This window comes from Bombyx mandarina, chromosome 21, assembly GCF_030267445.1.
Source record: "Bombyx mandarina strain Sakado chromosome 21, ASM3026744v2".
In the NCBI taxonomy this organism is placed as follows: domain Eukaryota; kingdom Metazoa; phylum Arthropoda; class Insecta; order Lepidoptera; family Bombycidae; genus Bombyx; species Bombyx mandarina.
Window position 1 is genome coordinate 2432508 of NC_143227.1, and position 62974 is coordinate 2495481.

At 36.7% G+C, this 62974-nt stretch overlaps 3 protein-coding genes across 5 annotated transcripts; all 3 read right to left on the minus strand.

Annotated features, from left to right (window-relative positions):
- Positions 1–512: 512 nt before the first annotated feature.
- Positions 513–26012, minus strand: LOC114244269 (testisin). Of its 2 annotated transcripts, none has more exons than XM_028176030.2 (10): positions 25757–26012; positions 19600–19664; positions 17215–17265; positions 13754–13985; positions 12674–12810; positions 7028–7207; positions 2967–3044; positions 2469–2688; positions 1842–2005; positions 513–806 (listed from the first exon to the last, which is right to left on the minus strand). In XM_028176030.2, the coding sequence occupies exons 1-10, from the start codon at positions 25803–25805 to the stop codon at positions 588–590; spliced, it is 1395 nt and encodes a 464-aa protein (XP_028031831.2). In that variant the 5' UTR covers positions 25806–26012; the 3' UTR covers positions 513–587. The 2 variants fall into 2 exon arrangements, with proteins under 2 accessions (XP_028031831.2, XP_089592289.1); XM_089736163.1 differs by lacking the exon at positions 25757–26012 and adding an exon at positions 23470–23599.
- Positions 26013–27580: 1568 nt separating this feature from the next.
- LOC114241362 (uncharacterized) lies at positions 27581–29994 on the minus strand. The gene is made up of 4 exons (XM_028172178.2): positions 29863–29994; positions 29630–29691; positions 28560–28616; positions 27581–28209 (listed from the first exon to the last, which is right to left on the minus strand). Exons 1-4 carry the CDS (start codon positions 29900–29902, stop codon positions 27748–27750), a joined length of 621 nt encoding a protein of 206 aa, XP_028027979.2. The 5' UTR covers positions 29903–29994; the 3' UTR covers positions 27581–27747.
- A 4404-nt stretch (positions 29995–34398) lies between these two features.
- Positions 34399–49328, minus strand: LOC114243439 (serine protease 30-like). Of its 2 annotated transcripts, none has more exons than XM_089736589.1 (10): positions 49176–49328; positions 49033–49103; positions 46304–46351; positions 43222–43882; positions 42384–42446; positions 42060–42124; positions 41147–41332; positions 37396–37615; positions 36390–36553; positions 34399–35988 (listed from the first exon to the last, which is right to left on the minus strand). In XM_089736589.1, the coding sequence occupies exons 1-10, from the start codon at positions 49216–49218 to the stop codon at positions 35788–35790; spliced, it is 1722 nt and encodes a 573-aa protein (XP_089592715.1). In that variant the 5' UTR covers positions 49219–49328; the 3' UTR covers positions 34399–35787. The 2 variants fall into 2 exon arrangements, with proteins under 2 accessions (XP_089592715.1, XP_089592716.1); XM_089736590.1 differs by having other exon boundaries at positions 35650–35988; positions 43222–43555.
- Positions 49329–62974: the final 13646 nt, after the last annotated feature.

Genomic DNA, 62974 nt, shown 5'->3' on the forward strand with positions numbered 1-62974 from the left:
ACAGAGGAAAAATGATAATAAATTGTTTTGTCTTTGCCAATGTATAGATGTAACATATTATATATGTAACCTTATATATGTAAACATATTATATATAAAAACATATTATATATGTAACCTCTATGCGATTTATCTTAAAAAGAGTTTAATATGTTATAAAGATGACATAAATGGAATTTGGAATATTGAAACATTATAAATATAAAAGCATTTTGGAATATTGAATTTAAAAAAAACATAAAAAAAGTGGTGAAGCAATAGCTTTACATGTTGTTTCTCTTTAGAGAGCAACTCAATAGAAAAAAACTAGGCTAAACTGTATTTTGATGTAAAATAATACATTATATATATACCATTCCTTTAGTATAATACGTCAACACACTAGATGTATACTCGTAGTATATAGATATAATATAACATAATATAACAAGCATTCGTTCACATTTTATTTTTACTGGGCAAGTTAATCGATAATGCGCCTTAACAAATTCGTTAATGGAATCGAATAATAATTTTCTTAATTGTTCATTTTTATTAACATAAAAGTAGGGGAGAATCAATCGAATAGTTCAAATTTATTGTTCTGATTAAACTGGTTTAATGTATTGCGGAACATATTGTCTCGTGTTTGGGGGCCAAACTGTATCTTCAATCCACTTGATGAAACTAGACACCCTCGTGAAGACACCAGGTAGGTCTTTACGCCCGCATCCAACTCCGAACGATGTTACTCCAACAACATAGTACATATGGTATGGTTTAGGAGAGTTTTGGAGCATTTTCTGCAGTGGACCCCCTGAATCACCCTGGAAAAGATATATTAATACTTTAAAATATTATATTTGATTCGAAATTAAAATAGGTTACAATAATAACAAATAATAATAAAAAAAAACAGGAAAATAAAAACATTGCGTCCGAAAATAACAAACAAGAAGAAAAATAAACAATTCATTTTCTAAATAAATGATTTCAATGAAATTTTTATCTTAGATATAATAAAACGTTTGTCTGTAAATATTTACATACATAGTGTGGGCATCAATCATAATAAAAAACTAATTGTTCCACATTCAATGAACTTAAGTTAAAGCTGTCTCTTGTCTCAACGGACCAACTGATGCTGACCACTCACCGTTGCTCCTGGACGTCAGCAATACCAAGGAAATAGCCAAAGACATTTTATCACAGGTGACTCGTCTCAAATTTCCTATTAAGCAGAACATCTGTCTGCCCATAGACGGTCACAGCTAGACAAAGCCAGTCTTTGTGAGAGGCCTATCTGCCCTAGGTATAAATTGCAAGGTTAAACTGGCAGTAGGCAGTGCACGTTGCTCATAGAACATCACGAATGGAATTCAATTTCTAAGCCGTAAAGTAAAAAAAATGTCTGGATTAGAATTGTGGATGAGGGCAATTATATGGATGATATTTGTCCTGAGGGCAGGTATTGCGTATTGGTTAATAAGAGGTTACAGGATCATGACTTATAAAGCATAAGTCGTTGTCCAAGGGTGATGTACCGCTTTGGTCTGTTCAGGACTCTTAATATTACAAGTTCCAGCTTATACAATATTAAATTAATGTCCGCAACAAAAATACTGAGTCTTACTGGAAACTGAACTCAGATTCCGTGATACAGCAGAGGGTCATTCGTAATTAATAGCTTGTTGAGCATTTTTTCTTGTGTGTTTACGCTAAGAGTTTTCAAAACACTACTTTGTTATTTAATTTTCAGTAATCCATAGGAATGTTTTAGTGTGCATTTGCTAGTCTTAAGAAGAGCAGTATAATTTTTATGTGGTACTTGAAGATTATCAGCAACTACAATTGACATATACCTGACAAGAGTCTACTCCTCCTTCCAGTTTTCCTGCACAAAATTGATTTTCCCACAATCCGCACCAGTTTCTACTATGATGTTTGGACAACAATTCATCACAAACTTTCGAATCTATGAGATCCAAATCTGCAGCTTGGAGTTCGGGGGATATTTTATTGTCGTCTAAAATATTGAATAATATGATAATTATTTTGATTCGGGAAAAAAGTATTCAATCAATCATCAGGCAAGTAAATCAAATTTTCAACTAATTTATTTATCAAGTCATTTCTAAATGGCTGTTAACAATTAAAAAGGTTTTTTCATTAAGACTCCATTATCTTCATGTTGCCACTTTCTCAAAAGCCTTTCTCCTTGCTAAGTAGAGCGACTGCACATTAATAGCCTTGAAACTAAGTTTAACTACACACACGCTTTAGGTAGACCGTTCCTTGGCTATACTCCAGGTTTTGTTGATTCTCACGAACGATGGTAGCCATTACGATCAAGGAAATCATCTTGTCTACTTATTATTACTATTATTACAATAAAAGATGGAAGTACCTCCAGTCTGTTAACTATTTAACACCAACCAGGCAAAGAAGCTGCGTGGTTGATTTTATTAGAATTGAAATAAAATACACACCTTCTCGTACCACACCCCAACCGGTACCCACAAAACTCTTTCCTAGTTTATCAAGATTAGGTTCAGTCCAGAGACAGGCTGGATATAAAGTAGGAGTGTACGTTACTTCTTTTTTTAATTCTACTAGGGCAATATCAAAATATTTTTCAGGAGATTTGTAATTAGGATGCACTATTATTTGCTTGATTTCGAAATCAATTCCTTGCTCCAAGGCGAAAATCTGAAAAAAATGAGACATTAGCTAAATATTGTGGATGACCGAAAAATCGAAGGTCATACAAGTGAACGCAGTATCGCAAATTCTTGTTTACGAGTTAATATCGTAATGTTCAGTTCCATTATTTTATCTCTTTCAATTGTTATAATCAATAAAAGAGAGAGTGAGTATACAAAAGTCTTTGTTTACTGAATTATAGCTTTAATATCAATCTTACACGTATTGATCGTGCGGATTGGAACACAATATTCTAAGTTAGATTAAGCTTTATGCCAACTTACCGCAACAGGATTTTCCATGAAAGAAGTGTTTTTGCGACCTTGCTCATTAGGGTACACGAAGCTGGTGAGGCCTACAAACTGTAACCATCGCAAATATATCGTCATATGGGAATGTTGATAGTTTAGTTTAAAATTTGTATAAATTAACTTAAATTAACTTAAGTGAGGCTTTTTAAAGGAAATCGTGGTCTCAAAATTCATATCAGTCGAAAACACCCAACAAATGATCACTTAACATCTCATTCCTGTAACCCTTCCTCAAATCACACCACAGTTCCTCCTTCACACCCTATAACTTCTCCGTCACAACCAGATGAACCTTTTTGGGGAAAAAATTCAGAGCTAAAAAAGAACGTTCCAGTTCTTAAACGAATTCCCCGTGGTGCAAGGATTGCAGCATCACAATCGTTATCAAATTTGATCAAAAACGTTATAGTACAGAATTCTGTTTCGGCCTGGGAGCGTCTCCTTCTTTTTCCATACAGAATTTTACACATTAGGCCTAACAAAAATATTAAAATGACTATAACACAAACAATCAAAGATAATTGTGTGCATATATCTCTAGCAATGATTTCAATAGTTATTCATTCATTTTGTCAACCAAAAAATCCCATTCTGAGACCACATTTTTTAGAAAAGTTGAAACTAGACTCGGTTATGGTGATATAAGGGGTGCTGCAAAACTTTTGTTTTCAACTGATGTAATAGCACCTGATACATCCGATACTTTTCAAGCTCTCGAAAGTAAACACCCAGATCCGTCATAGAGGCGACCATAGAGGATGTTGCTAATGCTCTTGCATCTTTTCAGAGTGGTTCTGCTGGCGGGCTTGATAGCCTAACTCCACAGCACCTTAAAGATCTAACTAGTGGCAGCTGTGGCGCCGTCGGCCAGTCGCTTTTAAAAGGCTTAAAAGATTTAATTAATTTTATGCTTTCGGGCAAAGCCAATGATAAAATCATTGACATTCTCTATGGTACAAAGTTATGTGCTCTAAATAAGAAAGATGGGGGAGTAAGACCAATTGCCGTGGGCAAGGTATATCGCCGTCTGGCAGCCAAAATCTGTTGCAAGAAAAACATGGAAAAATTAAAACAATACTTCCAACCAGTGCAATTAGGTTTTGGTTCGCGAGGCGGCTGTGAGGCTGCTGTCCACGCTTTAAGGACTTTTCTCCATGAGCAAAGTCGACATAAAAAAAAATATTTTTAAAAGAAAAATTTCATGAAATTTGTCTCCAAATTAATTTAATGTGAAATGTGAAATGTTTGTTTCAAATGATAAAATTTCGTTACCAATTTAGAGAAAATTAAGAATTATTAATTTTATTTATTTATTAATTTAGAATTATTTTTGTTCCGTTTGGGGTAGAAACTTTGGGCCCCTGGGGCCCATCTGCTAAAAGCTTTTTTAAGGACCTTAAAAAAAACTATTTGATGCCTCGGGAGACCAGAAAGCCGGTACGTATTTTGCACAAAGAATTAGCATTGCTATCCAGCGTGGAAATGCTGCCAGCCTTCTGGGAACGCTGCCAACTGGCGGTGAGCTAACGCAGATTTTCTATTTATAAGTAGCTTTATATAAAACTAGCGACTCGCCCTCGCTTAGCTTCAGAAACATTAAAACACACATGAAACAAAAAAAAAAAAAAAAAGTAGCCTATGTTCATCAGGGACAATGTCGGCTTCTAATGGAAAAATAATTTTTCAATCGGTCCAGTAGTTTCGGAGCCTATTCGAAACAAACAAACAAACAAATCTTTCCTCTTTATAATATTAGTATAGATAGCAATTTTTATACTGTATTGTAATTTTTACTTATATGTAAGTAAATTATAAAAAAATTAAGATTAAAGTGTTTCTACAATACAAAAAAATACTTAAAATTAATAATACCAAAACTCGTAGAAGTTTTTTTGTATATCGGTTTATCCATAAAGATTTCAAATCAAATCAAAAAAAAATTTTTATGCAACATAAATGGAAGTACACACTTGTTGAACGTCAAAAAGAACTACCACCAATTCACAAAAACTAGCCTCCGTCCTGAGAAGAACTGGCAAGAAACTCAGCGGGCATGTCTTTTTTTTAAAAAAAATCAGTTTTTTTAAAAATACATATTCATTTTTATAAGATTTATTATAACGTAACATTTATTGCAATATTGAAATGTCAGGAGCGAGCAACTCATTCCCACTTTGTGCAATCTACTAGATAATCATTGACTTTATAGTAAGCTTTATTGCACAGACGTTCTTTAATAGTTTTCTTAAACCCATGTTTGTAGGTTCTGAACATCTTGTGGGATTTTGTTGTACAGGCGCACATACAAATACCCGAATGAATTTCGTATCTTATGTAACCTAGTCATCGGCACATCAAGCTTGTGTTTACGAACATACATCAAATTTTCAAAAATGTACTGGGATGCCATACTAAGAACTTTAATTTCTTTAAATTTTGCCCTCAGGGATTGTTATAAATAGCACGTATAGCTCTTTTCTGCAGAATAAATATCATTTCTACATCGGCCGCATTGCCGCCATGCTCGCATGATGCCCGAATGCGCATTTAAACCCATCACCGTCAATGGTGTGACAAAATATTATGTACAACAATTTAACTTGTGGTAGAACCTCTTGTGAGTCCACACGGGTAGGTACCACCGCCCTGCCTATTTCTGCCGTGAAGCAGTAATGCGTTTCGGTTTGAAGGGTGGGGTAGCCGCTGTAACTATTCTGAGACCTTAGAACTTATATCTCAAGATGGGTGGTGCATTTACGTTGTAGATGTCTATGGGCTCCAGTAACCACTTAACACCAGGTGGGCTGTGAGCTCGTCCAACCATCTAAGCAATAAAAAAAAAATTAATCCATTAGCTGTAGATGCCGCAGATAAGATAGGTATATGTTTCAAACATTGTACATTATATGCTTTTTGTATATTCGTTGTCTCGGAATGCATGACTGCTTCGAGGCAAGATGGTTGTATTACTAGCTTGTGCTTTCAACTACCATTATTAAACTTAACATATCGACTGGTCATGTCGACATATCGATTGCAACTTTACAGGAAAGTCATTTATATAATAATATAATAAAAATTTGGAAAAAATATCATAACAATAAATAATAGTTTAAAAAAACTAACAAAATACGCTTTTATAGAAAATCCAACTAAAAAATAGAAAATAAATTTTAATAAATTTATATTAAAAATAGTGTAAGAAAAAATGATTTTATTGTAAAAAAAGTGTGGGGTGCATGGTATCAGAAGTTATAAATATTTTATGAAGAGATATGAGTAGAGTTTTTTCATATTTTTTTTTTGAATTGTCATCGGTCCTTAATGAGTATACCAAATTTCGAGTTAATCCGACGTTTTGAAGGGAGTCAAAATCATGTTCAAAGATTCCGTTACATACTAAGATACGTCTGAAGCTAATAAAAGCGTATTAAAAAAACTTCTTTCGCTATTTCAATGGAGAAAATCTAATTGAAGTTCAATTAAAAACATTGAACTGTTGAACAAAAATAGATGTTGTGTATTATCCAAAATGTCGTTTAAGGCAAACAGCCTTTTACCACTCGATATAATATATTCACTGAAGAGTTAAGAAGGAGGGGTACAAAAAGAGGTAGGGCTATTATTGCAATATAAATTTATAATATGGTTTTGTTGGAAGGATCACATATCCATACATATCTTCAGAATCTATACTGATATATAAGACTAGTGGTTTTTACGAATGTTCCATTATAACTACTGAACCATGCATCCGATTGACTTGAAACTTGGTATCCATGTAGAAAATACATGTACTTAATGGATAGGCTAATATTTATATGAGTGTTGGACTCCCTACACCAGTTTCGGAGCGTTAATGATGAGAATCTTTGTGGGGGTGAGAAATAATAATGTTAATTTTAAATGCCCAGCGAAGCGGACGGGTACAGCTAGTAATAGTCTAAATGTTAATGTAGACCTTAACTTTAATGCAGTATCCATAAGTAATTTTAAAATATGAGATATCGATCAGAGAGTTCTTCTATTCTTACCGTAGGTCCTAGGTTTTTGATCCCAACTCTAACAATCTGCGGAACCGGATCAGCAAGTTCTGTGTCAGTTTCTGAGGCTCGTGAACAATGCGCTGCGGTTAGCACGAACTTGTGACTGATCAGCGTACTGCCGCACTTGAATGCCCATGTATTCAGCCAGGTCTTCCATCCAAGAGCAGCCTGATTACACAATGACCTAGTTATATTTATCTAGCCCAATAAAGATCAATAGTTTACTATAGACAATAAATTATAATATTTTCAATCTATACTTCACCTAGTCTTGCAATAAATACTGAGACAAAGGAAAAAAAAATCTATTGCAAATAACATGATGCCATACTTTTGTGAAAAAGGTATCAAAACATCGGCACAAGTGTATCAAGATACCATTCTTGAGAAGGTAGTGAAGCCCCTTAACAACACCATGTTCAATAATCAAGAATGGTCCTTCCAGCAAGACTCGGCGTAAGGTCATAAAGCTCACTCTACGCAGTCTTGGTTGGAAACGAACATTTCGGACTTCATCAGAGCTGAAGACTGGCCGTCGTCTATAGACTATAAAGTAAACACATAAATCTGGTTTATTTCAGTAATCGTTTTTAAAATTGATTTTATTATAAGCCATGGGGGGGAGTCGGTGATAAGTATTAGTGGGATGGGTTCTGCCAGTGAACCCATACCTAAAAAATGCTAATCTGCTTGCGTACGCCTGGATGTGTGGAACCAGGCTATTAGGCGCGCACCGACAAGTGCTTCATATACATCCTCGCCATCACATTTCATTGATGATGGGCCCACATACCTACATCTTTGTGGGTCGTCCCCTCCGGAAATGCTATGTTCCCGTACGAGTTCCGCACATTTCATTTACCTCGGGAACATAGTAGCTAAATATGAAGTCCGAAAGCGAGGCTTCGGCGCTATAACCGAATAAGCTGGCTCGGGGAGTTAACCCTTAAAAAAAAAACTAAACTACATGGAAGCAAGACTTAAAGAGAAATTACCCCAAGAGGGTAACGGCGATGCCGGAGAATCCGTCCCTGAGCTTAGCTCAGGCTGCCCCGCGTATTCTGGGGGGGGCAAAGTAGTGCTGTCTGTGGAAAAACCAACAAAAACTTTGACCCAACAGTTATTTCACCCGGGTCTTTTTAATCGCCAACGATCCGCGTCACTGGGTGATGCCAGAGAACTAATTAAAAAACACAATGACAAACAACAAGAAAAAGTCAACGAGCAGGAAAACAATGTGACTGATTTACATAATCCAAATATCCCATGGCAACGAATGCCAAACCAAAAAAGGAACCGTTCTCCTGAGGAAAATTCGCTTTCTAAATCTAATGAAGCCAAAAGGTTACATACAAGAAACCAACTGATCAGCCAAAACAGAGACATTACTGAATCTACAAGTAGACAAAGTCCAGAAATAGAAACAAGTAATCGTTACTCAATATTAGATATTGAAGCTGATGACTCGGCTCTACAAAAGAAGACCCCCAAACCGCCACCCCTTATACTATATGGTATTGAAGACCTTGCCAAATTAACAGAATTAATAGAACAAGTGTTGGAAAAGAATGACTACACCTTTAAAGTATCATCTAAAGACCAACTCATCATATCCTCTGCCACAATTGACAAGTATAAAATCCTTATAGAGCATATCAGAGCTAGAGGGCTAATAGGCCATACATTCACACGAAAGGATCAAAAATGTATGCGGATAGTAATCAAACATCTACACTTTAGCACACCTAAAGATGCCATCATTGATGCAATAGAGAAGACAGGTAACAAAGTACAAGGAGAGATCGTCACTGCACGAAAACCTGGCACCAAAGAACCATTAAATACATTTTTTGTCAATGTAGCATCCCATGAAAATAATAAACGTGTCAAAGATATAAAATTCATTTACCACCAAAAAGTAAAAATAGAAGACCCGAAACGAAATACAACTATAGTACAGTGTACAAGATGTCAACAATATGGGCACAGCAAAAATTATTGTATGCGCCCATATAGATGCGTAAAATGTGCTGGTCCACATAAGACAACATTGTGCACTATAGACAAAAATACCCCAGCTGTGTGCACTCTCTGCTCAGGAAGTCATCCTGCTAGTTACAAAGGATGTATGGTATACAAAGAAATTCTTACAAGGAAGAAAATGGCTAATAAACCTAACACGAAATACAAAATCAATTCTCTTGCTACAAAAGATCCAACAGTATATAACGATACCCAAATAGAAACTGAAAAAGAAAGAAAAGTAAAAACCACCAAACAGCATGCTACTGTTCAAGAAAGTTTAAAACAATACAGTGAGGTTGTTAAAAAAGGTCTTGAAAATTCATCTCTCAGGAATCATACTTATGATCCAATCAAATATAAAAAAGATACGCAGGATCATCAGATATCATGGCCTTTAGATAACAGTACAGAAACACAGAGATCAGATACATACATAAATAGACATCAGCCAAGAACACAAAAACCTATGACAAAATACAACGATGACAATATGTCACAGAGAACACAATTAAAAAAAATAGATAGCGACAATGACACTCGAGAGCAAATACTTATGTTAGAAAAGGTCATAACAAAACAATCTGAAAGAATTGACCAACTTATAACACAGCTAAACACAATGATGAACCTTATCATTACACTCGTGAGTAAAGCTCCATAATGTTCTCGTTGCGCATCGCTACCTGGAATATCAATGGATTGGCGCCAAATAAGCAGGAGCTAGAAATTTTGCTCAAGCTTAATAAAATAGACATTGCGCTAATATCAGAAACTCATCTTAATGACAATAGAACAATTTTGATAGATAACTATAGTGTATATAACACAAATCATCCTGATGGAACTTCACATGGAGGAACCGCCGTTCTTATTAAAAATAACATAAGGCATAATGTACACAGTGCTTTTCGAGAGGAATGGCTTCAAGCTACTACTATAACTATAAACGAAAAGTTTGGGCCTATTAACATCAGTGCTATCTACTGTCCACCAAAACACAATCCTAAGCAAGATATGTTTAATAAATTCTTCAACACTTTGGGCAATAAATTTATAAGCGGAGGTGATTGGAACTGCAAGAATACATTCTGGGGATCACGGTTGACAACTACTAAGGGACGTGAAGTGAAAAAAAGTGCTGATTATTGCAAGCTAACAATCCTTGGAACAGGTGAACCTACCTACTGGCCAACAGATACAAATAGACTTCCAGATCTGGTGGACTTTTTTATAATAAAGGGTCTTTCATATGTATATTTTGAAGTTGAGTCATCACTTGATTCTGTGTCGGATCACACTCCTGTCATAGCAACATTTAGCATCTCACCTATACAAAAAGAACAAAAAGAAGTACTATATAATTATAAAACAGACTGGAACTCATTCAGCGATTATCTAGAGGAAGAAATTAAACTTAGTGTTAAACTTAAAACAGAAGAAGATATAGATGAGGCAACATTTTATATCCAAAACCTCATTCAAGTGGCTGCGTGGCATTGCACTCCAAAATTAAGCGATCATACTGTTAGTAATAATATACCTATGGAAATACGCTACAAACTTCAAGTAAAGAGAAAGCTAAGAAGGCAACTCCACATGACAAGATCCGATACAGACAAAAAAGAATTTAATAAAATCTCAAGAGAACTAAAAGAACTAATCAATGAATCTGTCAACTCAGCATTTTATCATAAAATATCAGGGCTCTCAGCATACAAGAAGGACAATTATTCTTTATGGAAAATCACCAAAAACTTCAAAAAACCTAAAAGCCATATTCCACCAATGAGGAAATCGCCAACCGACCCTTGGGCCAAGAGTACAACTGAAAAAGCTGAGCTATTTGCAAATTACTTATATGAAATATTTACCCCTAACCTATCACCAATGGAGGACTATGAAAAAGAAGTTGATGTCATGATTAATAGTGACCAGCAGCTATCCCTGCCACTCAAATCCGTCACCCCCAGGGAACTTACGCAATGTATACAGTCTCTTACAAATAAAAAAGCTCCTGGTTTTGATTTAATAACTGGTGAGGTACTTAAAAAATTGCCCAAAAAAGTAATAATATTTTTAACAATGTTATTCAATGCTATCGTCAGAGTACATTATTACCCAAAACTCTGGCAAATAGCACAAGTCTGCATGGTTATAAAGCCTGGAAAACCAGCGTCAGATCCAAGTTCATATAGGCCCATAAGTCTTCTACCTGTGTTGTCTAAGGTGTTTGAAACGGTATTTCTAAAAAGACTGAAGCCGCTTCTTGACCAGGAAAAGATTATACCGGATCATCAGTTTGGATTTCGGGCGAAGCATTCTACTGTCGAACAAGTACACAGAGTAGTTCCTAAAATTCGACAATCTTTAGAAAAGAAGGAATACTGTTCTGCGGCATTTATTGACATCAAGCAAGCTTTCGATAAAGTCTGGCATAAGGGATTACTATATAAATTGAAAACCCTCCTACCGAATTCTTTTTTCATGCTCCTGAGATCCTACTTAAAACACAGAAAATTCCAAGTCAAATTTGGAGAGGACTGTTCGAAGCTGTATAATATTAACGCCTCCGTACCCCAGGGATCAGTGCTTGGTCCGGTCCTGTTTTCTATCTATACTGCAGACCTGCCTCAATCCCAAGATGTTGTAACTGCGACTTACGCTGACGATACAGCTTGTCTGGCAAGTGACATAGATCCACATAATGCATCATTACAACTACAAGTACAGCTTGACAAAGTGGATGCTTGGCTGCAGAGATGGCGATTAAAACCTAGTGTAACTAAGTCAACGCAGGTAACATTCACCCTTCGGAAAGGTGTCTGTGGCCCTGTTTACATGGAAGGTAAAGCTTTACCAAATGCCGACTCTGTGAAATACTTGGGATTACACCTAGACAGAAGATTAATCTGGGCGAACCATATAAAAGCAAAAAAACGAGAAGCGAACTTGCAATTTCTCTCTTTGAATTGGTTACTGGGACGCCAGTCTCCACTGTCACTAAGTAACAAACTCCTGGTCTACAAAGCGATTATAAAACCTGTCTGGACTTATAGAATAGAACTGTGGGGTTCCGCTAGCAACTCGAATATCGAGATCTTACAGAGATTCCAGAACATTGCTCTTAGAACTATCTCAAACGCGCATTGGTTTGTAAGAAATAGTGAGATTCACGAATACTTAGAAATGCCGACTGTTCGAGAGGAAGTCAACAAGAACAGCAAGAGATGTAAGGAAAGACTAAATGAGCACTCAAATGAATTGGCAAGGTGCCTGCTAGACACAACTGGAGATGTGAAACGTTTAAAAAGATGGCAAATTTTAGACTTAGACCAAAGATACTAAATCTACTGCTGTAATTGATGACATTTAATGTAATGTCATCCACAACTCGAACTTCTTGGAACACATCTGATTATGGCTATAGAGCGGATTGCAGATAAATATAAAGAAAAAAAAAAAAAAAAAATTATAAGCCATGAGGTTTCGTTCTCCTTTCTGTGAATTTTATCAAATTGTGTTTCGCAGGTATTTCGGGTATATATGGTCAGTTTAAATTTTCATTGAAAATGATGCCGTCACAATATATGCTAATAGCAATTAGCTCACCATATGCGGGAATTCTCCTAGATATGTGTCCCTACCACCGACGTAGTAGCGGATGTTGTAAGCTTTGAATTCGCATTCTCTCACCAGATATTGCTGAGTGTTTGTTGCCTCAGCAAACCAATAATTTTCTCTGCATCCTGTAATGAAAAAATAAATGTCGCCAATTAAATATCAACAAGACTGAAGCTAACTGTCTCAGTTCTAAGATCTGGTAGAGCTGTGAAGCAATATTTTTTAACAATTAGACACGTGGAGGTTTAAGGGCAATATTTATTTTCTAACGGATCAGTAGACGCATAAAATTAAATAATATTTTACATACTCAACATTCTTTTAAAGTAATGTAAAAATAAATTTGTTTTGCATATTTTCACAATTCCTGAGTATTTTAAATTTCAAAATCTCCACACCAAAATACTTATTCGAAAAGCATCGGAGACTGAACTATAATAAATAATAGTTTTAAAAAACGAACAAAATACGCTTTTATAGTAAATCCAATTAAAAATAGAAAACAAATTTTAATAAATTTGAATTTAAAATAGTGAGAGAAAAAAAAAATATTGTAAAAAGGCGTGTGGGGTGCTTTTCAGGATATTATCAAAATAATTCTTCTACTCATATCTGTTCATAAAATATTTATAACTACTTGTACCATGCACCCCACGGTTTATGTTTAATTCAAATTTATTAAAATTTATATTCTATTTTTTAGTTGAATTTTCTATAAAAGCGTATTTTGTTAGTTTTATTAAACAATTATTTATTTTTCATTTTTTAGTTTAATCTCAATTTTCTCAATTATTTTTTATATTTGACTGTCATCGGTCCTTAATAAGTGTACCAAATTTCGAGTTAATGTGACGTTTTAAAGGGGGTCAAAATCATGTTCAAAGATTCCGTTACATACTAACATACATACGTCTGAAGCTAATAAAAGCGTATTAATAAATTCGCCAACCAGTCGACAACTCTGTGAAGTTAGTTTAATCACAATTTCTCCCGTGATCTATGTTTGTTTAATGTGACTAAGCTAATCAAGCTTACTTCAAAAGTCTCTTGTTGAGTAATCATACTCACGGACGTCACTGTACGGTCGGTTATTCTGTCGGTAATCTGGCATTACCAAAGTTTCCAATTCTGAAATACATTTCTTATAAATCAAGTCTTGCGGTGTAAGCGTAACATTTGGTGACGCTGTGCCCTCTGCCATTATTAAAGGCTGGCTGGAGACCATCGTGGACGCGCTTGGAGTAGAACGAACCGGAAATACAGCTTGTGCTGCATTTGTACCTTCTGAATTTGGAATTATCTGTAAAGGAAAACGTTAAGGAGCATTTTTTAAACAATTAGCTTTTTTTATTGTAAATAACTACGATGCCAGCATTCAGAAAATGTATTTATTTTAATTTATTAGAGTAATTGAAGTATTAAAATTATAACGGAAATTTAGTTTTGTTGTTATATCTTTTATTTTTAATTTTATTGCTTAGATGGGTGGACGAGCTCACAGCCCACCTGGTGTTAAGTGGTTACTGGAGCCCATAGACATCCACAACGTAAATGCGCCACCCACCTTTAGATACAAGTTCTAAGGTCTCAAGTATAGTAACGACGGCTGCCCCACCCTTCAAACCGAAACGCATTACTGCTTCACGGCAGAAATAGGCGGGGTGGTGGTACCCAGCCGCGCGGACTCACAAGAGGTCCTACCATCAGTAACAGTAATCTTATGACAAGCATAATTTATGTACGAGCTATGCACACTAAGCCTAAATTGCAATTTAAAAAAACAATAAAACTTAAATGCACACACATGCTACTCAGTACATACTGCTTTAATTTTTTAAAGTTTATATGTTGTATATTGAATCAATTTATAAGTAATCTACACTAATGTTTTGAGAAAGTTTTTTGTTACCTCTTTTTTTATTGCTTAGATATGTGGACGAGCTCACAGTCCACCCAGTGTTAAGTGGATACTGGAGCCCATAGACATCTACAACGTAAATGCGCCACACACCTTGAGGTATAAGTTCTAAAGTCTCAAGTATAGTTACAACGGCTGCCCCACCTTTCAAACCGAAACGCATTACTGCTTTAGGGCAGAAATAGGCGGGGCGGTGGTACCTCGGTGGTACCTTAACATCGCAAAATATTGTACAATGTATTGGCGCCAAAATGAGAAAACTCAATGAGCAATCATATAAAAATGACAGATTCCAAATTCAAATGTAATATTTTGTTTATTTTTAATTTTAACAGTATTTATGGCCAGACTAAGTATACTTATATTATAAAGAGGAAATATTTGTTTATTGGTTTGTATTGAATAGGCTCTGAAACTATTGAACCGATTTGAAAAATTATTTCACTGCTTGGAAGCTACACTATTTTCGAGTGACATAGGCTGTAATCTTTTTTGAAAAAAAATAGGGATCTTTACTAATACTCCAATGATGTAACACAAGGTGTAAAAAACTGGCTAAAATATTCTTTACATCACGTGCCCTGTGAAAATATTGATGACAGAATAAAATAGTGTACTAGGACTTTGTAGAACACATTATTATTTACAAAAAGTGTCGCGACTGAATATGTCTATAATAGTTAAGCCGCAATAAATGTTATTTTATTGAAAAAAATAAAACAACGTCAAATACCGTTGAAATTTTTGTTAAGGACCTGAGCGGAGCCGGAGCGGGCCGCTAGTCTATACTAATATTATAAAGAGGAAATATTTGTTTGTTTGTTTGTATTGAATAGGCTCCGAAAGTACTGAACCGATTTAAAAAAATCTTTCACTGTTTGAAAGCTACACTATTCCCGAGTGACATAGGCTATAATTTTTTTTTTGACAGGGGGAAAGTGGGCAAAATCCGACTTCAGTGATGGTTTGGTGGGGTATTAGCTATGAAGGAGTGACTGGGCCATACTTTTGTGAAAAAGGTATCAAAACATCGGCACAAGTGTATCAAGATACCATTCTTTAGAAGGTAGTGAAGCCCCTTAACAACACCATGTTCAATAATCAAGAATGGTCCTTCCAGCAAGACTCGGCGCCAGGTCATAAAGCTCGCTCTACGCAGTCTTGGTTGAAAACGAACGTTTCGGACTTCATCAGAGCTGAAGACTGGCTGTCGTCTAGTCTCGATCTTAATCCGCTGGATTATGATTTATGGTCAGTTTTCGAGAGTACGGCTTGCTCTAAGCGCCGTGATAATTTGGAGTCCCTAAAACAATCCGTACGATTGGCAGTGAAAAAATTTCTAATGGAAAGAGTGCGTGCTTCTATTGATAGCTGGCTTCAACCGTTAAAGGACTGTATTGCAGCCAAATGGAGACCACTTCGAATAAGCTTTTTATACTTTAAATTGTTTTATATTTATGTATTAAACTAACACACTATAAAAGTAATAAATGCTATTTACAATAGTTTTTTTTTTTCCTTTGTCTCAGCATTTATGGCAAGACTTACGTACATATATAGATAGTCTGTGGTTAAATTGAGAATAGATTAATATTGTTTGCCTTTAATATTATTTGTCTATAGTGTAGTTTTGGCGGAATTTGTGATTATAGAAGTACATAATAATATAATAAGTCTTTGACAATAGAATCATAATAATGTTCAAACCTATACATAATTTCAATTAATTATAGTCGAATTTCGACTACCAGGGGACCACTAGTATTATAAAAACACAGAAAAACATTTTATGTGTTCTCTATATTAAAAAAATGAACTGAACTTAATAAACATTCAATGTTTATTAGCGCTCAACATAGCATTGTTTATTAAATTCGCAGTCAGTATAAGCAGACTAGCTAATGGCATTTCGGTGAATAAAGGATTCAATATAATTGAGCTCTCGTTATAACATGGTAGACAATGTAGGTAGGTTAGGTACACGTGTGGTCTCACTGAATTTATCTCATAAAAAGTAGTCACCAGAATATAATAATAATAATAATATACTAATATTTTCTTTCATGCAAATAATAGGTTACATACGCATTTCAAGTATGAAGAAGAAATTATAAAGAAAAAAAGAAAAAAAAGAAAAGAAGAAAAAAAAAATAGTGATGCTGTTAACACTTATTTACCCCTTTCTCCTTCCTCCTCTCATCCCTCCTCCCTCCCTCTCCTTCGTTTAAAAAATTTTAAATGAAGATAATGCTTTTAAAAAGTTTATAGTGTGTAAATATAAAAGTTTGTTTACATGAACCCTCCTCAAATGAAGGTGAAGGCCTCCTCTCCTCTAAAGAATACCATGTATCTTTCTTTCTTCGTGACTTCACAAAGTCACCAGAATTCTTCTTCTTCTCAGTCGTACACTCCTGTCGGAGTGGTCGTGGCTACGCATGCCTTAATGTTTGGTTGCGGTTTTTGAGAGACTTCTCCATCTCTCTCTATTTGTGGCGGTAAGTGTACACTCAGTAAGGGAACACTTCGTAGATAACTTAACCAAGTCTGTCCACCTTGTGGATGATCGGGCGCGAGAGCGTCACCAGAATATGCAACGACAAATAATACTCACTCTATCTGCAGTCGGACTTTTGGTAGTACTCCAGATCCAATCGTCTTCTGCCTGAAATAAACATAACAGTAAAGCAGTGATGCATTTCTGTTTGAAGGGTGGGGCAGCCGTTGTGACTATACTGCGACCTTAGAACCCATGTCTCAAGGTGGGTGGCGGCATTTACGTTTTAGATGTCTATGGGCTCCGGTAACCATTTAACATAAGGTGGGCTGTGAGCTCGTCCATCCATCTAAGCAATAAAACAACAAAAAAAACCTTTATTAATCAACCATGAAACCTTAATAAAGTTTAACCTGTGAGTGGAGTTTTGCTATACTTTGTCATAAATATTATTATTACGTATAGGGTCAATAAAAGTTCTTTTAGAAATAATAACCTATACGCTTTCATAAAAGAAAAGTTAAAACAATATTTGGTAAGTTATACGTGGGTACTCAATCAATGAAACGTAAAAATTGAGTTCATGTTTTGTAAGCCTGCAATGGTGGTGATTGTGGTGAGTTAATGGCAGGAGAATTCATCCACTCAATTATTTACATGTACATTTAATCTAAGTAAATTTCGTGATGAAGGAATAACATTGTGAAATAGAACTGGTGGTAGGACCTCTTGTGAGTCCGCACGGGTAGGTACCACCACCTTGCCTATTTCTGCCGTGAAGGAGGCGTTTCGGTTTAAAGGGTAGGGCCGCCGTTGTAACTACACTGAGACCTTAGAACTTATATCTCAAGGTGGGTGGCGCATTTACATTGTAGATGGGCTCCAGTAACCACTTAACCAGATAGGCTGTGAGCTCGCCCACCCATCTAAGCAATAAAAAAAAACCATCATCGTCGTCATTTCTGTCGAGCACCAGTTATGCGTCTGGTTCGTGGTGGAACAGTTGCTTTAGAAACAAATTGAAATTTTGATGCTATGTCTCTAGGTCAGAGGCGGCTTTCTCGATACCAACTAATGGACCATGGTCTCTTGTCTGTCAGAAGCAGCAGGAGGAGACCGGAGGTCGAAATGAGAGTGTATCTTCTAAATTTAATGTAATTTTATGACAAATAAAAAAGTCACGTGCCGTTTTGAACAAAAATCGCGGATATTTGGCACTTCTTCATAAAAGAAATACGCGTGCACATTTAAGTTACGACCAATAATAATAATAATAATGTAATGAAACAAGTTTGGTAAAAGGAAAACGTCAGACTTATTTGGACGGCTTAACGAAAATCAATCTTCGACGTCACGATCTTAATACATCAATCTGTTTTTTTTTAAATTTCAATGTACGTAAGTAGTAGGTAGAGTGCTATTTTGTTCGCTTCATTTGTTAATATGTAAAAATCTTGGAGGTTAGTTCAGAAATTTCTCGTTTTTACCACCGCACCGCCCGCCACCGGAGTAGAGTTCATCCATATTACCTGGAGCCACTGCGGTCATCCACAGTGCGCTTCCAGAGATCTTTTTTGCCACGTACCATCCGGCTATGGACATTCCATAGCTCCCCTCCACGGTGTTTCCCGCGCGCTATGACATGTCCTTCTTCAAACGAGGCTTATGGAGAGTATTAAGCGGTAGGCAGCGGCTTGGCTCTGCCCCTGGCATTGCTGAAGTCCATGGGCGACGGTAACCACTCACCATCAGGTGGGCCGTATGGTCGTCTGCCTACAAGGGCAATAAAAAAAAAATTGTAAAGATTTTTTACTGGCCAAATGAAGAATACGACCCAAGTCATGCTCTGTGGTCATAGTTACGCGTGAATAGCCGTATTGTTAGGGTCAGCAGTCAGTTACTGTCTACACTCTACATATTGTCGTATTTGCTGGTAGCTTTGCATGCGATACCATTGAAAGGATCTGAGGGTTTTTTTTTATTGCTCAGATGGGTGGACGAGCTCACAGCCCACCTGGTGTTAAGTGGTTACTGGAGCCCATAGACATCCACAACGTAAATGCGCCACCCACTGTTAAGAATAAGTTCTAAGGTCTCAAGTATAGTTACAACGGCTGCCCCACCCTTCAAACCGAAACGTATTACTGCTTCACGGCAGAAATAGGCAGGATGGTGGTACCCACCCGCGCGGACTCACAAGAGGTCCTACCACCAGTAATTACGCAAATTATAATTTTGCGGGTTTCATTTTTATTACACGATGTTATTCCTTCACCGTGGAAGTCAATCGTGAACATTTGTTGAGTACGTATTTCATTAGAAAAATTGGTACCCGCCTGAGATTCGAACACCGGTGCATCGCTCAACACGATTGCACCGGACGTCTTATCCGTTAGGCCACGACGACTTCAGCTGGTAGCGTAGCCACAAGTAGTCAATGGTAAACTTTTTTTTGAGTTTTGGGTCAATAGCGTTAACATCAAGTCAAAGGAATCAACTTACAATTTTTCTTCTCGTCCGCTTCTTCAAAGTTAAAAGGTTTCCAGATTGTTCAATAGTTGTGCACACTGGAAATTTGAACGTTCTGATTTAAGAAGTCAAACTTTACAAGAGAAAACATACAAATAACTCTACAGCATTTTTACGTGTACTTATCTTTAAAAATGAACTTAAAGTACCTAATATTTAACAAATCTCTATTAAATAAAATAAAATAATAAAAAAACAAATCCAGATTGCTAAGATTTCTAGGATTTATAGCATAACCAAATACCCCTTTTAAATATTTTTTATTGATAACGAGCTGACCCGGCAGGCTCGTAGCGCCTCAATCGATAAATAAAATACCTAAACTTTTGTACAAAATAAAACTTACAACAAACAACAGGAATCCGTCCGTCGGGGGACACATTAAAGGAAAAACAAAATTGTTATTTTTTATTTAATTCCGAGCATTTTCATATTTATCTACTTTTTAAACCTTCTCTGGACTTCCACAAATAATTCAAGACCAAAATTAACCAAATCGGTCGAGCCGTTCTCGAGTTTTAGCGAGACTAACGAACGGCAATTCATTTATATATATATAGATAATTAAGGATAGGACAAATGAATGTATAATTACATATGTATTTCTGATCGCTCGATGACCTCCGTATCATAATTGGCGATTTACAAACCAGAATCGATATGTAGAATAAATAAAAACAATATGCGTTTTATTTATTTTGTCTTTATGAACAGACGCGCGCGAGGACATCTGGTATATAGCGACGACCGGAGTTCATGGCCAGATAACCCAATGTGTGTCTTGCCACCCGTCATGAGATCTGAGATCGCAATCTCAATTATATTAGATACTAACTGACCCGGCACGCTTCGCAGTGCCTCAATCGATAAATAAAAGACCTAAACTTTTGTATAAAATAACCTTAAAACAAAGAAAAGGAATCCGTGTGACGCGGGACACATCAAAGGAAAAACAAAATTGTTTGTTTTTATTTAATTCCGAGCATTTTCATATTTATCTACCTTTTGAACCTTCTCTGGACTTCCACAAGTAATTCAAGACCAAAATCAGCCAAATCGGTCCAGCCGTTCTCGAGTTTTAGCGTGACTAACAAACAGCAATTCATTTTTATATATATAGAAGATAGATAGATAGATTAAAAACATGAAAAGTAGTACAGGTAGATTCCCTATGCAACCATTTTTTTTATTGCTCTTGTAGGCAGACGAGCACACGGCCCACCTGATGGTGAGTGGTTATCGTCGCTCATGGACCTCAGCGATGCCAAGGGCAGAGTCAAGCCGCTGCCTACCGTTAAATACTCTCCATAAGCTTCGTTTGAAGATAGACCATTTTCATTTTACACTACTGGTCATTTGAACCGGTAATTTAAAGCAACTAGTGGTCCCTCGGTAGGCGAAATTCGACTATAATTAATTGAAATTATAAGTTTGTACACTATTATAATTCTATTGTCAAAGACTATTATACTTCTATAATGAATTAATGACAGATTTCGCCAAGAGTACAGTTTAGACAAATATTAATAAAGACAAACAATATTAATCTATTCTCAATTTGTCCATAGACTATAAGCAATAAGTAAAGTTTGACAATAAACAAATAGTATGCGTGCGCGTGTGTGTCAAATACATGGTAGTGTGTGTAATTTTTTTTTTATTGACTTAATGTATTACTAATGCATTATTAAAAAAAAAAAAACATTCTGCACCTCCTACTCTATATTCTTTATAAGTGTGGGAAATTTCATACTCCTCCGTCTGCGAAATTTTCCTAAAATAGGATACAAAGTTTTTGCTTCACGTATTAATATATTAGTCGACTATTATCAAAGGCGGCAATCTGACTTTTGGACAATGATTGGTAAATCAGAAAAACGAATTATTGACTTTGTATTCCATTGGCAGTCACAAAACTCTTCGGAACGACATCTTAGATAAATAACAGGTTAACTATTAACCTTTATTTAATGCAGGTTTTGAACCGTATTCTTTGAAGGAGACGATTATATTCAAATAAATCTGTATTGACATATCAATAAATTTTTTTTGTCCAAATGCACAGATTGCCACCTTTGATAATAGACGACTCATATAGATTATTTCTAAATTCGGTTGAATTTTGTGTTTTGTTTCCTACATTGGCATATTTCTTATCAATATCATCATGGAACACGAGGTCCGTCGCGGTAGCAATGCCGCATAAACGGCTCACAACATTAATGACGAGTATGGAGTGAATACTACAAACGTTCGACTCGTTATTAATTTGAACGCTTCCAATATGAAGATTTTATTTTTAACTACCCGGCAGACTCCGTAGTGCTTCAATCGATAAATAAAAGACCTAAACTTTTGTATAAAATAAACTTAAAACAAACAAAGGAATCCGTCCGACCGTCCTGGTCTTCTGGTCGTATATCTATCGTTTCAGTCTTTCATATTGGGTATCCAATTTCGTTTTCCTGATAGTTCTTTTAATGCTTTCCTTGCTCCGCCTGTTTTCTGGATACATTTTTCCAGTTTTTCTAACCTAAATTTTTGTCTTTATTTCCTCATATTGATGTTTATTTGTTTGCTAATTACTGCTATTTTCTTTCCTAGACCTTTATTTTATTAGATGTTGAGAAAAGGTTAGCTCGATCTTCTAGTAGCTTAGCTGCTTTGTTTTATCTGATAGCCATGATATTTAATTCTTTCTAGTATCCGAAGCTTTTTCTGGGGCCTTTTCATTTATAGTTTCTTGTAGTTTTTTTTTTTTTGTTTTTTTTTTTTTTTTTTTTTTTTTTTTTTTTTTTTTTTTTTTTTTTATGATTGAAAGTTTACTGGTGGCCCGAAGGCCTTTCCAGTTTCACCAGGACAGGTGGGCGAGCAAAGGCTCAGCCAAGAGGGGTGGGATTTGCTAACAACTGCCCGAGCGCCTCCGAAGGAGACCTAACAACTCAAGAGCAATTGTTTCGCGAATGAATCTACTACCGGATCGGAATCGCGACCCGCTGAGAAGATCCGGCGAGAAACTCAGCGGGCTGATGCATGGGTTAGGTTGCACGTCGACCTCTTTGTCGAGTTCGACGAGTACGGTTACCGGAGTCCCTAAGCCTGCCCCTAGTATTAGAGCTGAAGGCATCTAATGCAAAGGTTATTGGATCTGATGGATCCGTAAGGACGTGTCTAGGGCGTCGACGGTGACTGGCTCCTGCATGATCAGGATTCGGGGAGTAGTCAGCGGCGGCAACGATAAGGCGATTATCAGTTTCTTGTAGTTTGTTGTATGTGTCTTGTATGTGTAAGTCTTTTGTGTTTTCTATGAAGTTTATTAGCTTTTCTTTAAATCTACTGACATTCAAGTTTGTGGTTTTGTTTGTTAGATTTGCTTTAAAAGGTCTTTTCTTAGAGGTGTTTAGTTTTAGCTTGGCATGACAGGTCTATAGTTGCTGTTAAAGTTTAAATCTATACTAATATTATAAAGAGGAAAGATTTGTTTGTTTGTTTGTTTCGAATAGGCTCCGAAACTACTGGACCGATTTGAAAAATTCTTTTTCCATTAGAAGCCGACATTGTCCCTGATGAACATAGGCTACTTTTTTTATTTTTTTTTTTATTTTTTTTTTTTGCTTTCATGTGTGTTTTAATGTTTCCGAAGCGAAGCGAGGGCGGGTCGCTAGTTATTTATAATTCGACAGTCTTGAAAAGCCGTACTTCGGTTCGAGAGAATATAATCTATCTCATTTTTGTAACGACCGTCTGGAGATATCCACGTCCACCTGTTCCTTGGTCGATTTTTATAATAGCTGTTCAATATTTTCAGATTATTGTCGTATGCTAAGTGAATCAATTTCTCACCGTTTCGTGTCCTCTTTCCTGTACTGTATGGCCCCAGCACTATATCTTCACCGTGTACTCTGTATCCTGTTTGCGCATTAAAGTCTCCCATCCCTATGAGGTTGCTGCATGAATAAGTTTTTATTGTTTTTGTTAGCTGCAAATAGAAAGAGTCGATTTCTGTGCTGGTCTCTTGTTCTGTCGGGTAGTAGATTTGCACTATGGACCACATTTCGTCTAAAGGTGGTAACTTTAAATTTAATAGAATGATTCGCTCTGATATGCCTATGAATTCATCTATACCTTTTTTTAATTCTTTTTTCACTAAGAAACCTACGCCGTATTGGCCCGGTGTGTAACCGTTGCGATAAAAAGTAAATTCATCGAAGTCTTCTATTTTTTCTCCTAAACGTCTCACTTCACGTAAGCCAACGATAGACCAGTTTATATTATCTAATGCGAACACAAGTTCTGTCAATTTTTCTTCTGATCGTAGTGAAAGTGTATTTATTATACGTAACAATGTGTATGGTGCTAATCCGATGGCGGGGTTTCTTGAATAGTTTTTGTGTTGAGTTGGGCAGATTATTTGGAGGGTAGTAGTCATCTTCCCCCACGGTGACTAGCCGGCTTGGGGGGTTTATCTTCAATGTTGATTTATATAAGGAGCTTATTTTTCTTTTTGTTTTGTTCCAGGTGCCTATGTTAGTTCCTGGTTTTTTGGGATCTCCGATAAAGAAGATGACCTTCCTCGTGCTATATAATTAAAAATATTAGGTTTGATTATTTCTTTTGAACCGGTATTAGTCGGGTTTCTTCCTGACACTTTGTTTGTGTTCGACTTCTTTTGTGATGACCAATTTGGTGAACCAGACTGATCTCTTTTCTTTTTTGTCTCGGCCGGTCTCGTATGGTTTCTTTACTACCAATTTGTCGTGCTTCAAATATGCGATGTTTCCCTTCTTTCGCTCTTCTTCTACTTTCGGTTGTGATTGTTTCCTCGTTTCAAGGACGCTTTTTGAATAGTCTTCTTTTACGTAGATGCCTTGTGGAAGGTTAGGTTTGTTTTTGAGTATAAGATTATTTTTCCGTGTAGTCGTAAAGGTCTCCATTATCGGGCGGCTTTTAGTGGATGACGCACCGATTCTATAAATATTACTTACTTCTTGACAGTCCAGAGGGGTGCCTGCTTCTACGATAATCTTCATTATGTATTCTACAAGATCTATTGCTCTGTTTCCATTTTCTTTGACACCGAAAAAGACTAAATCATTCTTTCGTTTATCTTTATCCAAATAGCTTTTGTTCTAATTCAGAACCTTTTAATTTGAGGTTGTTATTCTCTTTAGTAAGCGATTCTAATTTTTCATTTAATACCTCCGTAACATTTATTGTGACTGTGTGTATTAGTTATTATTAGAGTTTGTTGATTTAGCTTCTTTTCTAATTTTAACCACAATATCTCCATATTTTTATCGAATTTCCAGGGTAATTTGGATTTGTGAAAATGGTAACAGCAAATGATAGAATTTATAATTTTGATGCTTGCCACACTATTGAATATTTCGCTGTCATTCGGTTATTCTTCTTAGTTTATGAATATGGCTGATCTAATTTCCTTGTTGATGATTTTCCTCACTTAGTTGTGCACACTTCGATCAAATTTGACGACGGAGAAACTGATTTCGCGCTACTACTTCTATATATTTGAACTTCTTGTTAATGTTCCCGTGAAATAAACACTTATTTGTTCTCGTATGTCACTTATTTGCACTGTTTTGTAATTATTTTTAGAATAAATCTCTCGAAGAAATCACATAAGAATCTCGATATGTGTTCACTGTTATGCAACCAGATCCGGAAAAATAATAATTAAATGAATGTATGCAATGTAAAAAAATTACTAATTTTATCTAAACTGAACGGGAAATTCGTAGGTAAAGAACTAATGTTAACGGTAGCAGATCAGGGTTTGATTTAGCCCCGGCAATGTTTAAGTAGATTGGAAAATACGCATTAACTTCGGCAGTCACGAATTCATACAGTATACATACCGTACGAAATTACAGTAAAAAAGAAAACAGATTCCTATAAAACAAAATGAATATATCATCAATGTTTATGCCTTATTTAAAATTTAAAGTTATGCCTTAAAAACTAAAGATAAGATCTTTATACAATTTAAATGCGACCACACGAGAACAACCAGCTATCAAATAAAAAAGAGAATAATCGAAATCACATAAAAAAAAGAGTTGAATCATAAACTTTTTCCTTATTCGAAGTCGGTTAAGAATAAAACACTTACCGGTAAACGACATCAAAATAAACGCGAACAAGTAATTATTATTCCTCATAATTGATAGGCAATTGCTTAAATTATAATATTATTATTTGTTTATTTCTCGTATTTGTTTTTATTAACGAACACTACGTACACGTGTTGGCTCGATATCTTGGTGTTACGGACTAAAGGAAGTGTGTATTATAAACCTGTTTCTGTTTTTTTGAGTAGCGCTAAAAGTCTTTTCAAATTATCCTCTTCGCCTCATTCTTTTTAATCACGGCAGGAAAATTAGTCTGCGGCTTAAAGACAGCTGTTGCTCGTGCCTCTGTCAATAACGATGTCAATAAATGTAAAACAGGCTGTTGACCTCGAACATTCAAGCAATTTATTACTTAAAGATCTCTATATGTAATAATGTAATAATAGTAATAATCGGCGACGCATCGCAGACAGTCATCTAGTTTAAATTATAATTCCTTGTACTAAAGGGGCCAGAGATCTATATATACACTACTAATATACTTTTCAATATAAACATATATATTGGATACTCAGGTAAGTAATTAATAAGCTTGCTCACAAATTTTCGCCTCAAGTGGGAAATGAAACCATGACCCCTGGTAGAGCTAGCTGTCAGGGGCGCTGCGTCACAAAGTCAGCGAATAAAATGACAAACTCACGACCCACTTGGAGTTAAATAGCAGCCCCACCCTTCAAATCGGAACGCGTTATTAGTCGGTGGCAGATATAGGAGAGGTGTTGGTATCTATTCGGCGGGCTTTTTGTTTCCTCTTCATTCATCTTCATTCTCTCCTTCATTCCAAAGCGGGATGGTACGTGGCGGAAAAGATCTTTGGAAAGGCAATGTCGATGAACGCAGTGGTTCTAGAGAATATGGATGAACTCTGCTCCGGTGGCGGGAGGTGTGATGGTAAAAAGAAGATGAGGGGATCATCTCGAATAATTCCTCAGAGCATTCCCCATGGAACATATGGCTTTTAAGTCACCCAGTTAGATATATGATGTGAATAGCTTCGTTCAAGATCATCACAGCGTGAAACGGAACGCATATCCTTATTTTTTATATTATCTGTGAATTTTTAACTTAATCACGACATAGGCGCCTTTTTTTCAAACAATTTATTTAATTATTATTGTCGGACTAAAAGTATATCACATTAGTTCCTCAAACCGACTTATTATTTGTCCCGAGCGTGGACAAGCTTTCAGATATTATTCTTTCGGATTTGAGATTCGACGTAGCTTAATTTTTCGTCGAAGTGAATGGGTTGCTGTTTCTCTTACAAGACCGATAGACTCTGATCATATAAGATCTTATGGTGCTATTCTTTAGTTTCACAAGCGATGCTGAATTTTTTGGATAAATTCATTTTACTACTGGAGGATCTAAAATCCTCTAAAAGCCTCTTTATAATATTGTGGGTGTAATTTCTGAGCACGATGTATAATATATAAAATGAAACAAAGATTTATATAATATTAAGCTTTGTTATAATAAATTTGCGAAATTAATACAAAATATAAAGGAAATATACACAGTCATTATTAAGAAGAAAAAAAATCATATTATCAAATTACAAACAAAACAGTTAAACTCTTCAAGAGGGGTAGTTGGAAAAAAGTGTTAATGTTATTTTCTACCACAATAGTTTCAACATATTGCTTGCTATCCAAGCCTACTTCTTATTCTTATCTTAAACTGGTAGAATAGTTGAGCATCACATCGGTACTGTCTACAAGTTTTGATGTTTAATAACACAAATGCTACCAAAACTTGTCTACCTACATTTAAAATAAAATATGTTTTGTTTCTTTTTTTTTGAAGAAGAAGAAGACAGTAAAAGTTGGCAGTCTTCGGTGACTAATAAATCTGTTGAAACTCGGAAATTTAAATTATAGAGGATAATTTCATTTTAACATTAAAACCGTAAAACTGTTCTAATTATTTTTAACAAATCATTTTGGCTGCTCAATGGTCTTCTGATAGAAATCTATGTGTTTGTTACGTTATCATCTATTTCAAAAGTTCTGACATCTATTTTAGGGAAACTAACCTCTGTGGTGGTATAATTATTTACTTCTTCAGGCACATTCGATTCTGAGTCTCTGCTTTCGAAATTGAAATCGTCTTTCTTCAGATCCTCAACTTCGTTCAGCTTTTTTCCTGTATTAGATTCAATGGTGGCTTTTGGTTGAATACCCAAACCATTCTGGTAATAATTGTGGTCTATCAACAGATTGAAGGTTATATTCTGTAGTCCATCTTTTGAAATCGGCGCAGTAATTATATCTTCAAATGGCAAGATGAGAAAGCTCCTGGTAGATTCCACTTCTGCTCCGAAGTTCACTCGTATAGTTTCTTTGTTGTCATCAATTAAGATCACCGGAGCTAGATTTATTGTAGTGATATGAATTTCATTTCCTACGCTTCTTGCAGGTGGTGATAACTGATTCTGCGGACGTAAAATGTAAATAGATATTTATTGTGTAATAGTAGTTATTAGTAGTAATTAGTTATTAGTAGTAACTACTAATTAAATAGTAGTAACTACTAATTTAAGGATCCTCGAGTGGAGACCACGTACTGGCAAGCGCAGTGTGGGACGGCCACCTACAAGATGGACCGACGACCTGGTAAGAACCGCTAGGTCACGTTGGATGCAGGTGGCAACGGACCGGCCACACTGGAGATCACTTGGAGAGGCCTATGTTCAGCAGTGGACAATGGACAGGCTGAGATGATGATGATGATGATATTGAGGTCTGGTTTTAACGAGTGTAACTAATTTTAAGGGATACTTACTGGAATATAAAACGGTTCTACTGGATAATCCCAATCCCAATTCCAATGTCTCGCTACCTGTAATTAAAAAGCAGTTATTTTAAAAATCGTTTTTTTTTAAATGAGATTTTTCTCGTCATAATGAAGGAATTAGGAGTTTGATGATGGTGCTCATTACCAATGTAAAAGTAACATTTTTGAATACAACATAATTAATGATTGTATATTCTTATTTTGTTTATATTAACAACTTGTCAAGTTGAACTGTAATTTTTTTGGATGACTAAAAACAAACTATTCATAAATATAAATTTATTCGCACGCTTTATATCTCTATCTCAGTCTTGATTACTGTACTTAAGTCTTGATTAATCGGCACATTAGGTGGTATAAAGTTCACATAAGAGACAAACATATTTCATATTATTGTTTATCACTTGGGAATATTATCAGTCGGAGTGTTTCTATTAAATCATGTTGACCTATTGTAATCTTAAACTGAGTATTGACGCGTGTAGACTAATGTATTGGATTTTTGTGATATAAAATTAGTCAAAAGTATATAAAAAGTTAATATACCTTTCGATAAGAGCAAACCTATACTAATATTATAAAGGGGAAATATTTGTTTGTTTGTTTGTAATGAATAGGGTCCGAAGCTACTGAACCGATTTGAAAAATTCTTTCACTGTTTGGAAGCTACATTATTTCCGAGTGACATAAGTTATATATATTTTTTTAAATTAGGGATTCTTACTAAAATTCCAATAATGTAACCCAAGGTGTAAAAAAAACTACCTAAAATATTCTTTACATCGCGTGCCCTGCGAAAACTATTGATGATAGAATAAAATAGTGTACTACGACTTTGTAGATCACATTATTATTTACAAATAGTGTCGCGACAACATATGTCTAACTATTATAGTTATGCCGTAATTAGTGTTCTTTTTATTTTTTTAAATAGAACAACGTCAAATATCGTTGAAATTTATGTTAGAGACCCGAGCGGAGCCGGAGCGGGCCGCTTGTAGAATATATACGAGGAATATTCACGTGCTAATTAAAGTACAGTCTCAAATAAAACTTACTCTTTGCCTTGTCGTATATTGATTATCAGTTTCGCTTATCGATATCTCTTCGATCGACTGTACTGAAAATATAAAAAAATAGTTTTGTTGTTAATACGTACATTTGATTGTATGTTTTTAGTGTAGTCCGCTCAACTGGATCCAATCTTTCTACATTATCAAAGTTTGTTAGCGGTTCTTTGTGTTTTTTTCGCGTAGCTTACGAAAGATAAAAATTATGTTATTAAACTCACCCCCACACGATGCTAAAACGAAAACGATCACAAAATTCATTCCGACGAACACCTTTGCTGTTTTTTAAATTAAAATTTAAAAAAAAAGGCGTTCCTTGCGAACGTCAGGGCGCGAACGCAAATTTTAAAATATAAAATAACAAGGCTTGATTTTGGTATGTGATGTGATTTTTAGTAAATTGTGACCTTGATGTAACTGGTCTTAATATTTTGACCTTTAATTTAAAAATAAGGTAACTGGAATCTACGTCAACGGCGTTTTTGCGATTATAAAATACTAGCGGCCGGCTCTGGCTCCGCTCGGGTCTTTAACAAAAATTTCAACGGTATTTGACGTTGTTTAAGTTTTTTAAAAATAAAAACAAAACTTATAGCTGCATAACTATAATAGTTAGACATATGCAGTCCCGACACTTTTTGTAAATAATAACGTGTTCTACAAAGTCGTAATAGGTACATTATTTTATTCTATCATCAATAGTTTTCGCAGGGCACGCGATGTAAAGAATATTTTAGGTAATTTTTTTACACCTTGGGTTACATTATTGGAGTTTTACTAATGATACTTTTTTTTTTTTAAATTTATAGCCTATATAACTCTGTAATAATGTAGCTTTCAAACAGTGAAAGAATTTTTCAAATCGGTTCAGTAGTTTCGGAGCCTATTCAATACAAACAAACAAACAAATCTTTCCTCTTTTTAATATTAGTATAGAAGTATAGATTAGTATAGATGTAGAGCAAAAATATATTTTTTATTTTACATTCGATATTTGTTTGTTCCATTAATGACTTTTAGCCAAGACTGACTGGTGGTAGGACCTCTTGTGAGTCCGCACGGGTAGGTACCACCACCCCGCCTATTTCTACCGTGAAGCAGTAATGCGTTTCGGTTTCAAGGGTGGGGTAGCCGTTGTAACTATACTGAGACCTTAGAACTTATATCTCAAGGTGGGTGGTGTATTTACGTTGTAGATGTCTATGGGCTCCAGTAAAGTAAGTTTTAAAAAAGGATTTTCAACAGTAGGTAGCGTCTTGACTTTGACATTGACAGAGACTGCTGACGGTCACATGGGTATACTTCTCTACTTTTGAAGCCTCTAATTATATTATAGTTGGTACTTGTTCTCGCCTTAAAACAATTAGAATAATATTTTTTTTTTGTATAATTTTTCTGGGTACTTAAAGATTTAAAGTCAATTAAGTTCATGTAACATAGGCTAATCACGGTGTAATTTTACTTTCATTGTTTTGTAATCTTTTAATCTATATTATTATATCGTGTCGTTTTCAAGGACTTCATAGAAAAATCATCGATACAAAGTACCAGGATCACAGAACACGTACGGAGTTGTTGCGGGGCAGGTGCGTTCAATTATGGAAAGCACTTGTTGCGCGCCATGAAACTGAGTGGACCAACTTAAGTGTGGAACTTGCCTTGTACGGCGTTCATAATGCAGGCAATGTTCCGAGTCAGTTCTTTGAGAATATGAGGCCCTGGTACTTCGTGACTATAATCGATACGTGTAGGAAGTTTGAAAATTAGTTTCCTAGTTGATTTAACTTCGATATAGGTTGGACAGATCTAGTTTTCTCTTTTAAAATAACGTCTATTAATTGTTGGATTAGCAAGTATTCACATTACCATCATCATATATTTTGAATGTGGTAGTAATAAGCGTTTTCCTTATTAAAAACTGGTCTTGGACCAGAAAACAGGTAAAAAGAAACCTGTTTAATACATTTTGCACTTCATAAAATATTTCGTTGGTAAAAGGAAAATGATTGTTGTGGAAGGTAAAGCAGCTATCAGTTCTGGTTCGAGGTTCGATAAGTTGTTGTAATTCGAATTCAGATCTTTTTAACATTCAAACCTTGTAAAGATACAATCCCCATTTTATTTTATAAAACTTCGTCTCAATATGTCTGTTTTTATTTTTCTTACATTTCAAACTACATATTATGTACTAGCTGTGCCCGCGACTCCGTCCGCGTGGAATAGCGACTTTGGGTAGTAGTTTTAGGACATATCTTTTGGTTTATAAACACAGTCATTTGGGTATTTAAAAAAACTAGAGGTCCCGCAGTAGTCGAAATTCAACTATAATTAATTGGAATTGTAAGTTTGTATACTATTATGATGGTATTTTATACTTCTATAATCACAAATTTCGCCAAGACTTCACTATAAAAATATTACAACAATATTTAATCTCAATTTGACAACAGACGTCAAGAACAAAAGTATGACAATAAATAGTATGCATGCGTGTGTGCGTCAAATACATGGTATGTAGTGTCTGTAATGTTTTCTTTATTGATTTAATGTATCTTTTATGCATTATTTAAAAAAAATATTAGCATTGTGCACTTCTTCTCTATATTCTCTATAAGTGTGGAAAAGTTCATACTCCTCCGTCCGCGCAATTTTCGTAAAAAGGGATACAAAGTTTTTGCTTCACGTATTAATATATATAGATCTAATTTAAAGTAATGCTTCTCTATACACGACATTAGACGTACAGCCATCGAGGATCAAAGCATACAGGTTGCTAGGATTGCTAACATGTGACAGAGCTACATAACCGTGTGACCGAGTTGACTGTGTGAAAAGCAGTTAACACTTAGATCTACACCCACTACTTTTAGCATCTGACCTTGGGCTTTATTTATTATCATCACGAAACATAAGCTCACTGGAAACGCGATCGGCAGTGAGTTGTGCTTCCCGTTTTTCAAGTGTCTCCTGAGACCGGGCATTTCCTGTCCGAACCCTTTGAGAGCTCAGACGGATTTGCCTATCAGTAAAGGTCTCAGACTCAAGCGATAAGGCCTGATCCTCGCGATCGGCAGTGAGACGTGCTTCTTGTTCTTCAAGTAGCTCCTGATACTGGGCATTTGCTGCCCGAACCCTCTGAGAGCTCAGATGGATTTCCCTATCAGTAAAGGTCTCAGACTCAAGCGATAGTGCATGAACCTCGCGATCGGCAGTGAGACGTGTTTCTCGTTCTTCAATTGTCTCCTGAGACCGGGCATTTCTTGTCCGAACCCTCTGAGAGTTCAGACGGATTTCCCTATCAGTAAAGGTCTCAGACTCAAGCGATAGTGCATGAACCTCGCGATCGGCAGTGAGACGTGTTTCTCGTTCTTCAATTGTCTCCTGAGACCGGGCATTTCTTGTCCGAACCCTCTGAGAGTTCAGACGGATTTCCCTATCAGTAAAGGTCTCAGACTAAAGCGGTAATACATGAGATTCCCGATCGACGTGCGTCACGCTGTGCCCTGTTCTCCCTAATTCGAGTGGCCATCATTCGAAAACGATGTGAACTCAATCGAGATTATCGCTGAGCCGAAGTTTCTGTAACACGAAAGCTCGCCTGACATTCCTAAGATGTAGTGAGTCTTGCCTCATGATTTTCTTCAGATTACTGTGATCGAACTAATCTCATCCTTTTAGCATTCCTGCTGCACTGGGAGAGGTTGGATCTTTTTCCGAGGCATTCTTACAATAAGTAGTACCTATTAACACAACGTTATTTGGTAAAAACGTACTTATCATAAAGCTTACCACAATAAATTAGTGAAAACCACATTTAAATCGGATAGGCTGTTTCTGAGATTAGCATTCACAAACGCACAGATAAACAGACAACACACACAAAAGTTCTAAAAATCATTATTTTGGGTTCTGTTGCGTTCATAAAGCCCCCAATAACAGTTTTCCTGAGATATCTTCCATGTACGGACAGCAACCAGTTACGATTTTATTATATGTATAGATTGATATTGATGATGATGATGATGATTGATTATATTGATTGGTAATGATGATATTGATGATGATTGAAGATAAATAATAATGAAAGTTTTATCAAGAAAATAATTATAATATTAATTGAATTTGTATTGTGCAACACTGGCAAATCTAAGTAGGGCGTTATCGGGCGCAATCGGAATTCCCGAATACGCGTCACTAGGTGTCAGTCAAAAAGATTCGCGCGATTTTATGTTCAACTTAAAAATATGTTCGTAATCTATATATTTAATACGTGAAGCAAAAACTTTGTATCCCTTTTTACAAAATTTGCGCGGACGGAGGAGTATGAAATTTTCCACACTTCTAAAGAATATAGAGAAGAAGTGCACAATGCTAAATAATGCATAAAAGATATACATTAAATCAATAAAGAAAACATTACACACACTACATAGCATGTATTTGACGCACACACGCATGCATACCTACTATTTATTGTCAAACTTTTGTTCTTGACGTCTGTTGCCAAATTGAGATTAAATATTTTTTATAGTGTAGTCTTGGCGAAATTTGTGATTATAGAAGTATAAAATACAATTATAATAGTGTACAAACTTACAATTCCAATTAGTTATAGTCGAATTTCGACTACTGCGGGACCTCTAGTATAATTTAATATAAGTAGTATCATAAAATAGTGTGTTAGACTTATTTATTTTTGAAGGTAAATTCCCCTAATAAAAAAACGAATAGGAGAAGTAAATGACAAACCACAGATATGTAAACTTCTTCTATTTATATTTTTCACAAACTAAGGTTAAATTATTATAATACAATGTTTTGTCTTGTAAACCAGCAATATTGGTGAATAATTACATTTAAAAACAAAGTTACCTAGTCCTGTTGATTTCTTAAATGCTTGTACGAGTCACGGTCCATATTACATGCTATGTCATTTACATTATATGAAATATTTTAACGCCCAAGAATAATTGAAGCCGTCAGCCCAAAAGTGACCTAACGCACAATTTTTCATATTCGTCTTTGTATGTTTATTGCAATTTATTTAAAAGATAATAAATTTTGATGAAAAACCGACCTATCCCTAGTTTCGCTCATAGATAGCAAATGGCTTAGTAAATATTATTTCATTTTTAGGTTGTAGTATTTTTGCCTACGAAGCAGCGTAAAAGTTAATTCAGACCTCATTATCTCGATATATTAAGCTTAGGCCACTTATACGCTGACGTCCTCAATGAACAGTTTACGATTTCGTAGTAACGCGATCGACTATCTTTTCGTTGTCACGCGAGTTCCGAGGTAAAAGTAATTTAATTAAACGACATGTCATTTTATTCAATAAATAAATACTAGATGATGACCGTTTTTTTTTTTTTGATAACGCCATCTTGTTGTGTCTTTAAAGCGGTTAGTTGCCCTCAATTAAGAAAAGTAGTATTATTATTCGCCCATAGATGTCGGGATGAGTTGATTGTTGGAAACATGAATAAAGCAACATTTTCTGAAAATAAATCGTAGCTAGATCGATTTATCGCCCCCGAATGCCCCTGTATACTAAATTTTATGAAAATCGTTGGAGCCGTTTCCGAGATTCAGATTATATATATATTAATATACAAGAATTGCTCGTTTAAAGGTATAAGATTGTCCGCCGTTTGCCAAAAGCTAATAGTTTCTTCCCGTTTTGGCTACGTCAGCGACTCGGACACACCCTGTATATATTATCATATGTATACGGGGTGTGTCAAAATCGTTCTCAAAGTATGCTGTCGACTACATGAGGCCATCAGCGCAAAAGTGGCCTAACCCACAATTTTTTATATTCAAGCTTATATATGACGTATATTGGAATTTATTTAAAATATATGAAATTTCGATGCAAAACCGGCCTATCCATAGTTTCACCCATAGATAACAGATAGCTTAGTAAACATTATTTTTGCGCGTATTGTTTTCATGCTTACTCAATTTTAAATTCATGAAAATTCAAACCCATTTGCCTCCATGCTTACTATTGTAAGCTCAGGCCACTTTTACGCTGACGGCCTCATATGTTCATGTTGATTAGCGTTACACTCTCTCGGTAAACTTTAGACAAAAACGAATAAAAAGCGACAACGGTTTTGAAAATGTAGGCCAAGTTGGCTTTACGTAGTGACATTCTTGTTGACAGGCCAAACTTTTTCTTCTATCCAGTCTATAAAGGATGATACCCTAGTGTAAACTCCTGGTATATTAGGTTGTGCACAACCAATACCAAATGACGTAACACCGACAATGTAATAGAGATTGTACGTTGACCTGAAGTTCAAGGAAATCTTCACTTGGAGGGGTCCTCCAGAATCACCCTGAAAACATAAAAAGCCTTTTATTGGGGCTGGTGACGTCATGTTTTATAAGAATTATGAAGCCAACGACTTTGTATGAGGAATTTATTTTCAATTCTTTGTCGAAACGTAGAAAAGAATTTCAGATCAGAGAAGCATATATAGTTTAGTTTGTCCAATTCAGTATCAAATCGATCTATTTCTTCTACTTTCTTTATCTAGGTTCACCTTCAACTTACTACTTCATTTCCTCTACTGTTCCTCCTAATCAAATCTTATAACAGTATATAACGACGTATATAGTTTATATGTTTGGCAATAACGGTGTTAACGTTAAGAATAAACATTCATAGCACTTGTCTTTTCTATTGTAATAAAATCGTTTTAATATCAAAATCAAAATAATTATAAAGTTCACAAACCTGACATGCATCCACGCCTCCTGCTAGTACGCCAGCACATAGCTGTGTTTCTTCAAGTCCACACCAATTCCTGCTGCACCAAGGTTGCAATAGTGTTTCGCATTCATCTGAATCTATAAAGTCCACTACCGCTGCTTGTAATTCGGCTGAGATGTTCCTGCTACCTGGTATTTAGATGACCACTATACAATATACATCAAAATTGAGGTGATATTATTGTAGGATTGATAAAAACGGAACATATGAAAAGAGTGTGGAACGGAGCGTTAAGATGTGAGTGAGAGAAAACGGTTAGAAAGGAAAAAAAGAATGACAGCGAAAAGAAAGATAGCGAAGACTGAATGAGTAGGTATAAAAAAGATGTCAGTTAAGTGTTAAGTTAATTTTTAGTTATAATAACAGAGAAGATTTTGGAAGAGAACAATACAAGTACAACAGTGAAATAATTGTGTTTCATGCGCCAAGATCCCAATTCTACATTATTAATTTGAAAAGCTGATTGCAGTCTCCCAATTTGGGTTGGTATGTGTGATGATAGTCTGTAATTAAATACTAAATTAATTAAGCTCATCGAAGAGACATCACCACGGTAATTAGTATTTTCAGCTATTATCAACTGCGTTCAGCAAATATCGCGGTTGTCTTTAGCAAAATTGGCTTTTAAAGTGTTGGGAGTACTCAATGGAGCGAAGCGGCGCTTCGTGCCTCAAATCATGAAACACGTTGCATTTTCCCGCGATGAAATGTCCCCTCCACAGCATTTTCTGAGCGCTATGAAACTTTTTAAATATCTGATGTTAAGTGGTTATTATTTGGATTTGAGATCATTTACGAAGCAGTGATAACGACAAGTGGTCCTTTCTAACTTATTTTTATTGGTTAGATGGATGGGTGAGCTCACGATTCACTTGGTGTTAAGTGGTTATCGAAGCCCGTAGCTATCAACGACACTGAGACACGAGTTCTAAGTCTCAGCTTTTATAGTAAAACTACTGGCATATTTTACCTTCTTGTAAAACTCCCCAGCCGGTGACGGTGGCGAAAGATTCCAATTCCGTTATGTCTTCTTTCGTCCATAGACACGCAGGTTGTACAAAGTATGAGTAATTAATCCCCCACTCTAATTCTAACAAAGCTACATCGTTATATTTGGTCGGAGACTTGTAATCGGGATGAACGTAAATTGCTTTTATCGTGGAGTCCTGATAGTTATCTCTTGGTTTTTTCTGAAATATCAAAATTATTGTGTTCGGCAAATGCATCTAACTGTAAGCAAAAAGGTTCTATAAAAAAAAAATGTTTAAAAAAACTAACAAATACGCTTTTATAGAAAATCCAACTAAAAAATAGAAAATAAATTTTATTAAATTTGAATTAAAAATAGTGCAAGAAAAAATGATTTTATTGTAAAAAAGCGTGGGGTGCTTTTCAGGATATTATCAAAATAACCCTTCTACTCATATCTGTTCACTAGCGACCCGCCCTCGCTTCGCTTCGGAAACATTAAAACACACATGAAAAAAAAAAATAATAAAAAAAATAATTAAAAAAAGTAGCCTATGTTCATCAGGGACAATGTCGGCTTCTAATGGAAAAAGAATTTTTCAAATCGGTCCAGTAGTTTCGGAGCCTATTCGAAACAAACAAACAAACAAATCTTTCCTCTTTATAATATTAGTATAGATAAAATATTTATAACTACTGATAAGTGATACCATGCACATGCTTTTTTTTACGATAAAATCATTTTTTCTTACACTATTTTTAATTCAATTTTATTTTCTACTTTTTAGTTGGATGTTTATATAAAAGCATATTTTGTTGGTTTTTTAAACTATTACTTATTTTTCATTATTAGATGAATTTCAATTTTTTTAAATTTTTTTTAATATTGAATTGTCATCAGTCTGTAATAAGTATACCAAATTTCGAGTTAATGCAACGTTTTAAAGGGGGTCAAAATCATGTTCAAAGATTCCGTTACATACAAACATACATACGTCTGAAGCTAATAAAAGCGTATTAAATAATTATATATTCTTATATCACCATAAGTGCAAGTATTTTTAATGTTGCTTAGATGGGTGGACGAGCTCACAGCCCACCTGGTATTAAGTGGTTACTGGAGCCCATAGACATCTACAACGTAAATGCGCCACCCAGCTTGAGATATAAGTACTAAGGTCTCATGTATTGTTACAACGGCTCTTCAAACCGAAGCGCATTACTGCTTCACGGCAGAAATAGGCAGGGTGGTGGTACCTACCCGCGCGGACTCAGAAGAGGTCCTACCACCAGTAATTACGCAAATTAGAATTTTTCGGGTTTGATTTTTATTACACGATTTGGTAGTGGTAGATGATGGTTGTAGGGTCACCAGTGCCGGGCGGCACAATAAGCAGTCCGTAATTGGATGGACAGTTTATTTCAAATCAAAGACAGTACAACAATATTTAGAAGAAGGAGAAATTACAGAGAACAAAAGCACAGATAAAGCGGTAGGAAGTTCAAACCCAATATTAGAAAATAGACAAAACAATAGATCGCAACAAAGCAAGAGAGTACGCGTAAGTCGAGGAGTGACACAGTCTTAGCGTGGCGTTGATCAAACCCGACTATGCTTGTGTAAATAATATATTTTTGAGTAGTGTTGTGAATGTATGGTTGTTTGGCGTATTTGTGTACTGTATGAGAGTGTATTATAGAATACGTAAATAAATATGATATAATATTAAATATTGAGTAGGTGTGTAATGTAAATCAATAAATAATATGAACTAATATACATAAATATAGTAGAAACACGTACACACGATGTTATTCCTTCACCGTGGAAGTCAATCGTGAACATTTGTTGAGTACGTATTTCATTAGAAAAATTGGTACCCGCCTGAAATTCGAACACCGGTGCATCGCTCAACACGAATGCACCGGACGTCTTATCCGTTAGGCCACGAGGACTTCAGGTGTGCAGAATGTTATTTTTTTTTTAATTGTGCATAAAAAATACATTAAATCAATAAAAAAAACATTACACACCCTACCATGTATATGATACACGCACGCATGCATACTATTTGCTTATTGTCAAACTTTTCTTATTGCTTATAGTCTGTGGTCAAATTGAGAATAGATTAAAATATATTGTTTGCCTTTGTTTATATTTGTCTAAACTGTAGTCTTAGCGAAATCTGTGAAGAAGTAGAATAGTCTGACAATAAAATCATAATAGAGTTTATACAAACTTATAATTTCAATGAATTTCGACTATCGGGGATCCACTAGTATATAATAATTATGAGAGGTGGCCTGACAATTTATTATAATGACTGCTAGAAGTGACTTGTCTAGAATCTCTATTATTTTTAAACAAGCTAATGGGTAGAAGGGGAAGATATTTATAATTTACTAGCTGACCCGGCAAACGTTGTGTTGCCTTAAATAAGATTTCTAGAGAAATTCTACTGTAGAAATAAAAACCTCATTTAACCACATAATACCTCATTATAAACAAAAAAATATATCCAAAAAATTAAAATAAAAAATAAATGTTTGAGGTGGACAACCCTTTTCACTTAGGGGTATGAAAAATAGATAGTAGCCGATTCTCAGACCTACTGAACATACTATTGATACACAAATAAAACCAACAAAACATGGCTGAAAAATGTATAGTATTGTATAGCTCTCAAATATATTAAGTGTATAATCTATGATGTATAGTGAGTAAGTAAGACAGGAGACCGGCTTCGTCCCCATCCCTACTACGTGATGTTTGCTGGATCAGTGGTGACACCTGGTGGGGATAGCTGATCGATTGATAGTTGATCAGTAGTCGACCGGCGAGCGCGGGAGATCAAATTCAATTTTAAAAAAATCATAATTAAAGGAACTTGAAATTATAAACTCTGAATAAGAATTTATCGTACTACAATTATAATATTTGATTGCCATCTTGCAACCTTATTGCGGATGGAAAAATAGGGGTTGATCGTATAAGAGTGAAAATTGAGAGTAATATGATTTTTTTTATTTTAAGTCATGATAAAACTAAATAAAAAATTTGCTAACAAAATTTATGTTTATAATTAACAAAAAATAGGGGTTGATCATAGAGGGATGAAAAATTGAGAGTAACATCAGATTTTTTATTTTAATTCATGACAAAATAAAAATAAAAATGAAAATCTTGCCAAAAAAATTAAAGTTTATAATTAACAAATAAAAAATAGGGGTTGATCGTAGAGGGGTGAAAATTTCAGAGTAATATGATATTTTTTTATTCTACGTCATGACAAAATAAAAACAAAATTCTGGCAAAAAAATTTAAAGTTTTTAATTAGCAAATAAAAAATAAGGGTTAATCGTAGAAGGGTGAAAATTGAGGATTGTATGTATTTTTGTATGTTGTATCATATAAAAATAGAAATTAAAAATTTTGTCTAAAAAATAAAAAATAAAAATTACGGGTGGACTACCCCTAACATTTAGGGGGATGAAAAATAGATGTTGGCCGATTCTCATAGATACCGGATAAGCACAAAAAATTTCATCAAAATCGGTCAAGCCGTTTCGGAGGAGTATGGCAACGAAAACAGTGACACGAGAATTTTATATATTAGATGTACCTTTAAAAATTTTGTAATCAAGCTTCTTTAATGTACAATAAGTTATAATATGTAACTGACAGAAGAAAGATTTCATCTAAATGAATATATAGGTAGTTGTATGAAATTTGCATAAATTTTTGTACTTACCGCGTAGAGATTTTTGTAACTCAGTCTCACAATCTTTGGGATCGGATCTGATATGTCAGGATTATCCTTCAGCGGTGCTTCTGAACAGTGAGCAGCAGTCAGTAAGAAAAATGGACTGATTAGAGAGCTTCCGCATTTGAATACGTAATCCGAATTTTTATCCCACGGGGACCATCCAACAGCGCCCTAAATTGTCATGAAATCATTATGCCGTTTCAAGTTATGCTCATGATTTAATCAAACAATTAGGAGACATTAATCAATGTCTACACGCTAGGTACTACCACTACCTTATCTATTTGTACCGGGAATCAATAACGTATTCCAGATCGAATGCTTATCGTATCCGTAACCATCATATTAATATATAAAAATTGATATTTGGGGTTCATGACTCAAGGTGAGTGGCGGCATCCACATTATAATAATTTATATGGACTTTGGTAAACACATAACATCAGATGAGAGGTCGAAAGTATCTGACTAATCAAAAAGTAAGTTTAAAAACAGCTGCAGCGTTTGTAAGACAAAGAACAAACCGACATAATATAAATTTGTAAAAGCCGAAAGTCAATATTTTGACCATTAATTTTAAGGTACCTTTTTTGTTTTTTTTTTATTGCTTAGCTGGGTGGACGAGCTCACAGCCCACTTGGTGTTAAGTGATTACTGGAGCCCATAGACATCTACGACGTAAATGCGCCACCCACTTTGAGATATAAGTTCTCAAGTTTCATGTATAGTTACAACGGCTGCCCCACCCTTCAAACCGCAACGCATTACTGCTTCACGGCAGAAACAGGCGGGGTGGTGGTACCTACCCGCGCGGATTCACAAGAGGTCCTACCACCAGTCATTACGAAAATTATATTTTTTTCATACCTTATTCATAATATTTATATTTTTCACTCACCATATGTGGAAATTCACCAGGGAATGTATCTCTTCCTCCGACTGCAGCATCCGGATTGTAATGACCTAACACCAAAAAATGTTAGTCCTTAACTCAAGTGAGTTTGGCACGAGATATATCCTTCCAGGACTAAATAGCAATTCTTTCAATTATTGTGATAATAATATAATGTAAATATTATGATAACAAGCAGGACTTATTTACATTGGATTATTGTTGGAGAAGTCAATGTTGTATTAAAATGAGTAGTTTTTTCACTTATGAACCAATTACGTTACTCTCGTCACATTCAAAGTGACTGGTTAAGTTAAGAAAAAAACTCACAGATGTAATCTTCAGTGTCTATTCGCTTCATTGCGTTTAATTTCCAAATTTGTAATCTGCATTCTGTAAAATAGATCATTGAGTACTTTTTTGTCAACGAATCGATTTTTGTAATAGAACACTATGTTCTATGTTCTCGACTTGATATATATATATATATATATATATGTACCCTTAGTAGGACACCCTGTATATCTTTATGAACTTAAGTACACATATTATAAGACGATTCAACAGATAAATTCAAAATTCAAAATTGAAAATCATTTATTTCAACTTAGATGTCAGTATGACACACTTGTTGAATGTCAAAATACAAATAACAATGTTAACTCTACCACCGGTTCCAAAAAAAGCCACAGTCCTGAGAAGAACCGGCGAAACCGGCCGGCTCAGCGGGCTTTTTTTTGTTTTTGTTTTTTCTCAAATATTTTCTTTTTTTTTAAATAAATAAAAATATTTACAATAAAAGAAAAAACAAGTCAAAAAATACAATTAAAAAAAAAATAATAATAATGAAAAATGAAAAGGCCAGGAGCGAGCGCCTCATATAATAAATAATGCTTCTATATCAATTACTCACGGGAATCTAAGTGAACCGTAAAATGTTGGTGTTTAATATAGAATGCGCGATCCTGAGAGATTTAAATTGTCTGCTAATCTCGAATAAAAATAGGAGCAAATGTGACTTAGAATGCTTACTAAAAAAAAGAGGCTATATTACTGGTGTAAATATAACGTAGAACAAAAATTAAATGTAAGATGAATGTTAAAATCCTAAGTTGTATCACCAGGCTACGAGAACAAGAATGATCATTAAGGAATCTAAACTACTTACTAGTTTCACTGATACGCGAGCCTTTTCTAAATATAGGCAGTTCAAATTCTTTACACGGAGGATCTGGTTTTACAATGACTCTATTATTCTTCTTTGGAAAATTTATTTCAGAATACAATATTTGGAAAGAGTTTAAAGTCTGTATTGATGGTTCTTCGTCTTCGGTATTGATTCTGGTCGTAATGTTTTCTTCTTTTATGTTTTCTTTGATTTTAGTTTGATTGTTTAAAACCGCATTGCTTATTAGTTCACTATTTGGTTCTTTAATAGGTGCCGATAGAAGACCATTATTGTTTGTTTTATTTAATTCTGAGCTTTGTATTTTTTCTGTACTCTGTAAAGGAATATCATTTGTTTCATTCACAGCAGTCCTTGCTTCTAACGTAATTTCGTTTTCTTCTTTATCATATTCTATCACAAAGTTCAATAGAATGTTTTGTTTTCCCTCACTATTTATAGGTGGTAAATTATAATTTTGTAATTGAGGTATCACTTTGATTTTTCTCGTTGAGTTAACTTGGATTATTGGTTGGATTAATATAAGATCATCAGGGGCGGAACTGTATGCAAAAGGTGGAAATCTGATGCGGTGTAGCCAAGGTTTGTCGTCGTTTTCCAATGGAGACCATGTACCTAAAGGAAAAGATGAATTTTCGTTTTTCTGTAAAATGAAATTATAATATCAATAAAACAATATAATATAAAGCAGCAGTGTATTTTGTTATAATTTGAAAGTTCCAAGTTGCAAAAATTCATGAGGTTTATCGCAAATTATCTTTAAGTGTTACTTTCATACATTAACTATAATTACTGTACTCAGATTAGAGCCCCGTGAGCTCACCTACATGTCCTCGCATTACCCCTAAATTACAAACTTAGATAGGAAAAAAAGACGAATACATTGCATGATTAGTTAGTAGGGACGGGGAAGACCGCGTTATTTTATTTTTATCACTGCATCTCCCACCATGAAATCAGAGTAAATAACCAACTATTTAATAAAAAAAATATACTCTTAAATTAGTATTAATAGGGAAAAACGCCCGGTCATCGTTCTCGTCGAAACCGTCGCTTGCGACGAAGAGCTTGGCGAGTAAATTAACCCACAGACACAGCCCACTGAGTGGGTGTGCCTCACCAGTGGGTCGCATTTCCGATACGGTGATAGATTCTGCGAAGCACTGCTTTTGCTAGGATTAGTGTTAGCAGCGTCGTCAATTTTGAGCCCCGTAAGGCTACGCTGAAATGGTCTCTCAAGACCATCAGCTTAGGGAGGAAAAAAAAGAGAAAAAAAAAAACATTATGACACGTTATGATTGAATAAAATGACTCGGACAGATCATTAACATAGTTGAATAAAACTTTTTGTTAATTTGTTCTAATTACCAAGGCTCTATAATTATTAGAAGTAGCTGAAAAATGAATGAAATGAAATTGTAATGGAAAAAAAAAAATTTTTTGTGCAGTGCCGAATCTCCCTCTAAGATCCCCGCGTTGAGAGAGTACGGGGAACATGTGAACTACCGGAGCCACCCACTGACTTTCCTGTAATCTCGTCCGTAAGACGAATCCCCGCCCGAGACAAAACCCAGAAGAGGTCGTTTGAAGTCGTCATGGCCTAAAAGATAAGAAGTCCGGTGCATTCGTGTTGAGCGATGTACCGGTGTTCGAATCCCAGGCGGGTACCAATTTTTCTAATGACATACGTACTCAACAAATGTTCACGATTGACTTCCACGGTGAAGGAATAACATCGGCTAATAAAAATCAAAACCCGCAAAAAAAAATTAATTTGCGTAATTACTGGTGGTAGGACCTCTTGTGAGTCCGCGCGGGTAGGAACCACCGCCCTGCCTATTTCTGCCGTGAAGCAGTAATGCGTTTCGGTTTGAAGGGTGGGGCAGTCGTTATAACTATACTTGAGACCTTAGAACTTATCTCAAGGTGGGTGGCGCATTTACGTTGTAAATGTCTATGGGCTCCAGTAACTACTTAACACCAGGTGAGCTGTGAGCTCGTTCACTCATCTTAGCAATAAAAAAAAAGGTAGGAGAGGTTTATGGTCAATACTGCAACAACACGCCGAGGCCGGTCAGCCAGGACATCGAGGCGAATCGACGACTCTAAGTCGGTCGTCACGATAGAGACTCATCAGGTCGTGGTGCTTTTGATGTTCTGGAATAACCCGCTGATACAGAACCAGCCTACGGGGTTACATTACATTTGGTACTGCATACGAGTGAACGAGTGAACGGCTGCTAATTGGTTTTCGGAATCCATAGACTACACAATGTAAATGGCCATCAACTCTTCAAACGGAATGGATGATTATGAAGTAGAGTTAGGGTGATTGCTTCGAGCTGTTGTGATTACGATAGGCCTCAGGACCGGCAAATAATGTTTTTAACCGTTTTCTCCTCCAACATTCGACTAATATAGTGTTTTTTTTTTAATAAACAAATTAAAGTCTCTACTTTAACTCTTTATCTATCTGTATTTTTTGTTTAAATCGTTTACCAGATGTCTGAAAAGGGCAGAAATTTGCAGTTATTTTTGTAATATTAGGAGGATTTCAATGTTGATAATTATCAATTGATAGAAAAACTTAGTGACATGGCAGTGTCAATCGTATCAAAATCTAGTGTCATTATCACGGGAGAACATTTGGCGATATTTATACATTGTTAATGACATGGGCCACGATTGCGTGTAAGTTGCTGACTCATCTTCCAACGTAGTTTTATGGAGGTATATTAATTAACTTAAGATATGTTTCCTTCTAACAAGTAAACAGGTTCGGAATCAAATGACGTACTCAGACATTTGTAGTTTGTCGAATTTTAAACCGAATGATATCTGTTCAGCTTATCCTGATTCTTTGTCCAAGCTTTAGTGCATCAGATTGGCTCTTTTGATTGAAACTTTCGCTCATACATAAGTCTATGCAGTTCATGCACCAGTGGCTTCGGGCTTTCTCCATTGAATCCAGTTATCTTGTCAGTATTTAGATGTAGGCGCTAAATTTAGGTATAGTGAGAAAAATGGATTATTTCGATAGTGACGTGTTTAATTTATTACTTACGCTGTTTGAAATGCGATCAACGGGTCCCCATATCCAATCGTCTTCTTTCTGTAAGAATTTTTTATTTAATATAATACTGGCTACTGATTTGATAAAATTAGAATTTGAGAATTTGATAGAGTTTCTGATACCATGACGTAAATTATTTTGAGGCTAAATTAGTCCGTACCGGTCACATTAGTTCCCAGATTTAGTTTAGTGGACATCCGTCACATTCATAATTATGATTTAAAGTGTAAATCAACGATAATAATTCGAAGTGTATCGAAAAAATATAATATGTAGTTTAGTTTACCGTTAAAATAAAAAATATAAAAACCAAACGCGTAGCGCTCGGGAACTGCCGCGATAAAGCTATTACATAGCATTTTTTATCAACTTATGCAATTATAATTAGACAATGATAATTGAATATTAAAACAATAATAAAACAAGACCACGCTATATTAAACATTAATAAAAGCAAAACCTTAACTGTCCCCTTCACACTCATAAGCTAGACCGCGCGATAGAGAGATGGGCACTTTTCATAAGGCCCATGCAGTGTGACGTCACGCCACGCGCTTATTCATAAACACTACACAAGCGCAACGTGTGAATGTGTTGAACGCGAGCTACATGGTAGGTGGCGTGAGAGGTGTAAGGTTTTTTTCTTTACGGAATTTCATGATTCGGTCGCCGCGCTCAAGGCCCGCGATAAAAGCTATGCAATAACTTAAAAATTCGTTTCTCTACTAATCCATGTGCACTAATTTTATAAATTCGATAGAGAGTTAGTTACGTTTTTATGTCCTAATGATTCAATCGATCATCGCGAAATATTGCACACAGGAGTACAATGAAGGCATAGAGTATTTAATATCCAATTAAAAAGTTCTGCTTCTGAGAGATAGATTATTTTTCTACATTAATGTGAGTGAACTAGCATAGAAATTAGCCCTCAATAATTACTTAGTAAATATAGTTTTCAGAACGTTCTCTGAGACTTAATTTAACTTAAAGTTTCTAATCGTAAAGAGATTTAGTAAATCCCAGTTATATAAAATAATCGATTCGAGAATAAATGTAATTACAACACACACACACACACACATCGTTTATGAATCAGTCAGTCAGAATGAAGAATTTTATATGTATTGATGTTAGGCATCAATAAAAGCCTGTTGACAAGACCACGCGAATGCTGACCACCTTGGGACACAAGGTCGAATACTAGAGTTCTTGGCAATGTCCCTTTAAAACCCTTCAAATTGGAATCTACAATCACTTCGGGCCAAGAATTTATAGGATACGATGTTAATTGTTTTTCTTCTGAGGAAATTCTTTCTTGACTTTCTTAATGCCATTTTATAATTATGGGTACCAGAAACAGAGGACTAGGAGGACTTTTAGCGAAATTCGTCGTTAAATCAATATTATATTTATATATGACTTAATTTTCTTCTTCCTGTAGTCTCGACCATTAAAGGAACCGTATCTTCTAATAAAGGTAGTTTTAATAAAGTACCGAATTATTTTTTGACTATTCTAATCTATTTATTTATTAAAAATTAGAAGCCTTAAATGGCGTTGGGCAGGTCATGTGATCAGAGAGAGAAGAAAAGACAATGGATGGTATCATATAGAAGGTAAAAGGAAAAGCGGTAGACCGCAAAAAGATGGGATGACGACATAAGAAGACAAGTGGCAAGCGTCACATGCAACAGAGTGACTCAAGAAAGACATGAGTGGAAAAGGTTGGAGAAGGCCTTTGTTGATTGGTAAACATATCTACAGAACATAAGTAAAATTCAAATAAGAGACTAGATTAAGGTTCACATTAAATTTAAGTTTTTTTTTAAATATTTAATCATATAATTGGTAATATGGTACTTTGTTGTTGTTGTAAATGCTTTATATTCTTTGTACATTGTTGTTTCTGGTGGTAGGACCTCTTGTGAGTCTGCACGGGTAGGTATCACCACCCTGCTTATTTCTGCCGTGAAGCAGTAATGTGTTTCGGTTTGAAGGGTGGGGCAGCCGTTGTAACTATACTTGAGACCTTAGAACTTATATCTTAAGGTGGGTGGCGCATTTACGTTGTAGATGTCTATGGGCTTCATTAACCAGTTAACACCAGAAGGGCTGTGAGCTCGTTCACCCATCTAAGCAATAAAAAGAAAAAAAAATGGATCTGAATATAAGGCTATTCATTCATAATAAAGTATCTTAACTATATTTCAATGAAAGGAATCTAATGTCTAGTCTAAATAAGGACACTTTGAAATGATCAGTTTTAAAAACGAATTATGGAAATCCAATACCGAACTATGGAAACTGCTATTATTTCTATTTTGTCCCTGTTGAAGATAGGTACAGAATAATATAAACTCAACTGTACTGATTATTAAGGTCACATTTGTGTGTAGCGCGTATGTGTGTGTTAACGTCTAAATGAGTCGACTATTATCAAAGCCGGCAATGTGACGTTTGGACAATTGTTGGTAAATCAGAAAAACGAATTATTGACTTTGTATTCCATTGGCAGTCACAAAACTCTTCTGAACGACATCTTAGATAAATAACAGGTTAAGTATTAACCTTTATTTAATGCAGTTTTTGAACCGTATTCTTTGAAGGAGACGATTATATTCAAATCAATCTGTATTGACATATCAATAACATTTTTTTGTCCAAATGCACAGATTGCCACCTTTGATAATAGACGACTCAAATATAAAATCACTCACTATGGCTCTTCGTTTTATTATTTTCTCACGGTTGCCTCCTGCTCTGGGAGACGTGGGCACAGTGTTGTGCACTGAAAAGTAGAGAATCGAATATGATAAAAAGCATTAAAAAAAAACATTGCCCCGATATTGGTTGAACTTACCTAAATCGACAAATAAAATTACGAATAAACAGCAGAAATACATGTTAACGAATCACGCGGCTACTTTGCAAAATGACTTGAGCACAACTGTGGCATTTCGAAATTGATCGCACGATTTTTTGTACAATAATTTATATAATAGGAAGATTTTCCTGTACGCTTGATAATATTATGTTCCGCGGCGATCCACCAAGAAACGGGTTACGATCTTACATTATTTTAAAAGGTGGAAATCAAAATCAAGCTAATTTAATTCAAGAACTAAAAAAACATATAAAGGTATAAATTGATATTCTTTTAAACGAGGAAAACCAGAGAGTCTTTAAAGAGATTCTGACCAATTTTTGTATGTAGCATCACTTACAAGGTCAGGTATTAAGCCAAACTACTTTTATTATGTCGCATTTTTTTTATTTTTATTGCTTAGATGTGTGGATGAGCTCACAGCCCACCTGGTGTTAAGTGGTTACTGGAGCCCATAGACATCTACAACGTAAATGCACCACCCACCATGAGATCTAAGTTCTAAGGTCTTAGTATAGTTACAACGGCTGCCCCACCCTTCAAACCGAAACGCATTACTGCTTCACGGCAGAAATAGGCGCGGTGGTGGTACCCACCAGTGCGGACTCACAAGAGGTCTTACCACCAGTAATTACGCAAATTATAATTTTGCGGGTTTGATTTTTATTACGCGATGCTAATCCTTCACGTATTACGTGTTTGTGAATAAGCGCGCGGCGTGACGTCGCACTGCATGCGCATTATGAAAAATCTGCCCATCTCTCTCTCGCGCCGTCTAGCTTATGAGTGTGAAGGGGACAGTTAATGTTTTGCTTTTGTTAATGTTTATAAATATAGCGTGGTCTTATTTTATTATTGTTTCAATATTAAATTATTATTGTATAATTATGATTGCATAAGTTGATAAAAAAACACTATGCTATTACCGCGGCAGTCCCCGAGTGCCACACGTGTTTTTTTCAATTCATATGAATTCCCGAATCATCACTAGATTTGTCGGGAATTGAAACTACCCAGCGTCGAGGTAGAAAACCACAATTTCAGTGGGTGTTTTGAAAAAAAATGCGCATTGACATAAGCGCTTTTCTATGACTGAGTTTTATCATCGGCGAGGGTCGGACACGGTTATTGAACTACAGAATGTCTCAGTTAGCTCAATTCGAATATAGCGGCGTCTAATACGTGAGCGCATTATTCATTTTCATTTACCGAAAAAAGGAGGGTAAGTGGAGGTGTGGTGAATGGTTTTTTTCACACACAGCACTAGCAACGGGAGACATGTCAGATTGAGGGAAAAATGTCATGATATAAAAAATTGTGTTTTACGTTTTTAAAAGGTTCAAAGATAAAAAGCCAATTGATTGTTAATGTATACGATTTTAAGGTGCGTGTGGAATAAATAAGTGCTTCCTATACTGCAGCTTGAGTTCAATCCGCAACGACGACAGTTGACAACGTATTTCCTAAAGAGTTATGACTTATGATAAACTATTGTCACACGAGTCCGCACGGGTAGGTACCAACCTGCCTATTTCTGCCGTGAAGCAGTAAAGCCTTTTGGTTTGAAAGGTGGGGCAGCCGTTGTATTGTAAAAACCTAAGACATCAGAACTCAAAGGTAGGTGGCGACATTTAAGTTAGATATGTATGAGCTCCGGTAACCAATTAACACCAGTTGGGCCATGGGCTCGTCCACCAGCTTAAGCAATAAAAATAAACAACCACATGGTCGTAGATTTATAGCAGACTTACTGTCACACTTAAATTATAATCGGAACACATGATTTGTTCTATGACCTTTGTACCCCTCATGGACGTTAGAAATGTAAGGTACACAGCCAAGTCGCCGCTTTCCTCTGAGTATTTTCTATGCAAGCTAAGTTTGCAGAAGGACACGTCACAGCGCTCGGAAAACAATATGGAATACAGCACCTTTCAATTTGAGATATAAAATCGAAGTTTCCGTTGCGTCTGCTGAATCTGTGTCTTTTCTTCCTGAGATGGGTGAATGAAGTCATGGCCTACCTGTCTTCAAATGGTTGATGAATTAGGCTATGCGTCATGATAATCGCCTTATCGTAGCCGCCGCTGACTACTCCCCGAATCCTGATCATGCAGGAGTTAGTCACCGTCGACGACCTAGACACGTCCTTACGGATCCATCAGATCCAATAACCTTTGCATTAGACGCCTTCAGCTCTAACACTAGGAGCAGGCTTAGGGACCCCGGTAACCGTACTCGTCGAACTCGACAAAGAGTTCGCCGTGCAACCTAACCCATGAATCAGCTCACTGAGTTTCTCGCCGGATCTTCTCAGCGGGTCGCGATTCCGATCCGGTAGTAGATTCATTCGCGAAGCAGCTGCTCTTGAGCTGTTAGGTCTCCTTCGGAGGCTCGCCGGGGCGCCACCCTGGGACCTGGAGGCGGAGGCACTCGCTGCCGATTACCGGTGGCGTAGCGACCTTCGCTCTAGGGGGGAAGGGCGCCCCGGCGAAGGAGTAGTTCGAGCGCGGAGGCTCCAATCTCGGCGGTCCGTGCTGGAGGCGTGGTCTCGCCGCTTGGCGGACCCGTCGGCCGGCCTCCGTACCGTCGAGGCGGTCCGCCCGGTTCTCGCGGACTGGGTGGGCCGCGACCGCGGATGCCTCACCTTCCGGCTGACGCAAATGCTTACCGGCCACGGATGTTTCGGCCGGTACTTGCATAAGATAGCCGGAAGGGAACCGACGGCGCAGTGCCACCACTGCGCGGACCGCGACGAGGAAGACACAGCGGAACACACGCTGGCGCGTTGCTCTGGATTTGACGAGCAGCGCGCCGCCCTCGTCGCGGTCATAGGAGAGGACCTCTCGCTGCCGCGCGTCGTGGCTACGATGCTCGGCAGCGACGCGTCCTGGAAGGCGATGCTCGACTTCTGCGAGTCCACCATCTCGCAGAAGGAGGCGGCGGAGCGAGAGAGGGAGAGCTCTTCCCTTTCCGCACCGATCCGTCGCCGTCGAGCCGGGGGCCGGAGGCGGGAATACGCCCGTACGTCCCGGCCCCTGTAGGTGGCGGCCTTCCCCCGGTGAAGGTCAAGGGGCGACCTGAGGGGGTGAGGCCGCGCGGCGCGCTACCAGCACTCTAGCGCGCTGCCGTGGAATGAATAGAGCGACCGGTCGACGGTGTATCGCGTCCCGACCCGGCAGGCTGGTTCTGGTCCAGCGGGGTATTCCGGGACACCAGCGGCACCGTCTGGGCGGCCCGACGGGCTGCCGCACCGAGACGGCCGACGTTTCAGAGCCTTCGATTCGCCTCGAAGGCTCCGTCGGCTGGGCGTCCTTGGGGTGAGCCGCGCCGTCTGGTTGTAGTGTTGACCGCGGTAGCCCCCCTACCTCATCCGGGTTCTGACCTCGGAGGGGATCGGACGTCGGGTGTAAGAGTGCAGGGGAGTCGTTTAGTGGGTGGGTCCTAAAATCCTTGGGCCCGCGGTCTGCTCACAACACCATGCAGATCGTTGAGTCTCACATACCCCGCGCGCCCCTTTTGCGCGGGGACCTCGTAGGAGGTTCGGCCCTCTACCCGAAAAAAAAAAAAAAAAAAGGTCTCCTTCGGAGGCGCTCGGGTAGCTGTTAGCAAATCCCACCCCTCCTGGCTGAGCCTTTGCTCGCCCACCTGTCCTGGTGAAACTGGAAAGGCCTCCGGGCCACCAGTAATCCTTCAATCATAAAAAAAAGGTTGATGAATCCTACAGGGATCTATAACGTAAATGCCGCCACCCACCCTGAGACCTGAGTTCTAAGGTGTCAGTTTTAACAGTATCATGGCTGCCTCACCCTTCCAACCGGAACGTATTGCTGTTCGACAGCAGAAATAGGCAGGGTGGTGATGCCTACCCGTGCGGACTCACAAGACGTCCCACCACCATTAATTACGTAACTTATAATTTTGCGGCTTTGATTTGTATTACACGGTGTTATTCCTTTACCGTGCAAGTTAATCGGGACATCATCGTGTATATTATAGATGTCTCTCCCTTCAAAGTGGAAAGCATGATTGCTTCGCTCCGGTAATTACTTAACATGAAAAGCACCATCGATTTGTTATCCTAACTGTGCAATAAAAAAAATCCAATTAATAATAAAAAAGTAAACATATTTAAGTTAATGCTTGGAATCTCTTACGTGTTTTAATTAATAAATGGTTAATATCTCAAAACTTTAGGATTAATTACCAATTTTTCTCAAGCGTAGATAGTATTTCTTAAAACAAGGCTGTGAGAGAGTCCATGTAGTGCAATCCTGTTTGACTCTTCGAAGCTCAATAAAGACGCACAAGAAAAACCCACAGAAAGCAACATTAAAATTGACTTGCCGCATCCTAAAGCAAACTGACATTAATAGATTAATGTTTTTTTGGCTTAAGCTTAGTTTGTGAATAGCTAAATTAACAACAGCTGAGAGTTTGTCCCCTTACTGTCTAAGCTATCTGAGCAATTCATAAACTTGATAAATTGCTCTCGTCGGTGCTTATAGCAGCGACATCATATTAGTTTAGGAGTTTGCGTTAAAGTTGCATTTTCACATATCGTGCGGTAAAACCCACACGCTCATGATTTTACGTGGGTATTTTGTTGGAATTTCACGGCTTTAAAAACCGGCATAGCTTTGATTCACAAAAATATTCGTAGGAGACATTGTTTTGCGAATGTTACTTCTGTTTGAACCTTAGAGATTGTTTTATTGTTGCAGATAAATAGACATGTTCGCGTCGTCCCATCGTGCTGGTGTCAGCGCGTTAGAGTGACGGTAGCATGCGGCGCAGCCTTGACCCTCTCAGGCGGACTCGTGACCATTACCGGGAGGAGACTTCTCCCCCCTCACATGCGGAATATTGTTCTCTATCTTGTGGCATAAGTTGGGAGTCTCAGTTGTAAATAAATAAATATTTACTAACAATCACGCCACGTTAACTGATCCCGTGATAATTTCGTGAAGAACTTGTGTTACAGGTACCAGATAACGGAAATAAATGTAAGATTTTTATTATACACATAGATATATTTAATATTTAATATACATCCATTAACCCTGGAAAATATATTTTATACTTATCATACAAATATCTTCCCTTGGTGGGATTCGAACCCGCGACCCCCTTGTGTAGTGACCATGTCACTTACCACTACATCAGACGGCCGTCTGTTGTATGGTATAACAGTGGTACGGATCGCTTGTGACTTTTATAAAGGGAGTGCTTTGAAAAATGATTCTACTTCTACTGCTTCACGGCAGAATAGATAGCCATTCGAAGAATAAGTGAATTATATTACAAAGAAAAATTTCAAGAGAATGTCAAGATTAATCAAAGTCGAAGCCAAAATGTTGGGTAAGTTCCTATTCGATTGCACGCTTACAACGGCCAAACTTCTTAACTCGATACAAAAGCTCTGTAGATTAATTTCTTAAGTTGACAATATTGGCTAATAGTGTAGTCAATTAGGGCCGGGATAGTTCAAGCGGTTTTGAGTTAAGTGGGCGTTAACGACTTCAAGAGTTTCGGGCGCGAGGAGATTGATGTCTCAAACTTTGTATGTACCTATGGATACAGCGTGCCTATAAATTTACGCAATTAGCACACATCTCAACTCCAAGACATAGATGCATATACGAGTATATGTACTAGCCCTTAAGAAAACAATAAATAAAGGATTCCAGATGAAAATATGTATTAGAAGTCCGCACGGGTAGGTACCACCACCCTGCCTATTTCTGCCGTGAAGCAGTAATGCGTTTCGGTTTGAAGGGCGGAGCAGCCGTTGTAACTATATTTGAGACCTTAGAACTTATATCTCAACGTGGGTGGCGCATTTACGTGGTAGATGTCTACGGGCTCCAGTAACCACTTAACACCAGGCAATAAAAAAAAAATGTATTAGTAAAATGAAGATCCAACTTAGTTACCGATTTAGTTTACAATCGCACCGCCCGCCACCGGAGTAGAGTTCATCCATACCACATGGAGCCACTGCGGTCATCCACAGTGCGTTTCCAGAGATCTTTTTTGCCACGTACCACCCGGCTTTGGAATGAGCTCCCCTCCACGGTGTTTCCCGATCGCTATGACATGCCCTTCTTCAAACGAGGCTTGTGTACAGTATTAAGCGGTAGGCAGTGGCTTGGCTCTGCCCCTTGCATTGCTGAAGTCCATGGGCGACGGTAACCACTCACCATCAGGTGGGCCGTATGCTCACTTGCCTACAAGGGCAAAAAAAAAGAGTACAGGATGTTAATATTTTTTTTAATTATGCATAAAGCATACATTTATATTAAATTAATAAAAAAAAAAAGTGTGTGTGTCCGCTCCGACGCACGACTGGAGTTTACTGGATATAAAAAATTAAACGAAACAATACGAGAAATAGTTCTATATTACGACAACACGATACACTACAGATTATTAACAAATTAACGAGACACAAAACAAACGACTAACAAATATATGAAAATACAAAATGAGAGAAACGCGCGATCAGTACGAGGCTTTGTGGCGGACTGCCGGCGCAGCAGCCCGGCGCGCATTTCGTGTGACATGCGCATAACGCATTTCGTGTGACATGCTAGTACGATTTTGGTCCCCATAATTTTCATACCCCGGGCCTATATATGTAAATCGATTCTAAAGGAGTAAACTCCAAAAAAACCTTATATATTTTATTTTCTTATTACTTATAGTCTGCGGTCAAATTGAGAATAGATTAAATATTATTTGTCTTTATTAATATTTGTCTAAAGTGTAGTCTTGGCGAAATCTGCGAATTAATACGAAATGATAAATACGACTAATGCCCTTATGGAAGAAGACGTGCATCGTGGTAAGCCAAAACTCCGGTTATTTTTCAATATGAACACAGCATTCGTGTTAGGCCTTGTGTCCAAAATACGGATAGGACTAATGGTAGTTGACCACGTACGCGATGGCTCGACAAGAATAATCAAATATTATTTAATTACTCTTTCCGTTTCTAAATGTTTTCCTGTTAGGCTAAATCGAGTGTGCATCGTATAGATATTTTTGTAACTCCATGCGTACCTTCGTATGTATGTATACATATATGCTATGAGGAAAATAAAGATGCGTTCGTATTATTCAAAATTCATCTCGACAAAGTCGAACGAACTAGGAAGTTTTCTTGTTAAGGCGCCAAAACTTCTGCGAGTATACATTAAACTTAACCTCCGTTATAACATGAGCGCCTGGTAGATACATTTCATTTTCTTTTAGTTGGAGGTTGGAAATATTCCGACATACTTAAGTATCTATCTGTGTTTGATCATTCTAAAACATTCCTTAAATTGAGATATGTAGATATAATCATGAGATATTTTCATTATTACATTTAGATTTTTTTAAGCGAACTAGTGATATATGAGTTGGCAAACTCATGGTTGAACTGATGTTAAATGATTACCGAAGCAAATTGCGATGATGATCTAATTTTCTTAATAAATTCAGGGCAGCTTACTTAGGATGGCAGAAGTTTTTCGATTTTAATTAGAAAATCTTATGGGGTAGATAACATTGCTTAAAGTGATTAGAATAGTAAATACTTAGCTCGTTGTATGATTAATTTGACTTTCGAAACTTAAGCCTATTAATTTTCAAGAATAATGAGAATAGGCAGCTTATCAACTCTAAATATTCATATATGTTTTTTTTATTTTTTTATTGCTTATATGGTTGGCCGAGCTCACAGCCCACCTGGTGTTAAGTGGTTACTGGAGCTCATAGACATCTACAACGTAAATGCGCCACCCACCTCGAGATATAAGTTCTAAGATCTCAGTATAGTTACAACGGCTACCCCACCCTTCCAACCGAAACGCATTACTGCTTCACGGCGGTAATAGGCGGGGTGGTGGTACCTACCCGTGCGGACTCACAAGAGGTCCTACCACCAGTGATTTTTTAATATACATATCTTGTGAAGTTAAAAAACATATCCGTGACAACTCTATACTATCACAGAGACACGATTTTTTTTTTATTTTTTTTTTTTAGTGCTTAGTTGGGTGAACGAGCTCACAGCCCACCTGATGTTAAGTGGTTACTGGAGCCCATATACATCTACAACGTAAATGCGCCACCCACCTTGAGATCTAAGTTGTAAGGTCTCAGTATAGTTACAACGGCTACCCCACCCTTCGAACCGAAACGCATTACTGCTTCACGGCAGAAATAGGCAGGGCGGTGGTACCTACCCGCGCGGACTCACAACAGGTCCTACCACCAGTAATTACGCAAATTATAATTTTGCGGGTTTCACTTTTATTACACGATGTTATTCCTTCACCGTGGAAGTCAATCGTGAACATTTGTTGAGTACGTATTTCATTAGAAAAATTGGTACCCGCCTGCGGGATTCGAACACCGGTGCATCGCTTCAACACGAATGCACCGAACGTCTTATCTTTTAGGCCACGACGAGATGGCAAGACCATGATTTGGTGCAAAATGAGATTCACTTGAATAACGCGGCATATTTAAACATCTAAAACGCAAACAAATACCTATTTATTAATATAGACCAACGATAAATAATATATTTTCCCGATTCGAATATATACTTATATAAATGTGTGAACACAGCTCGTTCAACATTAGGTTCATTAGTTTCGTGACGTACAAACGAATATATTGTATTCAATGTAATATAATAATATTATATCGCCTTCGGCTTGCCAGCAGATGTAAGGATATTTTCGTGACATACAAAAGTTTCTCGAGAAATATATTGGCAGAGCGAAAATTTGGAATGTGCTATTTCTAGTTTCGCATTACGATGTTTTGATCTTGTGTTAAATGTTCCCTCATCTTAAGATACGAAACAGAATCTTTGTGATAAAATAGGCAGAACGGTGATATCTGTGAGGTCCCACGCGCTCTATAACAACTAAATGCAACTCAAAATTGACGACAATTGGCTGACTTTAAGAATTTTGCCATACAAATTGTATTTAACCTCTATTGGCGAAGGTCTCGTGCAAATCAGCCATTATGTATTCAATTTTCCACCCATCATTGTATCACAGTACAATCAATTTTAAACGAGCACTCCTTAAAACATCAATAACAAATGAAAACCGATATTCCCCACGCAGTCACATTTATTATATTCTGACGGGCATAATACGCGGTGACGTCACTCAGTACGCCGACAAAAACCGTCAAACGAAGCGTAATATAATACGCAGCGGAGCGAGTCTCGTACTGCGTACACACAGTCACAAAGGGCGGCCCGTTAACATTCCCTTTATGAAATCGCCTCAGGGAAATCGTGTAATTACGAGGAAAATATTACATAAATTACAAAATAGACATTATTTTTGATCATTCCGCATTTGTTTCATTGAATAGGTTTTTTTTTTGTAGTGCTTTTATGATTACACTTTTTGCGTCGTTCCGACTTTTAGGGAGTATTTTGTATTTTATTTTTCCTTAGTGACGAATCGTATCAACAGGAGCGAAATCCTCGAAAACATTAGGGACCTAACGAGTATTTCTCGATCGCAGTGTACGAGTACATCATTTGAAGTCGTCGTGGCCTAAAGGATAAGACGTCCAGTGCATTCGTATGAAGCGATGCACCGGTCGGTGTTCGAATCCCGCAGGCGGGTACCAATTTTTCTAATGAAATACGTACTCAACAAATGTTCACGATTGACTTCCACGGTGAAGGAATAACATCGTGTAATAAAAATCAAACCCGCAAAATTATAATTTGCGTAATCACTGGTGGTAGGACCACTTGTGAGTCCGCACGGGTAGGTACCACCACCCTGCCTATTTCCGCCGTGAAGCAGTAATGCGTTTCGGTTCGATGGGTGGGGTAGCCGTTGTAACTATACTGAGACCTTAGAACTTATATCTCGAGGTGGGTGGCGCATTTTACGTTGTAGATGTCTATGGGCTCCAGTAACCACTTAACATCAGGTGGGCTGTGAGCTCGTCCATCCATCTAAGCAATAAAAAAAAAAACATCATCAGTGCAAGCACAACTGCTCTGACAAAAGTACTTGATTAGAAGTAATACCCGTTTCGGATAATGCAACCATGTAGGGCTTCAAATCTTGTGCACATATTTAGGACTACCACGCTGATATAATTTGAGAGATAATTTGATTTGATATTATTAATCTGCTGTCGTCTAGTTCTGCCACAATATCATCATTATTTTATGGCCATCTCAGGTAGCTGAACATACACTCTATATTCTTCTTGTCCTATCACCCCCTTTATGGGCCGGCGTAGCACGTCCTCTTTTTCAATTTCATCCAGGCAAACCTAAAGTTTCATTAACAATGACCGGTGCTACCTAAAAGCACCGTTAGTGGATCGGGAGGATCCGAAATGACGTGTTGTGGGCGACGTCGACTGTTTACCATTTGGTCTGCAGGATCGGCTATATATAGGTAGTTTCCGGCGGCCACGATGAGAGGGTTGAGGATTGAGGATGAGAGGATTCGTGCTGCTTTATCGAAATGGAGGGGAACGGGGGAGTATGAAATTTCCCACACTTATAGAGAATATAGAGAGGAAGTGCATAATATTTTTTTTTTAAATTATGCATAAAACCGTGTATTTGACACACACACGCATGCATACTATTTGTTAATGTAATAGGCTTAAAATCGAAATTTATTTTCTACTTATTGCGTGATGCGCCCTTAAAGGCAGTCCTCTGATACATTTGTTATTGAATTTTTAACCCCGCTTACCTGATATAGTAATATAAATCATTAGAGGCAAAACGGCGCTCGACTATGCTTAATTTTAATGAGAACAGCAATGTAAAGGGGCGACCACAAAACAATAGCAACCGTCGCTTTTAGGCCGTAGTCACAACAACATGAAACGAGAAAATTTCGATTATAAAATTAATAAATTAACCGGGGAACTTCCGTCATTAGACTTTAAAAAAATTAGTTGTTCATTTATATTCGGCCTGTAATTCTATAATTATGGCTTCGAATTTTTGTAATTTCCGAGACAGATTTTGAGCTCAACCAACACGTAAAACCGTGTCTAATTTTATCATGAGCAATTGAAATTTATTAACCGATATTATTATAAAGCTGTGGACTGATTATGAAGATGATTTTGATGAATTAGCAATTCAAGCATATACACATTCATCTTTATACAATAGATTATACATTGATTAGGCTAGATGGCTTAAGTCTGTGATAATACGCATCATTATCACGGACGCACATTGTTTGTCTATATTCAAATAATATAAAGAGGAAAGATTTGATTGTATGTTTGCATTGGATAGGCTCCGAAACTACTGAACGGATTTGATAAATTTTTTCACTGTTGGGAAGCTACACTATTTCCGGGTGACATAGGCTATATTATATTTTCAAAAAAATAAGGTATCCTTACTAAAAACCCTAATGATGTAACCCAAGGTGTAAAAAAAATACCTAAAATATTTTTTACATCGCGCGCGCTGCTACCCGAGTGAAGCCGGGCCGCTAGTATTTAATACAAACGTTACGTGAGAGAGTACTGTAAGTTAATTCTGGTGCATATTTTAAAGAGCAACATCTATACATATAAATAAAATTGGTGTGCCTGTTTGTAACATTGAAATAGCCGCTTTTTAATACATGCATATGAATATATATACGGTATAGCACCAAAATAACATTTTTGTCTGTCTGTATGTCTGTCTGTTTGTTCCGGCTAATCTCTGGAACGGCTGGACCGATTTTGACGGGACTTTCACTGATAGGTAGCTGATGATATAAGGAGTAACTTAGACTACTTTTTTTAGACTAGCTTCGCCTCGCGGCGTCACCTGCGGTACGATAATAACCGCGGGTTACATCGCGGGACTCAGCTATCAATAATAAAATTTAATGTTTCCGAAGCGAAGCGAGGGCGGGTCGGTAAAGAATAAAATCATTTTTCCATTATTAGTTTCTAAATTTTATAAAAGAAACAACATGGATAGCCTGTACACGTCCTTATCGTTCGCTCTAAAAGCCGCCAAGATGATAATAGTCGCTTAAAGCAACTATTCCAACATAATTTTCTGTAAAATTTGCGGCACGTCGGTTATTCGCAGGCTTATATCAAAGAAAACGCTAAGAGAGCCATGTTTCGTACCATACATCGTTTGTGACGGAGCGCTTTTGAACGAAGCGAACATTTTCAAGGGGATTAGTGAAAGATTATTTTGAAATTTTAAGTGAATTGTATTTTCTTATATAAAATTCTCGTGTCACAATGTTCGTTCCCATAATCTTCCGAAACCGCTTGACCGATTCTCATGAAATTTTTTATACATATTCAGTAAGCCTGAGAATCGGCTACTATCTATTTTTCATACCCCTAAGTGATTAGGGTTGTCCACCCCTAACATTTTTTTTTTTATTTGGACATTTTTTTTTGTTATAATGAGGTATTGTGTGGTTGAATGAGGTTTTGTTATTTTTATTATATATTCCCTCATCGTTCACAGCACTACATACCTCTTTCACTCATTTACCACATCTTTACACACTTACAATAAGTTAGTTTTTTTTCTACACTAGAAATTCCCTAGAAATCTTATATATGGCAAAACAATGTTTGCCGAGTCAGCTAGTTTTCTTATATGTTTTACGGTAACGACGTGTAATGCGATTGACTAAAAATCTATATATCGACGCTTGAAAGGCAAACGTGACTAAGCGACAATGCTTGTACTTTAAAGTAGACTAATTTAAAGTTGAAATACCTGAAAAAATTATATTTTAACGAATCTAGCTGTAGGATTGAAATGATTTTAATAGACCTAGAAATAAATTTTTTTTGCGCATCGAATATGGTTATTGCCTATCATTTATGTACAAAGCAGTTATTGTCGCTTAGACAAGTTTGCCTTTCTAGCGTCGATATATTTTACATTACACGTATTCGGTAAGAAGTGGATGTTTAATTGAAAAATGTTACTGAAAATTTCGGGATATGAAATTTTGGGAATCTTATTAAGTGATCTTTGATCGCTACGTTTTTTTATATGAAGCACGGATTACTGGGGGCCCGAAGGCCTTTCTAGTTTCACTAGGATTTACCAGGAGAGACTGGAAGTAACAATAAAGTTAGCGAGGACTCGACTGACCAGCCCCTCTCAGGATCATAACGATCCTCAGAATATTCCAAATAACTTAACTTAAAACATTAGCTAAGACGAAGTATTTAAGAATATAATTTCCATTAATACATATCACAATCAAACAAAATTTAATCATGCAAAGTACCAGGACTCCAGTCTACAACGAAGGTAACTTATTATCTATCTCGTCATTTACACAGTAACCGGCATTGTCCCGTCCTATTGAAAATCAAATTGAACTGTCCCCGAGACGAACAGAATTAAATACGGAGTGCATAAATTAAGGTGAGCCAAGACAAACTTCCGCGCCAAAGTTTTCTTCAAAGAGGTGAGCTCCTTTTGAGGGATTGTTTCTATTCACCCGAGAGGACTTTGACAAAGATAATTTTGCATTTGTAAAAACTGTATTTTTATAAAGGCGAAGAACGCTGATTCAAAGATCGCAACAGCAAATCAAAGTTGTTCGGGTTGTATGTTAATGCACGAGTCCCATCGGAAAGATTCGGCTGTCGGACGAATTGGATGGCAAATCATTGGAATATTTATTAGTCCAGGGATTTGATCTCGGTTTCGGTTTCCCGGATTCGGTTTGTTGTTGTGGCATTGAAAGTTCTTGTAAACATGATCTCGTATC

Coding starts and splice junctions, on each gene's coding strand:
- LOC114244269 (XM_089736163.1), bottom strand. CDS start 23,560: ATGGGAGACTTTAATGCGCAAACAGGATACAGAGTACACGGTGAAGAT. Junction 19,665..23,469: donor AGGAAAGAGGACACGAAACG/GTGAGAAATTGA, acceptor TCAAATTTCCAG/TGTGCACAACTATTGAACAA. Junction 2,006..2,468: donor TTGGGGTGTGGTACGAGAAG/GTGTGTATTTTA, acceptor TCAATATTTTAG/ACGACAATAAAATATCCCCC.
- LOC114241362 (XM_028172178.2), bottom strand. CDS start 29,902: ATGAATTTTGTGATCGTTTTCGTTTTAGCATCGTGTGGGG. Junction 28,617..29,629: donor AATATACGACAAGGCAAAGA/GTAAGTTTTATT, acceptor TTTTAATTACAG/GTAGCGAGACATTGGAATTG. Junction 28,210..28,559: donor TAGAACCGTTTTATATTCCA/GTAAGTATCCCT, acceptor TTACGTCCGCAG/AATCAGTTATCACCACCTGC.
- LOC114243439 (XM_089736589.1), bottom strand. CDS start 49,218: ATGTATTTCTGCTGTTTATTCGTAATTTTATTTGTCGATTTAG. Junction 49,104..49,175: donor AATTTTATTTGTCGATTTAG/GTAAGTTCAACC, acceptor TCTACTTTTCAG/TGCACAACACTGTGCCCACG. Junction 42,125..42,383: donor AGACACTGAAGATTACATCT/GTGAGTTTTTTT, acceptor TTTTGGTGTTAG/GTCATTACAATCCGGATGCT.